This window comes from Oncorhynchus tshawytscha, linkage group LG24, assembly GCF_018296145.1.
Source record: "Oncorhynchus tshawytscha isolate Ot180627B linkage group LG24, Otsh_v2.0, whole genome shotgun sequence".
NCBI classification, from domain to species: Eukaryota; Metazoa; Chordata; class Actinopteri; order Salmoniformes; family Salmonidae; genus Oncorhynchus; species Oncorhynchus tshawytscha.
This window is the reverse complement of record NC_056452.1, coordinates 6647867-6707704: the sequence shown is the minus strand read 5'-3', so window position 1 is coordinate 6707704 and position 59838 is coordinate 6647867. Positions and strand designations below refer to the sequence as shown.

The 59838-nt window shown below is 42.6% G+C and overlaps 2 protein-coding genes across 4 annotated transcripts; one reads left to right on the top strand and one right to left on the bottom strand.

Annotated features, from left to right (window-relative positions):
- The first annotated feature begins 6408 nt into the window (after positions 1–6408).
- On the top strand, positions 6409–17648 carry zdhhc6 (zinc finger DHHC-type palmitoyltransferase 6). Of its 3 annotated transcripts, none has more exons than XM_024387044.2 (11): positions 6409–6481; positions 7422–7977; positions 8791–8882; positions 9720–9879; positions 10238–10396; positions 10999–11052; positions 11672–11839; positions 12612–12653; positions 15304–15449; positions 16098–16144; positions 16458–17648. In XM_024387044.2, the coding sequence occupies exons 2-11, from the start codon at positions 7711–7713 to the stop codon at positions 16574–16576; spliced, it is 1254 nt and encodes a 417-aa protein (XP_024242812.1). In that variant the 5' UTR covers positions 6409–6481; positions 7422–7710; the 3' UTR covers positions 16577–17648. The 3 variants fall into 3 exon arrangements, with proteins under 3 accessions (XP_024242812.1, XP_024242810.1, XP_024242811.1); XM_024387042.2 differs by having other exon boundaries at positions 15301–15449; XM_024387043.2 differs by lacking the exon at positions 6409–6481 and adding an exon at positions 6499–6522 and having other exon boundaries at positions 15301–15449.
- A 219-nt stretch (positions 17649–17867) lies between these two features.
- Positions 17868–57470, bottom strand: acsl5 (acyl-CoA synthetase long chain family member 5). The gene is made up of 21 exons (XM_042305244.1): positions 57309–57470; positions 48917–49080; positions 48592–48700; positions 48349–48413; positions 44135–44236; positions 43406–43505; positions 37477–37655; positions 36552–36584; positions 36323–36374; positions 36073–36146; positions 35381–35458; positions 34911–35045; positions 34360–34494; positions 34036–34131; positions 33084–33156; positions 32698–32786; positions 30169–30285; positions 23676–23819; positions 23385–23486; positions 19953–20024; positions 17868–18969 (listed from the first exon to the last, which is right to left on the bottom strand). Exons 2-21 carry the CDS (start codon positions 49070–49072, stop codon positions 18832–18834), a joined length of 2049 nt encoding a protein of 682 aa, XP_042161178.1. The 5' UTR covers positions 49073–49080; positions 57309–57470; the 3' UTR covers positions 17868–18831.
- Positions 57471–59838: the final 2368 nt, after the last annotated feature.

Below are 59838 nucleotides of genomic sequence, written 5' to 3'. Positions count from 1 at the left end.
TATGCAGCACTTCTCACAACAAAGAAAGCTCAAGTGATTGACGCAAACAATAGCCATGGATTCTTAACAAAGAGGTTTGATGGAAGCAAACAGCCATGGATTGGTAATCAAAGAGGTTTCATTCACAAATGGAAATATTGTGACCCCGAACTGGTGCTGGTTTGAGAAGAACATTGGTACTGCTGCCGCTTCATGTTTCCCTCCGCCTTCATAGCCGACTCAACAGGAAGGATTTACATCCATGCTCTTCTTATAAATACATTAGTTTGTGCTCATGAAATTCCATGGCCAGTTTCTCATGCATGCTCAGCCTCTGTCTTTATCCTCTGGCCTGGGTTAGTGCACAATGTTCCCTCCTGGCTGCTGCAGATGTAACAAGTGGACCTTCATCCTGTCTTGTCCCCTCCAAGCTATGGTGATCATTTGCCTTTCGAACATTATTACATTGCTTCGTTAGAGAACATTACATACATTTTTATAATGGGAGTGCATGAGATGACTGACAACATTGCATATTCCCTGCAATCTGGGGATGGCACGTGTTGACAGAATGTGTCCTACCAAATGAGGATTGGAACAGTCCCCAATCTGAACTGGGTGGTGGTTCATTTCTTTACTATCAAATGAGGAGAGACAAACTTATCACACAAGTCAGAGCTTTACTTAAACTAAATCTGTATTAGTGAGAGCTTAGCAATAGCGATGGCTGGTCAACGAATCACCCTCAGATGATTCGTTGAGAGTCCCGAGACAAAAGGTCTTTTATAGTTAAGATACACCCCTTTCAACCTACATGACGAACAACAGATATATAGAATGGGTCACAAGGTTAAGATATGTATGAAAGATACCTATAATTCACAGCAGACAGTATCTGCTGTAAAATCAGGCATCTTTGTGTACAGACCAGGGTCTGACCCTGGGGTCATCTCTCCCCGGTACCATATAGAACAGAAACATTAACTGGAATGTGGTCTCTTTAGGTTTTATCACCCACAAGACAATGTAAATCCTCAGTAGAACACACACACAATAGTTATACGAATACTCTATTATGTTGCATAAAACAACTATTTGATGCAATAAAAGTATTATAACATAATCTTGCAAATATCCACCATAACTGTCAAAATGGTCATCGGGGATACCATCCAGGGGTTGCTGGCTATCAATGATCCCGGTGAACAAGAACCCCAGCTCATCTGTCTCTGGTCTTACTGGGGTCTGCCACCAGTCTTGTTCAGCAGTCTTCTGGCTTGGGGGTAGAAGCTGTTAAGGATCCTTTTGGTCCTGAACTTGGCGCTCCGGTATCGCTTGCCCTGTGGTAGCAGAGAGAGCAGTATCACTTGGGTGACTGGAGTCTTTGACAATTTTTTGTGCTTTCCTCTGACACGCCTAGTATATAGGTCCTGGATGGCAGGAAGCTTGGCCCCAATTGATGTACTGGGCCATACGCACTACCCTGTAGCGCCTTACGGTTAGATGCCGAGCAGTTAACATACCAGGCGGTGATGCAACCGGTCAGGATGCTCTCTATGGTGCAGCTGTAAAACTTTTTGAGGATGTGGGGACCAATGGCAATTTTTTTTTGTCTCCTGAGGGGAAAAGGTGTTGTCGTGCCCTCTTCACAACTGTCTTGGTGTGTTTGGACCATGATAGTTTGTTGGTGATGTGGACACCAAGGTACTTGAAACTCTGGACCCACTCCACTACAGTCCCGTCAATGTGAATGGTGGGCTAGTCGGCCCGTCTTTTCCTGTAGTCAACGATCAGCTCCTTTGACTTGCTCACATTGAGGGAGTGGTTGTTGTCCTGGAACCACACTGCTAGGTCTCTGATCGTCTCCCTTTAGGCTGTCTCATTGTTGTCAGTGATCAGGCCTACCACTGTTGTGTTATCATCAAACTTAATGATGGGGTTGGAGTCATGTTTGGCCACGCAGTCATGGATGAAAAGGGAGTACAGGAGGGGACTGAGCACACACCCCTGATAGGCCCCAGTGTTGAGGATCAGCTTTGCAGATGCGTTGTTGCCTACCCTTACTACCTGGGGCGGCCCGTCAGGAATTCCAGGATCCAATTGCAGAGGGAGGTGTTTAGTTCCAGGGTCCTTAGCTTAGTGATGAGCTTTGTGGGTACTATGGTGTTGAACGCTGAGCTGTAGTCAATGAACAGCATTCTCACACAGGTGTTCTGTTTGTCCAGGTGGGAAAGGGCAGTGTGGAGTGCGTTTGAGATTGCGTCATCTGTGGATCTGTTGGGGCGGTATGCGAATTGGAGTGGGTCTAGGGTATCCGGGATGATGCTGTTGATGTGAGCCATGACCAGCCTTTCAAAGCACTTCATGGTTACCGACGTGAGTGCTACGGGGCTGTAATCAATTTACAGAAATACTCATTATAAATGTTAAATGAAAATACAAGTGTTATGCATGGAATTAAAGATATACTGCTCCTTAATGCAACCGCTGTGTCAGATTTCAAAAAAGCTTTACGGAAAAAGCAAACCATGCAATAATCTGAGTACGGCGCTCAGACAAAAAATACATATATCCGCCATGTTGGAGTCAACAGAAGTCAGAAATAACATTATAAATATTCACTTACCTTTGATGATCTTCATCAGAATGCACTCCCAGGAATCCCAGTTCCACAATAAATGTTTAATTTGTTCAATAATGTCCATCATTTATGTCCAAATAGCTACTTTTGTTAGTGCGTTTGGTAAACAAATCAAAACTCACGAAGCACGTTCACTAGTTGCAGACGAAATGTGAAATGCGCGTGACTGCTGGCAGACCTCTGACTCATTCCCCTCTCATTCAGCCCCCCTTCATAGTAGAATCCTCAAACAAGTTTCTAAAGACGGTTGACATCTAGTGGAAGCCTTAGGAAGTGCATAATGACCAATGACCAACTGTAACTGAGTTGGAAATCGACCAACCTCAGATTTCCCACTTCCTGGTTGGATTTTTTCTAAGGTTTTTGCCTGCCATATGAGTTCTGTTATACTCACAGACATCATTCAAACAGTTTTAGAAACTTCAGAGTGTTTTCTATCCAAATATACTAATGATATGCATATCTTACCTTCTGGGCCTGAGTAGCAGGCAGTTTACTCTGGGCACCTTATTCATCCAAGCTACTCAATACTGCCCCCAGCCATAAGAAGTTAAAGGTCTTGCTCACATCGGCTACTGAGTGCGTTTTCACACAGTCGTCCGGAACAGCTGGTGCTCTCGGGCAAGATTCTGTGTTGCTTGCCTCGAACCGAGCATAAAAGGCATTTATCTTGTCTGGTAGGCTCGTGTCACTGGGTAGCTCGTGGCTGGGTTTCCCTTTGTAGTCCATAATAGTTTTCAAGCCCTGCCACATCCGACGAGCGTCAGAGCTGGTGTAGTAGGATTCAATCTTAATACTGTATTCACGCTTTGCCTGTTTGATGGTTCGTCTGAGGGCGTAGCAGGATTTTTTATAAATGTCCGAATTAGTGTCCCGCTCCTTGAAAGCGGCAGCTTTAGCATTTAGCTCGATGTGGATGTTGCCGGAAATCCATGGCTTCTGGTTGGGTTATGTACATACGGTCACTGTGGGGACGACGTCGTTGATGCACTTATTGATGAAACCGATGACTGAGGTGATATATTCCTCAATGCCATTGGATGAATCCCGGAACATATTCCAGTCTGTGCTAGCAAAACAGTCCTGTAGCGTAGCATCTGCGTCATCTGACCACGTCCGTATTGAGAGAGTCACTGGTACTGCTTGTAAGCATGAATCAGGAGGATAGAATTATGGTCAGATTTACCAAATGGAGGGCGAGGGAGAGCTTTGGATGCATCTCTGTTCGTGGAGTAAAGGTCATCTAGTTTTTTCTCTCTGGTTGCACATGGAAAATCCCGACAGCTCTATATTATCTGTGTCGTCGTTCAGCCACGACACGGTAAAACATAAGACATTACAGTTTTTAATAACCCGTTGGTAGGATAATCTTGATCGTAAATCATCCATTTTGTTTTCCAATGATTTCACGTTGACCAATAGAACAGATGGCAGTGGGGGTTTACTCACTCACCTACAAATTCTCAGAAGGCAGCCCGACCTCCACCCCCTTTTTCTCTGTCATTTCTTCACACAAATGACGGGGATTTGGGCCTGTTCCTGAGAAAGCAGTACAGTATATCCTTCATGTTGGACTTGTTAAAGAAAAAAATCTTTGTCCAGTTTGAAGTGAGTAATATTTTTTCTGATGTCCAGAAGTTATTTTCGGTCATAAGAGACGGTAGCAGCACCATTATGTACAAAAGAAGTAAAAAGGAAGTTACAAACAATGCGGAAAAAATGAACGAACTAGAACAGTTGGTTAGAAGCACATAAAACGGCAACCATCCCCTCTGGCGCCATTCTGTCACTGGGCTCGTCTGCTACAAATGGTAGTCCAGGCATTATTTTTCTTGTTTTCTGTTGATGACTCATGCTGTTTTTCTCAATAATTGGGTGTTTTTACACAATTCGCTTTCATGTTTTTTTTCCTTTACCTCTGTCAATTTTTTGGTTTAGGTGACTTGCTCCAATTCCACAAAATGCTTATGTTTAAGTGTCCCATCCAAATCAAATCAAATCAAATTCATTTATATAGCCCTTCGTACATCAGCTGATATCTCAAAGTGCTGTACAGAAACCCAGCCTAAAACCCCAAACAGCAAGCAATGCAGGTGTAGAAGCACGGTGGCTAGGAAAAACTCCCTAGAAAGGCCAAAACCTAGGAAGAAACCTAGAGAGGAACCAGGCTATGTGGGGTGGCCAGTCCTCTTCTGGCTGTGCCGGGTGGAGATTATAACAGAAAACCATCCCTGGTTTTTGAAGCATCCTCAGGTCAGCACCTAGTGCACATCGTTATCTATTTAGGATTCACAAAGATTAACTTTACCTTAGTCTGGGGCTACCTAGTCTAGACCTAATTAATCTGAAGTTAAGCAACATTTTAGAAGGCCATTTTTTTTAAATCTGGATTTATTTAATTATAATTAGCCTAGTCCTGATTTTAAATTCAACTCAGTACACAAAACCACTCCTATATGTGTGGTACCAGTTGAGAACTTTGGTCTAATTCCCTGATATATGGATCTTCTCTGGAAAATCAGTATTTTGGTATTTTTGTTTACTACCAGGGCCCAGGTCAGGCAGTACTGCTCTAGAAGGTCCAGGCTCTGCTCTAGGCCATGTGCTGTGGGTGACAGCAGGGACAGGTCATCTGCGAAGAGAAGGCATTTAACCTCTGAATTGTTCAGATTAATACCAGTGGCTCAGGATTTTTCTAGAAAAGTGGCCAATTAGTTTATGTAAATGTTGTACAGCACAGGGCTGACTGAGATTGCAACCCTGGCGATGGACCCGCTCCTGGTTAAAGAATTCAGTTATTTTCTTGCCCATTTTGATGCTGCACCTATTGATTTATTTATGTAATATGTCTTACCCCCTTCACCACTTTCAATAACCTCTCTCTTTCTGGGGGATTTGGTTGGAGGTAGTTTTACAATCGTCTCTACATACCACAGTCATAAACTCAGAAAAAAAATAAACGTCCTCTCACTGTCAACTGTTTTTATTTTCAGAAAACTTAAATGTGTAAATATAAATATGTGTATGAACATGACAAGATTCAACAACTGAGACATAAACTGAACAAGTTCCTCAGATGTGTGACAAACAGAAATGTAATAATGTGTCCATTAACAAAGGGGGGTCAAAATCAAAAGTAACAGTCAGTATCTGGTGTCGCCACCAGCTGCATTAAGTACTGCAGTGCATCTCCTCCTCATGGACTGCACCAGATGTGCCAGTTCTTGCTGTAAGATGTTACTCCACTCTTCCACCAAGGCACCTGCAAGTTCCCGGACATATCTAGGGGGAATGGCCCTAGCCCTCACCCTCCGATCCAACAGGTCCCAGACGTGCTCAATGGGATTGAGATTGCCTGCAATGACAACAAGCTCAGTCCGATGATGCTGTGACACACCGCCCCAGACCATGACGGACCCTCCACCTCCAAATCGATCCCGCTCCAGAGTACAGGCCTTGGTGTAACGCTCATTCCTTCGGCGATAAATGCGAATCCGACCATCACCCCTGGTGAGACAAAACCGCGACTCGTCAGTGAAGAGCACTTTTTGCCAGTCCTGTCTGGTCCAACTGTCCAACTAATGAACGTTTTCGTCACAATTTGATGTACACTGTGACATGGTTTTATTGTATTATTTCAAATTATTTGTATTTCATTCGCTTATTATTTTTGTTGTGTAAAAATTAATAATTTGTATCAATTTCACAACTTTCTGTTCAAAAAGTAAGTGCTTCTGTTCAAAAAGTAATTGCCTCCGAAAAGACGTTTATTTTGAAATGCTTGGAAAAAACCGTTGACGCCAGGTCCCACGGTAATCTCGCGATAGACTGTAACACGGCTTAAATCAAGGAAGTAGCGAGGTGGGTAGTTTACTTCATTCATGAACATTGACATGTTGTCGGTAGTTATTAATATCACGATTATCTATTAAATAATATGTTTATGGTCTTTGAAAAATGCCTGCAATTTACATGTCATGTAAATCGCGCACAATTTGAAACATCAGGGATGGGCTAACGTTAATGCTTGGCTAGCTAGCTAGCTCGCACTGGGAAGAAACAAAACAGTCAGGACAGGCAACGACATCGTTACTAACGTTAGCTAGCGTAGATACTAGCTAGCTAGTAATGTTCGCTAGCTAGCTTTGCCTGAATTTGCTTCGAGAACCCAGTTATTTTCACCTGTCCGTGTGGTTCTTGTTTGTCGAACTGACAGTCTGTTGTTGTCTTTTCCTGGACACTGACTGCTGGCATATTCAAAATATTTATGTTGATTTATGAGCAGGGAGGCACTTTAACGATGTTAGCCGACTGTCTGCCCAAATTAGTCAGCTAGCTAGCTAATTACCATGAGCTAGCTAATCGGGGGCATCGCCTCGGTCTGCTCATTTTAAGTTTACTAGCTAGCTACCTATATGTCAGTAAAGTAATGACAAAAGCAAAAGGCTCAGGCCATTTTCAGTGTGAGCGTTTTGCAGGTCACAGGTGCTTTGGTTAAATTGAGCAAAACCATAGGGTGCCTTATTGTAAAATAAGTTGGCATAACTATAACGTTGTCACACTCAAAATAGTGTTACACATAACTTCCCCCTTGTTGACAATAAGTAGCTTTGCGGTTGGTTATTATATTTGGGAGACCTTAAACAACTTTGCTAGCTACTAATTTGAAGTAGCTAACTTGCTCCAGTGTTGTTATGCCAAACAACTGTTTTAAACTAAAGTATACAATGTCAATCTTTCAAACAGTCAATTCCCTATCAGTGTCACTCACAATGTGGTCATATTTATGTCCTTCTCTCAGATGGAGAACTTGCATCTCTCACAGGGATAGTGCAGTCTCCCGTGCTGTCAAAGGATGCCGCTCATCGCCAGGAACACAAAGAACTCTGGGACACGGACTGCCTCTGTAACTTGCAACCCAGCCGGTTGCTGGGTTTTCAGAAGACGAGAGAAAAGATGCCCGTTGTCTTCATTGTCTGTGCCAGATAGTAGAGAGAAGCAGTGCGTCTAACCTCTGTGTTCGACAAACTCCCCAACCACAACGCCTTTAAAACCTAAACACAACACACACAAAAACAACCAAAAAAACTATGAACTTTCTTACAGCCCTCGTGACGTTTGAGAACCTCCATGAGGTCCGGAGGTTGTGTCACTGGGGCCCAGTGATAGCCCTGACAGTCATCGCCGTGTGCTCCTCCATGGCCATATTAGACTCCATTATCTGGTACTGGCCATTGGACACCACGGGAGGGAGCTTCAACTTCATCATGCTCATCAACTGGTCCGTGCTCATTCTCTACAACTACTTCAACGCTATGTTCGTGGGCCCTGGTTACATCCCCCTTGGCTGGAAACCAGTAAGGAGCTAAGCTGAGAAATACATCTTTATTAATAACCCATTATACAGAGACAAGGGAAACTGATCATTTTGCTGCTACACAACAATGTGTTGATGAACAGAGTGGTCACTTAGCCTTATACCCTGGTCCTCCTGGAGAGCCAATTGGGTGCAGCCAGGCGTTTGTTCCAGCCCAGCACTAGGCCTTGATTGGTTCAATCCGGAGTGTTGGTGTTGGGTTAGAACAAAAGCCTGCTCATCCTGTGGGACCAAGGTAGGGATGGGCACGGTTAATCGAATATCCGAACGGACATTAGTGTTATATTATTTGAGTGAGTGTTCATTTTTGGAGAGAACATTTTAACAATGAAAAGCTTTGTCTAAATTAAATAATTCTTGTGGCATTTTAATTTTTTTAATTTAATAAAATGACAAACTTTTGAATGTAGTTTTTATAACGGTGCGTTGAGCTACTGCTGAGCATTTATCCCTCCAGGCTGCCTTGACATCGGTATGATATCCCCCACTTCAAATAGCATTACATGCACTCACCTAATGGACTTTCCATTATACCCGACAAAGACAACCTTTTTGTAACAGAAACACTTCTATCATGGTGAAAATCTAACTTATTTTTCTCTGTTGCTTTTAGCTAAACCACCGGAGGAAAGCAGCATATCCCGTTTACCTCTGTCATGTGTATTTGCGTCATTCTGATTGGTCTAGAGTCAATAGCATTTTAAAAAGAAATACAATTTGTCTATCCGGATATCCGATAGAGTAGAAATTGAATGCATCAGGCCCTTGACGTGTGTTTTCTCCTCTTAAACAGGAGAAGGAAGAAGACACCAAGTACCTTCAGTTCTGCAGAATGTGCCAAGGCTACAAGGCCCCGAGATCCCACCATTGCCGCAAGTGCAACAGGTAGACTTGGCAACCCTGACTCTGTCTTGTCACTGCTACAAATGTGCTCTAGTTGTACTTCTTTATAGCGTATGCTTACTTTTTTTTTTTCAGGCAAGTCTCCCACTGACGTAAATTAATGATTTACTTGAACATTTTATTTGCCCACACTTAGCTCACCTATAATTCAGTCCCAAAATGATTGAATAGCACATGTTGGGCTTTAAAGCAAAAGGGTTTATTCACTTGGAAGCAAACCGGACAAAACAGGGAGGGACTAACTGGATCTTGGCCAGTAAGTTGCATAACATTTTGCTACTGTTTGCTACGGTGTGCACTATTGAATAAACACCAGTATAGTTTAAGCCAATTTACTGAAATGTATGCACCCATCCATTAGTTCTTTATCTCTTAGTAGCGGTCTAAGCCTGAGCTCTACTAACTCACTTAAATATGGGGTGTGCTCAGCTGGGTGAAACAAAGGAGATTGCAGTTAGAGATTAACCACATAGAATGGGCGCTGATTTTTACTACTCATACTTTCTACTAATGCTACGATTCATAATAAGGAAATTGCTCTGTAACATCACATTTCTTCCTGCCAGTGCCATCAGCATGTCAATCATTCAAGCCTGTGTTTCACAATGCTGATATTCCTCCCCTTCCACTTTTTCCTCTGCCTTTCTCCTCTTCCTTCTCGCCTCCACCCCTTTTTTAAGATCCACAATGAAAATAAGTCTGACTTTATTGTTTTTAATCCTCAATTACTTTTAATGTGTGTGTTGTTGTATTCACATGGCTGAGACAAGTTCATATGCTTTTTAAAATTGATAATTTCATTCATTTATTCATCCTCAGGTGTGTGATGAAGATGGATCACCACTGCCCGTGGATCAACAACTGCTGCGGCCACCAGAACCACGCCTACTTCACCAGTTTCCTGCTGTTGGCGCCTCTCGGCTGCTCGCACGCCGCTTTCATCTTCATCATGACCATGTACACACAGCTCTACGAGAGGGTGAGGAGTCAGTGGCACACTTGCATTTGACCTCTTATCAATTCATCATTGTAGGCTGGTTTCCCAGACCCATAACCTTACCTTATTGCCGACTCGAACCATACTGTTTCGTTTGGAGATATTACAGTACTTTTTATGCTTCCAGCAACTATGGTGGATATGTAACCAGGCCAGCACAGGACACTTTGGCTCAGTTTGACTTGACTCAGTAGTGTGAAAAGGGTACCAGATTAAGCCTACTCCTGGACTGAAAAGCATGCTCAATGGAGATTCTAAATTGTTAGTGTATTTTCGTCTAGTAGTCTTTGGGTCCTAGAAAAGCTCAATATAAATGCATTCTTATTAATTGTTATTATAGATATCCTTTGGCTGGAGTACCGTGAAGATCGACATGAGCGCCGTCAGACGGTTTCAACCCATCATGCCGTTCAGCGTACCCGCCTTCGCTGCCACTCTCTTTGCCTTAGGGCTGGCACTGGGCACCACCATAGCCGTTGGCATGTTGTTCTTCATACAGGTAACATGCTCATTGGGGGTAATATTATACTGATGGTAATAGTATGCCCATTGTCCATATTCAGCTATTTTCCAGGTGCAGGGTAGACCCATATGAATGTCTAGTGGATTCACCTCTAGTAGATGACACTGTATACTTGAGTGTGTATTTAGTTAAAGACATTCTCCGGAACTTTAGCGACTACTATGTATTTTTTGAAACTTTACTGTCTTACCTCAATTAGCCACGAAATCCCTAGTTTGAACTGTTTTTCTGGAAGCTATGCTGTGCCATTTTCCCTACATATGCCGTGGGCCAGCCCCCTAGAAATGTAAGTTCTATCCAATGAGCTTCAGCCCCTCGCCATTAGAGTGACAGCTAGCAAGATGCACACACAACAGATATAGGGAGAGAGAGAGCGATGACCTGGTGCACATGTGAAGTAGTAGCAATTTACGGGGACCACTTTTGGCTCGTGAGCGCTACTTTCAGAGCTATTGGCTAAAAACGATACAAAATCTCTTTAAGAGATGATGGTAGTACTTTTTGATAGGTGTTACACATGTTGCCCATGTTTCCCTCAAATAATTCCCACCAAACCTTTATTCTTCTCTCCAACCAAGATGAAAGTCATCCTTCGAAACAAGACCTCCGTTGAGGCCTGGATCGAGGAAAAGGTGAGTGTTTGTCATGGAATAAGCAGTTTGATTAGGTTTTGTACAACCACTATACAACCTTGTTTGAAAATTACAACCTCATTACTCCTCGTCTCCTTTTTCTTCTGGACAAGTTTTTTTTTCACCTGCTAGGCCATAACCTTCATGATCCCTGGTGCGAGTGTATTTGTCAACAGCCGTGCCACTTGTCCAAAAGGCAGGATAATCCAGTAGATCTCAGCTAATCTAATAGACTAGACATCAGTGTTATTCTAGTGGCCTCTTCGCCTGTCAAGGGCTTAGTACAGAAGAACTTAGCTAATGTGACACTAGGATTTTAAGATGGTAGGTAAACCCTAAGACAAACATTGGAGCCAGAAAGAACCATGTGAACTCTTTCACTCTCTTTCTGTGTGTGTCTCATTATCAATTACTTTATTTATCTTACTCTTTTGCTCTCCCTCACTCTTTTTCACTCTCTCACTCCCTTTCTCTTATCTCTTTCTCTCTTACTTTTTAAATGTATTTTTCTCTCACTCTGTCATGCCTCACTCACTCACTAAATGTTTCTCTCTCTCTCATGCTTTCTCTCGTTCCTGCCTCGTTTCTCTTTTTCCCATTCCGTCCCCTCCATCCTCAGGCCAAAGACAGAATTCAGTACTACCAAACAGGGGAAGAGTTTATCTTCCCCTACGACCTGGGCCGGCGCTGGGAGAACTTCAAACAGGTGTTCACCTGGTCAGGGAGCCCAGAGGGCGACGGCATTCAATGGCCCATCCACGCCAAGTGTCACCAGCACACCTTAACCGTAAGCGATAATGATGTTGATGTAATGTTGTCAATTAGCATTAGCATTGACATTTTTATCCAATTTTGACTTACATTCAGTTATGCTATTATAAGCATTTTTAAAGAGAACACTAGGTTTGTATTGTCATGTTGTTATGGTGATGTAAAATGGAATCCAATGTGACTGACAGTCAGATGTGTGTGTAAATATACAGTGCAAGTCAAAAGTTTGGACACACCGACTCATTCAAGGGTTTTTCTTTATTTTTACTGTTTTCTACATTGTAGAATAATAGTGAAGACATCAAAACTATGAAATAACACATATGGAATCATGTAGTAACCAAAAAAGTGTTAAACAAATCAAAATATATTTTATATTTGAGACTCGTCATAGTAGCCACCCTTTGCCTTGATGACAGCTTTGCACACTGACTTGTTGGAAAGGTGGCATCCTATGACGTCGCCACGTTGAAAGTCACCGAGCTCTTCAGTAAGGTCATTCTACTGCCAATGTTTGTCTATGGAGATTGCATGGCTGTGTGCTCGATTTTATACACCTATCAGCAATGGGTGTGGCTGAAATTAATATAGATAGATAGATATAATACATTTTGTTGTTGTAAGTATGTGTGTGGTCCATCTGGTAATGAAATCCACCATTCTGGTATTGCTAGCGCCATGCTCCAACCCAACTGAACCATCAGAACATGGGTTGTCACACTTAACAGACTTGAGATGTTTGGCATTTTCAATGATAAACCTTTATCTTGTGTTTGTTTGCTTTCTAGATTGAGCAACTGAAACAAAAAGCTGACAAGCGGGTGAGAAGTGTAAGTAGCTGACCTGTTCCTGTTCAGACAGCAATGGGTAGCATTGGTTCAAAGACACCTCGTATGTATTGATGGATGGTGAAATATTTGCAACCTCATCTACTTAGGTGAATGTTTGTTTGCAGTGTCTTTAGTATTCCAGACAATATGTTATTCTATTTTCCCATTCATTCGGAAAACGTGTATATACAGTGCAATCGGAAGGTGTTCAGACCCCTTCCCCTTTTCCACATTTTGTTACGTTACAGCCTTATTCTAAAATGGATTCAATTAATGTTTTTCCTCATCAATCTAAACACGTTACCCCATAATGACAAAGTGAAAACAGGTTTTTAGAACATTTTTCAAATGTATAAAACAATATATTTAAAAAACGTATTTACATAACTATTCAGACCCTTTGATATGAGACTCAGAATTGGGCTAAGGTGCATCCTGTTTCCATTGATCATCCCTGAGATATTTCTACAACTTGATTGGAGTTTACCTGTGGGAAATTCAATTGATTGGACATAATTTGGAAAGGCACACACCCGTCTATATAAGGTCCCACAGTTGACAGTGCATGTCAGATCAAAAACCAAGCCATGAGGTCGACGGAATTGTCCGTAGAGCTCTGAGACAGGATTGTGTCGAGGCACAGATCTGGGGAAGGGTACCAAAACATTTCTATAGCATTGAAGGTCCCCAAGAAGTTTGGAACCATCAAGACTCTTCCTAGAGCTGGCCACTCGGCCAAACTGAGCAATCGGAGGAGAAGGCCCTTGGTCAGGGAGGTGACCAAGAACTCGATGGGCACTCTTACAGAGCTTCAGAGTTCCTCTGGAGATGAGAGAAATGTTCAGAAGGACAACCATCTCTGCAGCACTCCACCAATCAGGCCTTTATGGTGGAGTGGCCAGACGGAAGCCACTCCTCAGTTAAAGGCACTTGACAAACGTTTCGGGTAGCCTTCCACAAGCCCCCCACAATAAGTTGGGTGAATTTTGGCCCATTCCTCCTGACAGAGCTGGTGTAACTGAGTCAGGTTTGTTGGCCTCCTCGCACATGCTTTTTCAGTTCTGCCCACAAATATTCTATAGGATTGAGGTCAGGGCTTTGTGATGGTCACTCCAATACCTTGACTTTGTTGTCCTTAAGCCATTTTGCCACAGATTTGGAAGTATGCTTGGGCTCATTGTCCATTTGGAAGACCCATTTGCGACCAAGCTTTAACTTCCTGACTGATGTCTTGAGATGTTGCTTCAATATATCCACAAAATTTCCATCCTCATGATGCCATCTATTTTGTGAAGTGCACCAGTCCCTCCTGCAGCAAAGCACCCCCCACAACATGATACTGCCACCAACGTGCTTCATGGTTGGGATGGTGTTTTTCGGCTTGCAAGCCTCCCCATTTTCTTCCAAACATAATGATGGTCATTATGACCAAACAGTTCTATTTATGTTTCATCAGACCAGAGGACATTTCTCCAAAAGGTACGATCTTTGTCCCTATGTACAGTTGCAAACCGTAGTCTGGCTTTTTTATGGGGGTTTTGGAGCAGTGGCTTCTTCCTTGCTGAGTGGCCTTTCAGGTTATGTCGATATAGGACACGTTTTACTGTGGCTATAGATACTTTTGTGCCTGTTTCCTCCAGCATCTTCACAAGGTCCTTTTGCTGCTGTTTGGGATTGATTTGCACTTTTCACACCAAAGTACATTCATCTCTAGGAGACATAACGCGTCTCCTTCCTGAGCGGAATGACGGCTGTGTGGTCCCTTGTTTATGCTTGAATACTATTATTTGTACAGAGAAACGTGGTACCTTCAGGCATTTTGGAAATTGCTCCCAAGGATGAACCAGACTTGTGAAGGTCTAAAAAAAAAATCCTAGGTCTTGGCTGATTTCTTTTGATTTTCCTATGATGTTAAGCAAAGAGGCACTGAGTTTGAAGGTAGGCCTTGAAATACATCCACAGGTACACCTCCAATTGACTCAAATTATGTCTATTAGCCTATCAGAAGCTTCTAAAGCCATGACATCATTGTCTGGAATTTTCCAAGCTGTTTAAAGGCACAGTCAACTTAGTGTAGGTAAACTTCTGACCCACTGGAATTGTGATACAGTGAAATAATCTGTCTGTAAACAATTGCTGGAAAAATTACTTGTGTCATGCACAAAGTAGATGTCCTAACCGATTTTCCAAAACTATAGTTTGTTAACAAGACATTTGTGGAGTGGTTGAAACACTTAGGTTGAAGTCATTAAAAATAGTTTATGTAAACTTCCGACTTCAACTGTAAATGTAATATTTCTGTAGATTTAAAAAAATATATATATAAATTGTCTAAAATGTCTAAAAACCTGTTTTTGCTCTGTCATTATGTGATATTGTGTGTGGGTTGATGAGGGATTTTTTTCCCCCAATCCATTTTAGAATAAGGCAGTAACGTAACAAAATGTGGACAAAGGGAAGGAGTCTGAATAACTTCAGAATGCACTGTACCTTCCAAACGCCGACTACATTGGCATCCCTTTCTGAAGCCGCGTCTGCATCATATTTCTTTACAAATATGTCGCTATAATCCACTTTTAAATGTTGACGTTGGGATGTTATGGTCATGATGGTATAATAACCATATTATATCCTGTGGCTCGGCCAGCAGATTCAGTATCGGGTAGTGGAGGACTACAACGGAGCCTGCTGCCCACTGAGCAAGGGCCTCAACACCTTCTTCAGGACTCCCTGCACCGAGGAGCCCCGCATCGGCCTCCACAAGGGGGAGACCATCCTTGCCACCCGGGGGACCAAGTGAGTTTCTTTTGAGAACTAATCTGCTAGCTTTTGGGTGGGGGGGGGATCAGTCTGCAGACTGTTGGGAGGCAAACCGTCTGCAGACTTTTGGGGGGGGGGACCAATCTGCAAGTTTATGGCTGGAAACAATCTGCAGTTTGTTTGTGGGGAATGTATTTTCAGGTTTTGGGGGTTCCAATCTGCAGGGTTTTTGGGGAACCAATCGGCAGATTTTGAGGCGAACCACTAAAGTGAACTCCATGACCTCCATGGTGATACACACGTCTCTTCTGATTGGGGAAAACTAGTCTGATAGTTACCGTAGTCATGGTATTACTCATTGCCATAGCGATAGTACCATTTGGAAAAGTCCTGAGTGCCTCAATAGAGAAGAGAAATGGCAATATTTTACGCCTTTGGGGTTATTAGCCTGTCCCTATAATTTAGTTATTTTTGAAGTTGGTTCTTACAGGCTCCATTTGCAGCCAGGTATTATGTTCGGGCTATTCCGAGCTTTTTTCAGCTGAGTGCTTTCCCACATGCCTGCCAGGTTGTCAGTTGATAAATTACTGTACCTGAATGGCCGGAGAATGTCAGAGAACTAATTGATTTCTCAAAATTTTCAGAGAATTTCAGAACCATGAATTATTTTCTGTGCTTCTTCAGATGGTGGATGTATGGGGACAAAGTGCTGGATGACGAGCAGACTAAAGGTATGGCTCCGAACATGGAAGAATACCAGGTTTACTCAAAGCTTTCTCACCTGTGCACATTTTTTCAGCCATTTTGCAGAAGAGAATGGAAACTTCCAAACAGAGCTGTTACATAATCAAGATTTACTATCACACACTTTTTTAATGTGTGTGGTTCTGTATTTGCCCTTTTCTGGTTTCATCTTCCAGAGAGAAAAAAAATATAGCAAAGATGCAAGTGAATGATGTGAATCTGGCCCTCCCGACACTGCAGAATGACAATAATTACTGTTACTGTATATTTCTAATGTGATCTCTTTGGTTCTTCCTTCAGCTGGAGCTCGCCTGCGGGGTTGGTTTCCCCGCCGGTGCGTAGAGAAGTGCCATTACGACACAGCAGTGACTAGTGCAATGACCAGTGAGACCAGCAGTGAGGAGAAGAAAGTGAAATAAGTTTATGACATTAAGATTTGCCACAGGGCAGGGAGTGGTATGACGCCCAATTCCTGGAGGTCTGCATTGTCTCTTGTCTTTCTCCTTGGTAATACATAATACCATTTGCCACGAAACAGATTATTTTTAATTCAAGCAGTGAGTGATGTGTATGTGATCCCTGTGGAAAGTGAACCCGCTACCTCGGTGCCACCAGCGCCATGCCCTTACCAACTGAGCCACCGAGGTCTTTGTGTGTCTTTCAATGGGTGAATCGTAATTGTATTTTTGCGCTCTGGGCTTTGAATACTGTTGAGACTCGCCCCCAGTCGCTCACCAACTAAGGAGTTCACAATCCCGGGATGTGTTTTGATAGTCAATTACTTGGCAAAGTGACTTTCACCCTTCGTCTGTACTGATCTGGAAACGTAGGATCAATGAGAGCAATATGGTAAATGCTTACGGACTTTTTTCATTCACCTGTCAAAATCACATCAGTGCAGATAAGGAGAGGAAGCCACTTTAGCCTATTGAAATACATCCCTGCTTTCCTAGGTCAAAATCAGATACTAGTTACAAGGAAACATTTTCATTTTAGCAGACACTATAATCCAGAGCGATTTACAGGAGCAGTTAGGGTCAAGTGCATTGCTCAAGGGCACTGACAGTTTTCACCTAGTCAGCTCGGCGATTCAAACCAGCGACCTTTGGGTGACTGGCCCAACGCTCTGAACCGCCAGGCTACCTGCATACGCCCCTGGCCTCCAGGAGTTTAGTTTGATACCGCTGCCACAGAAAGAGACAACTATAGTCTTAAACAATAGGGATTTCATTTGTTTAGGAGTTGGGCCTTTTACTTGAATCCGCTGTTTTATCATTTTTCCTGATGTCCTTTGCCGATTATACAATTATGCAAATTCCTCTGCCCAGCTTTAACCCAGGGCTTCGTCATGCACTTTCTTCTCTGTATTCTTTGTACAGCCAAAAGAAAATGCTAACTTTTGTTTTAATTTTTTGAATTGTTCTTATTATTTTTGTAAAACACTGTCACCCTCAAAGTGAATAAAAAAATGAAACATGTCCTTCCCTATAACAGCAGAGTGTCAGTTATCTTTGTATTTCACACTCCATCATGAATGACCTTTGACTTTATTGTGTGAAACTGTTATTTTTAGGTATATTTACTGCTGTGTCGTGTGTGTGTGTGATGCAAACCTTCAGGGCCCCTAATAACAAAGCGTCTCAGCACAGGTCTAGTATCAGGACCCCTCTGTCCATATAATCTTATACATTATAGTTTGAAAGACAGATCCTAGATCAAGATGTACTTTATTGTCCATTAATTTACACATAATCGAAATGTGTCTTCAGGCTCACAACCTAACCTTTAGGACACGTATACCCGAAGGGGCTGGAAGCAATGAGCCAGCCTTATTGCAGGGCCCTTGAAGCAAATCTTTATTGCATCTGCATTGCTTGCTGTTTGAGGTTCAGGCTGGGTTTCTGTATAAGCATTTGGTGACATCTGATGTAAAAAAGGGCTTTATAAATAATACATTTAGGGGTTAAGTGTCTTGCTCAAGGGCACTTGTTGGTATCTAAGATGATGCCAGCAACCCTTTGGTTGCCAGCTTACTCTGCACCAGATTTCCCTGTCTGAGCTGGGATTCAAACCAGTAACCCTCCAGTGGTTGAGATATTGTTGAACTGGTGACTTGGGCCCGTATTCCCAAAGTGTTTCAGAGTAGGAGTGCTGGAGGGGACGGCAGACTTTAGGAATACGGGCCCAGGTCACCATAATGGCATATCCATTATCAATTACATTTGCAGGGATATTTATTATTGATAAATGGCTAATTTGAGGACCCATAAAAATAGAATTATGTTTCTAGGCATTATTTATATGGGAGTACCAGCTGCCCTTGAGGTGTATACAGTTCACAATGTTGCTTCATTCTGGAGTCAATATAAAAATCATCATTTCATTCCATGGATTCAATGTGAATGTCATTGAGAAATTCTCATTCCGAGCATATTCTTTGATGTAACTTTTTCCACTGTTACAGTAATTATCTGGTGTTTATTAAATTATGTGCTAACAATGGGTACTCTGATAGTGGTGGTGCTTGTTTTAATGAAACAAAAGTAATTACACATTTCCCATGTAAATTCTCTCTTCCATAAAATGTACAGTATTTATCGACTGAAAGGTCAACAGGAAGTGAAGCTGTTGCCCATCGGGCCCTACTTCATCCTCCTTCTACCCCTCAGACCAGTCACTCCATGCTAGCATAGAGACTGTCGATCTGCGGCTGGAAGAGCTTCTTGAGGTCGGCCCTCTTGGCCTTCAGCGTAGGAGTGAGAAGGCCGTTCTCTATGCTGAACAACTCTGGGTGCATGTACAGGTCTTTCACCTGCACAACAAATAGAAACAGAGCATTAGGACACAATGGGAAAACATTTCAAAACATTTTGCAACAGATTCTTTAAGGTAGTCCCTCCCTGTTTTAAATGATTGTTCCTCCAATTGGTGCCTAATGAACATGACCCATGTTGTTGGGTCATTTCCACCAGGCAAAAATGGCTTTGTCACTGTAAGAACTGAAATAATCCCTGTGTACAGTATTACTGCTCCAACAAGTGAATGTTTTGATTACATGAAGACCACCAGCCATGAGGGTTTTTGTCCTTTGTCCCTAGTCTCCTCTAGTCTCATCCTAAACTAGCCATAACTTTTTCTGCAACCGAGCTGGTCAACATACAATGTGGCTGTTTGCTTAAAAATGTCTAACCAAGACTTCAAACAAAAATGGGCAACAAAGTTTCATGGTTTGGCTCTTCTCAAACCCAATTCACATTGACATCAATCATATTTGTCTGTCTTTGCTCAGTAGTTCACCACCACCTTTAGCTAGTTCACACAGCAAATCCACAGCATTGACTGTTGCTGAGAAAATCAGCTCAACACATTTAGGATTAACTGCAGTAAAGAGTATACAGTATGTTTAAAGTGGCATGTCGAGTGAAATAAAATCAAGAAGGGCAGGGAGCTTCTGAGTTAATGACAAGATTCATAAAGTGTCTAAGATTAGGATTGCTGATCTAGGATCAGTGGTTCTCAAACCTCTCCTCTGGGACCTGGGATTTTGTTGTTGCTCTGAACTAGCTCACCTGATTCAGGTGTGCTAGCTCTGGAATAGCTCAAATGCATGGAACGGGTGGGTGGGGGGGGGGGGGAGAGGAGAGGTCTGAGAACCACTGTTTTTAGATCATCATGAAAAAGATTACATAGACAGGGGGGACTGATCTTAGATCAGCACACCTACTCTGCGCTTTATGAATACGGGCCCAGGTCTTAATGGGGATCGGTGAAAGCATGTTGAAGAGAAACGCTCACCTGTTCGAATGACTTCAGCCCTGCTTGCCGGCCCAGCTTGACCAGGTCAGCAATAATGGCCTTTTTGATTTTCTGCCGCAGGAAAAAAAAGGAGAGGTCAAACTCAGGCCATCATTCAATGGTACGAAATAGATTTGCTTCAGTGCATTGGAAACATGGTCTTGTGAAGCACTTGGACTGTAGTAGCAGTTTTGTGTTTAGTGGCACCCAATGTATGGACAAGCATTTATACAATATTTGTATGTCCTTTGTATCTGTGCAAATGTATGAAGAGCATGATGGACCATCACACTTTTGTTTGATGAATGAATCCCAAGGTCATGTTCATTAGGGAACGCAACGGACAGTGTTTTAAAACATTTTGGAACAGAAAATGAGGGGGCGTATGCTTTATGGTTAACGTGACGTGGTGTGGCCAAAACAACATACAGGAACTCAAGTCCTTCTGTTCACCTGATTTAGAATTCCTCACAATCAAATGTAGACCGCATTATCTACCAAGGGAATTCTCTTCGATTATAATCACAGCCGTATATATTCCCCCCCAAGCAGACACATCGATGGCTCTGAACGAACTTTATTTGACTCTTTGCAAACTGGAATCCATATATCTGGAGGCTGCATTCATTGTAGCTGGGGATTTTAACAATGCTAATCTGAAAACAAGACTCCCTAAATTTTATCAGCATATCGATTGCGCAACCAGGGCTGGAAAAACCTTGGATCATTGCTATTCCAACTTCCGCGACGCATATAAGGCCCTGCCCCGCCCTCCTTTCGGAAAAGCTGACCACGACTCCATTTTGTTGATCCCTGCCTACAGACAGAAACTAAAACAAGAAGCTCCCGCGCTGAGGTCTTTTCAACGCTGGTCCGACCAATCTGATACCACACTCCAAGACTGCTTCCATCACGTGGACTGGGATATGTTCCGTATTTCATCAGACGACAACATTGACGAATACGCTGATTCGGTGTGCGAGTTCATTAGAACGTGCATTGAAGATGTCATTCCCATAGCAACAATTAAAACATTCCCAAACCAGAAACCGTGGATTGATGGCAGCATTCGCGTGAAACTGAAAGCGCGAACCATTGCTTTTAATCAGGGCAAGGTGACTGGAAACATGACCGAATACAAACAGTGTAACTATTCCCTCCGCAAGGCAATCAAACAAGCTAAGCGTCAGTATAGAGACAAAGTAGAATCTCAATTCAACGGCTCAGACACAAGAGGTATGTGGCAGGGTCTACAGTCAATCACGGATTACAAAAAGAAAACCAGCACCGTCACGGACCAGGATGTCTTGCTCCCAGGCAGACTAAGTAACTTTTTTGCCCGCTTTGAGGACAATACAGTGCCACTGACACTGCCCGCAACTAAAACATGCGGACTCTCCTTCACTGCAGCCGACGTGAGGAAAACATTTAAACGTGTCAACCCTCGCAAGGCAGCAGGCCATGACGGCATCCCTAGCCGCGCCCTCAGAGCATGCGCAGACCAGCTGGCTGGTGTGTTTACGGACATATTCAATCAATCCCTATCCCAGTCTGTTGTTCCCACATGCTTCAAGAGGGCCACCATTGTTCCTGTTCCCAAGAAAGCTAAGGTAACTGAGCTAAACGACTACCGCCCCGTAGCACTCACTTCCGTCATCATGAAGTGCTTGGAGAGACTAGTCAAGGACCATATCACCTCCACCCTACCTGACACCCTAGACCCACTCCAATTTGCTTACCGCCCAAATAGGTCCACAGACGATGCAATCTCAACCACACTGCACACTGCCCTAACCCATCTGGACAAGAGGAATACCTATGTGAGAATGCTGTTCATCGACTACAGCTCGGCATTTAACACCATAGTGCCCTCCAAGCTCGTCATCAAGCTCGAGACCCTGGGTCTTGACCCCGCCCTGTGCAACTGGGTACTGGACTTCCTGACGGGCCGCCCCCAGGTGGTGAGGGTAGGCAACAACATCTCCACCCTGCTGATCCTCAACACTGGGGCCCCACAAGGGTGCGTTCTGAGCCCTCTCCTGTACTCCCTGTTCACCCACGACTGCGTGGCCACGCACGCCTCCAACTCAATCATCAAGTTTGCGGACGACACAACAGTGGTAGGCTTGATTACCAACAACGACGAGACGGCCTACAGGGAGGAGGTGAGGGCCCTCGGAGTGTGGTGTCAGGAAAATAACCTCACACTCAACGTCAACAAAACTAAGGAGATGATTGTGGACTTCAGGAAACAGCAGAGGGAACACCCCCCTATCCACATCGATGGAACAGTAGTGGAGAGGGTAGTAAGTTTTAAGTTCCTCGGCGTACCCATCACAGACAAACTGAATTGGTCGACCCACACAGACAGTATCGTGAAGAAGGCGCAGCAGCGCCTCTTCAACCTCAGGAGGCTGAAGAAATTTGGCTTGTCACCAAAAGCACTCACAAACTTCTACAGATGCACAATCGAGAGCATCCTGTCGGGCTGTATCACCGCCTGGTACGGCAACTGCTCCGCCCACAACCGTAAGGCTCTCCAGAGGCGAGGTCTGCACAACGCATCACCGGGGGCAAACTACCTGCCCTCCAGGACACCTACACCACCCGATGTCACAGGAAGGCCATAAAGATCATCAAGGACAACAACCACCCGAGCCACTGCCTGTTCACCCCTCTATCATCCAGAAGGCGAGGTCAGTACAGGTGCATCAAAGCTGGGACCGAGAGACTGAAAAACAGCTTCTATCTCAAGGCCATCAGACTGTTAAACAGCCACCACTAACATTGAGTGGCTGCTGCCAACACACTGACTCAACTCCAGCCACTTTAATAATGGGAATTGATGGGAAATTATGTAAAATATATCACTAGCCACTTTAAACAATGCTACCTAATATAATGTACCCTACTCTATAATATACCCTACATTATTCATCTCATATGTATATGTATATACTGTACTCTATATCATATACTGCATCCTTATGTAATACATGTATCACTAGCCACTTTAACTATGCCACTTTGTTTACATACTCATCTCATATGTATATACTGCACTCAATACCATCTACTGTATCTTGCCTATGCCGCTCTGTACCATCACTCATTCATATATCTTTATGTACATATTCTTTATCCCCTTACACTTGTGTCTATAAGGTAGTAGTTTTGGAATTGTTAGCTAGATTACTTGTTGGTTATTACTGCATTGTCGGAACTAGAAGCACAAGCATTTCGCTACACTCGCACTAACATCTGCTAACCATGTGTATGTGACAAATAAAATTGGATTTGATTTATTATAGGTAGTCCATCTCTGTTTCAGTCCATTTGCTTCCGTTTGGTGGCTAAGTAATGAACACGATGCTGGTGTGTTCAAATATTCTGACAATGTTATTAGTGGAAAGGTTCTGATAGAGCACTCACTTGGCTTTTGCACAGCTCCTCATGAGAACCCTGGACTCCTAGTTTCTGGGCGAAACCTGGCAGGACCTCTGGGTCAGGGACCACAATGGCTACCAAGCTGGCCTAGACACACACACACACACACACACACACACACACACACACACACACACACACACACACACACACACACACACACACACACACACACACACACACACACACACATATATTCTGTCTAAGTATTGTATGCTGCTGAAATGTTTGTGCTTAAATGTGTGTACGTTTTTATGCTGTGCGTGTGTGTTGTACCTGAAGACTGTCTCCATGGACAAACACCTGGGCCACGGGTGCACTGCGGATGTACACGTTCTCTATCCTCTCCGGGGCGATGTACTCTCCTTGAGCCAGCTTGAAGATATTCTTCTTGCGGTCAACGATCTTCAAGACTCCACTCTGCCATCATTTTGATCATTAGTATTTTCAACAAGATATACATTATCCTAACTTGTCAATCGGAAATCGCCAAGGAACTAGATTGTATCTTGAGTAATACAGTATGTCATCATGATTGCTCATATTATATTGTGAGCCTTATAAACAAAATATGCCTCTAGGATATAAGTATAGAGAGAGAACGAGAAAAGAGAATTACTGCGTTACGTAAAAGTGTGTGTGTGCACATATATGTGTGTTTACCAGAGGAGGCTGGTGGGAGGAGCTGTAGGAGAACGGGCTCATTGTAATGGCTGCAATGGAATATGTGCAATGGAGTCAAACAAATCAAACATGGAAACCACATGACTCCATTCCATTAATTCCATTCCAGTTGTTACAATGAGACCGTTCTCCTGTAGCTCCTACCACCAGCTTCCTCTGGTAAACAGACATACATATGCACACACACACATTCACACACACACATGCGTGTGTAATTACTGAAACCTAAGAGCAAGCTTAGACAGGTCCCTAATGGACATGCCATCTGTCTGTGTTGAGAAAGAAAGGGTCCCCTGGAGAAATTAAAAAGGGTCTACATTATGACAGAGCGAATCAATTAACTCAATTACCTTTATCTTACCCCCCGACCCCCCACCACCACCCTCTCTCTCCCCCTTCTTTTCTCAGATAATGAACGTCCCATGTTGAGGCTGGTGAGGCCACAGAGTGCAGAGGGAGAGATCGTTAATTAGGCTAATGGCCTTAGGGGGTTAGGACAGGTCCAACATCTGAGGTCTGTAACATCTGTGACACAGCCCTCACAGGTGATAAAACTGACCCTGGGCCTATGTCAAGTCATGCAGCATTCATGTGCTACTCAGAATTGGGAAACTCACTATCCAACTGGGAAACTGAGTCTCCTACTCGTATTTCCCACTTGGAAGCTCATTAAGACCAGTTTTTGGCGTCAACAGCTCTGAGTTATGATGCGTTTTGGTGCATAACTCTCCAAGTTTCAGAGTTACCAATAATTTCGGTAGCACATGAATGCATCATCATTCACTGTTCTATATAGACCGGATTCCGACTTAGGAAATGACGCCTTTCTTATGCACACCTTTCCTATGCCCTTCTGAGTAGTTTGTATTCAGACTTACCTTGTGAAGGTGCATAACGGGCTTTGTAGGAGTGGTTCCCTGGCGCGCACTGAACAAATTGAATTAACCCGCTGAAAACCCTTCTACATGCTGGCCAACAGATTTTTCAATTCAGTACATTTATCTTAAACCGTCTCTTTAAATACGCTGTACCTTTTAGTTCGAATTCTATTGACAGACTCAATAGAATATATAGAGAGTTCAGAAAATTAAGGATCAATGAAAGAAAGTCATCTAAATATATGCATATTCGTCTGTTTCAGCACCAATTGATAGATTTAAAAAATATTCTGAAAATAATAAAGGAAAATATATTAAAATATATTAATATGTTTTATATATATACACATATTTTATATATTTACAAAAATATATATGGAGGATTTGAAATGATGCAGACAATTACATTGATGGAAGCCACAATCTATCTGGAATATTTAAGCAGATCTACCCCCCCATTTAAAAAAAATGAATAATACTTATTTAAGCAAGAAGGCACCAGTTTATAATAGCAATAAGGCACCTCGGGGGTTTGTGGTATATGGCCAATATACCACGTGTAAGGGCTGTTCTTAGGCACGACGCATCACAGAGTGCCTGGATACAGCCCTTAGCCGTGGTATATTGGCCTTATACCACAAACCCCCAAGGTGCCTTATTGCTATTATAAACTGGTTACCAACGTAATTAGAGCACTAAAAATAAGTGTTTTGTCATACCCGCGGTATAAAGTCTGATATACCACGCCTGTCAGCCAATCAGCATTCAGGGCTCGAACCACTCAGTTTATAATTAGGGTTAGGAAAGTATTTATGAATCATATAAAACAGGTTTGGGGAGCCTTTACACACGAAAGAAAGAAAACGCTGAGTTGATTAATGAAAAAATGATCCCATGGTAATGTTGGAAGATTGGTGTACATAGAATTATAATAGGGAGAATAGTGTACAATAGCAGGCTATACCCTCGCCTATTGCCTGCACTAACCATGGAACTGCGTGATGACACAGTCATGGCACAGTGGCTGGTTCAACTGTTATGGCTTGGTCTGTGCTCCGCTCCATTACAATTGAATTAGCTTACATGTCTTTAAAAAAATATCATTATCCACTGTTACTAATGATCCTCATCAACATTCACATGGCCGTTTACAGAGGAAGCAAATGAAGGTAAACAAAACAATGTAATGATGTTAATGTACAGTAGGCAATACCACCTGAAGGGATCAAACAGTAAATTTGCAGTGAAATATGTGTTGTTATTAGGCCTACTGACAGTCAGTACTGATAGTGGCTAATATTTAACATGATAGAAATAGGAAACGTGGTAGCTTATAATTAAGACATTCAAGAGCGCCCCTCCTTGCAAGTTAAAAGGCCATACAATTTACATTTTTTGTAATGTAACAGCATTTAATAAACATTACTGTGGGAAAGTTGATATGTTTCAGTTTGCTGCCGTGTGACTGGAGTCACATTTGTCTCCAGCGTTTACTAGGTCAAATATATCTAAAACAAGTGTCATTTATATTTACAATTTCCTTTTCCAAATGGATTACTCATTTACCTGGCTCTTATCAATTGCCCTTATCAAGTTGTAAATGACAGTGCATGGAGAATGGTGTTATTTCTATCTGAAAAAATCCACTTGGAACCACTTGGAACTGGTTTGTTTGCTAGACGTTATTCATGGTTTCCTTGCGTGTACAGGTGGTGGAATTTTTAAGGAATTACAGTGAGTGTAAAGTACTTAGTATTTTTGGGGGTATCGGTAATTTACTTTACTATTTATATTATATATATATATGCTTAGCAAGACAGGAAAATTGTCTGATTCACACACTTATCAAGAGAACATCCCTGGTCAACCCTACAGCCTCTGATCTGGTAGACTCACTCAACACATGCTTTGTTTATAAATTATGTCTGAGTGTTAGAGCATGCCCCTGGCTATCTGTTTGGTTTGGTTTATAAAAGGAATTGTTATTTATTTATACTTGTACTTTTACTTTTGATACTTAAGTATAATTTAGCGATTACATTTACTTTTGATACATAAGTATATTTAAAACCAAATACTTTTAGAATTTAGCTTAAGAAGTATGTTACTGGGCGACTTTCATTTTCTACTTAATTTTCTAATAAGGTATCTTTACTTTTACTCAAGTATGAAAATTACTTTTTCCACCACTGGGGAATTAAGTCAAGATCAGAGACACTAGACACACCTCTGCCACACCTTCAATTATTCTCCACCCAAAAAGCCAGATTCTGACCAGAGTTATTTCCTTTTTATGCACTTTTCTCTCTATGCGTATTCTGACCTTGAACTTAAGTATGTTTGAGTGGCAATCGAATAAATGAAGTGTGTGGTGGATTATATATTTTGATTTGTTTAACATTTTTTTGTTACTATAGGATTCCATATTTGTTATTTCATAGCTGTGATGTCTTCACTATTATTCTACACTGTAGAAAATAGTAAAAATAATGAAAACCCTTGAATGAGTAGGTGTGTCCAATTTTTGACTGGTACTGTATAGGTTATAGCCTGTCATGTCTACCCCGCTCCCCCTCTCCAGTGCTCAACGTCTCCATTCTACTCACCACCGGGCCTGGCAACCCTCATTACGCACACCTGCGCTTCGTTATGAGCCACACCTGGACTCCATCACTACCCTGATTACTTCTCTTTATATAGCACTCCTTTTTTATCACCCACCAGGCAATATTGTTTATGTTTTCCATGTTAGACAGTGCCTTTGGTTTGCATCCATCAATGTTCTTTGTAATTAACTCACTAACTGCACTTGTTTCCTGACTCCCTGCGATTACATTACAGAATCTTGCCTCTCAAAATGGAAGCAGCAGCCAACCGAGACATCTCCCAGATGGTCGACGAACAGGGAGACCTACTTCGCCGGCAGCACAATCAGCTAGCGCAACTAGGGAGGGTGGTGGAAGAGGTCCTCTAAGAGGCGTCACCCCCAACGAGCGGAGGATCCTCTACCATGAGTCGAGCCAGCCCATTCAGCAGTCTGCTCTGGTCAGTGATGCCCGTTTTTCCCTTCATGACAAATATGACGAGACTCCATTCAAATATCGTGGCTTCCTTCTCCAGTGCTCCCTCTATTTTGCTCAGCAAACGGGTGCCCCCACTACCGAGTGGTCCAAGGTTGCCAGGGCATGCGTTTGGATCGAATACGGCCATCTGGGAGAGGGGAGAAGCTGGGTTCTTATGGGAGGTTCATGGTGCTGTTCAGAGGAGGCTTTGATTATCCACCGGAGGGCAGAGAGGGGGGGATGAGCACCTACTCCAACTACGGCAGGAGGACCAGACTGTTGCGGAGTTCGCACTCACCTTTCGTACATTGGCAGCATCCAGCAGATGGAATGAGCCGTCGCTCCACACCTTATTCCGAAGAGGATTTGCGTGAGGAGGTCCAGACAAAGCTGGCATGCCGAGATGACACCCTCTCATTGGATGCACTCATCACGATGACCATCCGTCTGGATAACCTCCTTCGGGAGCATTGGCACTCCATCGCCTCTCTCCCTCTTTCGTTGACGGATATGAGTTTAAGCCTGACCCCTTGGAGGTAGGGGCTACACACCTCCCCGCGGCTGAGTGACGCCGCCGGAAACAACTGGGGCCTATTATGGCCAGGAGGGACACCAGCTTCAACGATGTCCGCTACATACTAACCCGTTCCATCAGGTTTCTGTCTTGGGATATGGGATCAGCCCACAGGGAGTGGTTATGGAGGAGAGGAAGGAAGATGGGTGGTCAGGTCATGCATGGCCAGTCCCAACCACCATAAAGGGAGAACAAAGGTTTTTGGGGGTTGCCAACTTTTATTACCGCTTCATCTCTCCTCAAAGGTGTTCCCCCATAAGTTGGCGTGGAATCCTGCAGACGTTGCTGAAACACCCAGACCCCTCGCTGCCCTTTGTGGTGGAGGTGGGTGTGGGGGCCATCCTGTCACAACGTCAAGGTAATCCACAAACTGTATCCATGTGCATGCTACTCTAAACTGTGTCGTCACACAGTTCCATGGTTAGTGCACGCAAGACGCGGATACAGCCTACTATTGTACAAAATTTGTATTTAAAAATAATTAAATGTATCTACCAATTGCTGCTGAAAAGATGATGAATATGCATATATTTAGATGGCTTTCTTTCATTTATCCCTAATATTCTGAGTCTGTCAGCTAAAAGGTGCACTGTATTTAAAGATGGCTTAATATAAATGTACTGAAATTAAAAATCCATGAGAGAATCTGTTGGCCAGAACATAGGAGTGTTGCCAGTGGTTAATTACACTTATTCAGCGCATGCAAGGGATCCACACCTACAAAGCCCATTATGCACCTTCATAAGGTAAGTCTGAATACCAACTACAGAGAAGTGCATACTGTAGGAAAGGTTCTATTTCCTAAGTCTGAATCAGGACCAAAACAAATAGCAGGTGAATAGCACACTATTACAGTACTCATAGAGAAAAGTGCATAAAAGGGAAATTACAGTACGTTCCATTTACCCTTCACTCCCGTCGGAATCGGGCCCTATGTCAGCCTGCAAAGCCAGTTCTGCTTACAAATAATGACAGTCTTGGGGTCTCGTTTATAATGTCCTTAGACATACACAGATTGGATCATACAATTGTGTCCATGTTTTGGTTCATAACCATTGAACTTGACATGAAAATGTGATTTATTGTTTTTTTAAAATGCATTTTGACATTTTTGTAACTGAAATGTTGTATAAAAACGGTGTACATTTTATAAATCAAGACACTGTATGAACTTGTACAACTATGACAATAAAATGGCCCTGCTGATGATGATGCAGACCCCAGTATAGAAATAGTGAAATCTTGAATCAGGTAATTCAATTCAGATGAATTACCGCCCATAACGGTAATCTGCACTGCCCTTTGTCCTGCTTGTAATAATAGAATAGTTGGGTTTGGAAAGTATAACGATGCTGCAGATGACACACAACCCCAGTAATTCACCCCACTGATTGCTTGTCTGGCTTTGAGTTGAATGAACAGGAGAGAGCCGGAAAGCTATTCTACTCGGTCCTGATATTAAACTCCTCTACCACTGTCATGGAAATTGATGTCAGATTGATTGTATGCGGAGATAAATTCAGGTTATTTTATTGTTCCTACGGTTCAGTTTGTATCTATGAGAATCTCACCGGTAGCCATTTGCCAATGTCTCCGGTGTGTAGCCAGCCATCTTTGTCCAGGGCCTCTGCTGTCTTCTCAGGGTCTTTCAGATATCCAATGAACACGTTTTTACCTTTGATACAGACCTGAGGAAATAGAAAAGTATGCATCAGTAAGTGAAGTGTTCTCCTTGTGTTCTAAGTACGGCTGGGGACCATGTGACCTGACCAGGAAAAACTCCAGCTCCTAGTTCTAAGGCAGACAAGCCATAGCAACCAATTCATTCAAAAGGTTAAACTAAGAGAAAATATATATATAAAAAAATGAAAGTTGAAGCCGCAAAATGCAGAAATCACTCCACCATTTACTGGATGCAATTTATTTTTTATTTTTTTTGCATAATTTCATTTGTTTGTGACTGAACAAACAATGTGTAGAGAATCATTGTAGAGGATCATCATAACATCTAAACTTCTTTTAAATATATTTTCAATAACCAAAAATATATCAGTTATTTGAAGCTGGTGTGCAAAACTGACAGTAAAAAGAAGAAACAACTTAACTATTGTGTAGTCTTAACATTCTGTATACTCCCCTTGTCCTAAGGGTAAAAATTGACCCGCCTTCACTGAACCCCTAAAATAAAGCAGTGTCATTTTAATTTTAAACCCGAAATCTATTTTGCATGAAGAAACAACCTGTCATTCATCACAAACTTTGTGACTATCTGAGTTTTCCCTCTTCACAATGCAGAAAGACTGCATTTGATCAGTGGACACCACTCGTTTGTATTACAACACACCTGTCATAATTGTTTTCTTTACTAAAGTAGAGGTTTATTATTATTGCTAAAGGTACTGCATAGGTGTAAATATATTTTTTTTTAGCAAGAGATAGCATTTGTATAGCCTAAGAAAGTAGCAGAAATGTGCAGAAAGTAGTTTTGAATGCATTTTTATTGAAGGGAAACAATAAGTCTTGAACTTTTTTGGCAACATAGTGATATTCTTATATACTGTACAATGAGGAATACTAGTATTCTCCCATTTTTTTCACCATTGCCCCCACCCACAAGGTGTATAAACAACTAAAATAAATAAGAATAAAATAAGATAATAGATACAAATCAAAAATGTGAAGAACATAAATCAATCAACTCTAATTAGCACATGTAGGACAGTATGCAAGTGTGTGTGCATGGACTTTGCAGATGTATTTCTCACATGTGAAGCACATAGTATTTGTTTTACAGTCCTTCTTTGGGGGGCAGAATTGGCATCTCCTCTTGCCTGTCCCAGCTGCAGTCTCAGGTGGATCAGGACAGCTTTCACAAGTGCTGCAGAGGCTTCTGTGCGGTGGAGGTGCTCCCTTCTTTGAATGTGTGGGGTTACAAGTGCCTTTCCCAGCTGTTCCAGGAACACCCTCTTGTTCTGCTTATCAGTCATCCGGATAGGGTTGATCTTGTTCCATATCACGAAGGCATTGTATGAGGACACATCAATGATGTTATGAAAGATGACCAGGTGCCAGGCAGTCATCCTCCTGCAGCTGTAAGTTCCAATCACCTTGTCCAGATTGTCCATGCCTCCTTTTTTGTGGTTGTAGTCCAGGATGATGGCTGGCTTCCTGTCCTCACGATCACTGATCTCAGCCGTTTTGTGCAGTGTGCTCACGAGGACCACATTCTTGTTCCTCTTTGGGAGGTAAGAAACTAGAGTGGTGGGTGTGAAGGCAAACTTTGTTGAAGGCCTCTTTCCCCCTTGTTGCGAGGAGTGCAGGGGGGAGCTCAGGCTTGTTCTTTCTAACTGTGCCAACCATGGCGATCTTCCTCTTCAGGAGCTGCTGGTTGAGTTCAATCAGTAGCACACATATTCAAAATTTCTTGTGTGTGTGTGTGTGTGTATATGTATAGTTTTTGTGGTGTGTAAATTATTTTTTAACTGCCAGGTAATAAATGACACTAAGACAATCTTTGTACCCTGGTGGTGTACAGCTTTCTTGGAAATATGAACAAAGGCGATGTTTCACTTTTTCTAATGTTCGGGTCACTTTTGGAAAAGTCATTACATTTCAAGTTTAAATCATTTAGGGGGTTTTCGCCGCTGTTAAACATAGTGGCAGGTCATTTTTGACCCTTAACACAACACAAGGGTTAAGAACAGTAAGTAAAGACACAGCGCACAAAGAACAGACCTGCCACTTTTCAGACTTGCTTTCAAAGACAAATGACAGATCCATAACTCACATGTGTATGCGGATTTGGTCGCGTCGCCCAAAAAGCTACATATTGTGCCTTTGAGCTAATTATCTACAAATTAAAAAGTCTGGGGAAATCGGGGAAAGACCATGCCCCCCCCTCCCCCCATGCTTTTGAATGACCCCTGACATTGCTACATTCTCCAAAAATGATAGCCAGATTATTCTGGACATTTACTAAATAACCAGCTTGTTTTATGGTTTGAAGAAAACAACACCCAAGGGAAGTTGAACATTTTTCTTTTACATTTTTTTGGTTTTTCCATACATTGCAGCATGGCTAGGTAGTGACAACCACTTACCTCCCCTTCACCATTGGAAGCAAAGTAGTTCATCTCTTCAACATCAACCAGTTTCACAATGTTACAAGGTATAGGAGCTCCAACATGCCCTGAGGAAAGAAACACCTGTTTTATCATTTGGGTGAATATATAAGGTCCCTATTTTGAGAAGGAAGTAAGAAGAAAGGATGCAAGTGTTCTCAACTTAAAGGGATAGTTCAACCAAATTACGAAGTTACATTGCGGTTGGTACAAGTGGCTAGGTAAACAAACACAAAGCAAGGATTGCAGTCTCTCCTTGTCCAAGACTGCTTTTAGTGTAAGGAAACAAAAGACTATACATTTAGGTGAACTATCCTTTTAATACAGCATCCTCTGTGAGGTTGTAAATATTTGTAGTGACATACCAGAAGTGGCGTCTCCCGGCATAGTGAAGGAGCAGGCGGCAGTACACTCTGTTTGGCCGTACGCCTCAAAAATCTGGAGAACCAATCAGAACCGAGAGATCAGTAGGGTCAATGAGATCTGGTTGTCACAGCGACACGGACAGATCAATACATTTGAGGTCATCTCTGCTCTCCAAACAAAAGCACATGGCCTCAGTTGCTCAGTGCTATTACAAGATCCACAATGGCACAGGATTGGTTTCATTATATAATAATGATAAACTTATGGTCTTTACAGAAAATATAATGGAAGTCGCACACTATTCTCTCCTTGCAGGGATTCTGATGAAGACTTCAACAATTCAAGGTGTGCAACGGTGATTTTTATTTTACAAATGTATCCTTGTTTGGTCAGGGTATGTTCTTTTTTCATTTATACTTTATAATACGGTCTTGTTATTATCCAAAGTGACCTACCTCAGCATGTTAATTCAATAGAAATTACCCATATATGTATGAATCAAACTGGCAACTCGGGTATTGTTAACACCTTCCAGTGGCATGTGTGTGTGATGTTGAAGCATCTATTTGACTGCTTTCTAGGTGTATTTGATGTGAGTCATGACCTGTTTTGACAAGTTCTCCTTAACACAGTAATATGTATATGATCATTGACGGAGGTGTCTCACTAAAGAGTTTTGGAAACCCATAAGTCCTGTTCACACTGCACTTCAATCACAATCACAGCTCCAATGTCATCTAATTTGAATATTCTACTACAAAAAGTGACCGCTGGGTTTCCGTTAGCCCAGGGTTAACACATGCTTGTGTAAAAACAACGTAAGCTAGGGTAAAGGATAGCCATGGGCCAAGAACATGCAGTGTGAAAAGCCCTTTTGAGTGGTAGAAAAAAATGGATGGGTAGATGGTAGATCTATGGTAGATAATAGATGGGTAGATGGTGCTAAAGTACCTGACACCCCAGAGATGCCCGTAGGAAGTTGAGAACGGAGGGAGAGATGGGCGCTGCTCCCGTCACCATCACTCGCACACGTCCCCCCAACGACTCCTGCAGAGAACCGACACGACACGTTCTAGATTGTAGAGCATTCTGTACCATAACAACCTCCCAATTCACAGCCCCTGCAGTGGAACAGTCTTTTTCTCCCCTGTTGCCTTTTTAGGCACAGGAAACGGTTTACATGTAGCCTCCAAGGATTGTTGGCACAACATTGGCAATAGCATTATTGACCTCCTTGAACACGATGTCTCACTCCTACTTTGGAGAGTACAATACCTGAACTTTGTGGAAGATGAGCTTGTCCCATATACTGTCTTTTCTGATGACACCCTCCTTAACTTCGGCAAGCTTTCTGTCAATGGCAAAATTCAGGAGCCATTTTTTGAAGGGGGTCTGGGCTCCACTTTGGACCTACAGTAGAAAGAGAAAGGATACTCATTTTGGTCTCATATTATATAGATAGTCCTCTTTGGTATTTTATTTGGATCCCCGTTAGCTTATTCAAAAGCAGCCGCTAATCTCCTGGGGTCCACATGAAACATGACATAATACAGAACATTAATAGTCAAGAACAGCTCAAGGACAGAACTACATCAATTTTGAATGGTCTGTAGACGTTCAAACTATCCATTACAGCTCTCAACTGTAACTCTGTAACTGTAACTCTATAACTGTAACTTTGTAACTGTAACACTGTAACTGTAACTCTATTAACATGCAACAATTTGCTGTGGGTAAGGTTTAGGTAAAGCGTTGAGATTAGTGGTGGGGTTAGTGTACAGTATAAGTGCACACTTCAGGAGAAGGACCGCAAACTAATAACTCACTTTGTCATATACGCGGTTCAGAAGTCGCGGCACCACGGGGAAGACGGTGGGCTGCAGGTTCTTCATGTCGTCTGGCAGTAGTTTAATGTCTCCCTGAAAGAATCCAACCCTGGCCCCAGCACCGTACAGCACTGTCTGGGAGAGAACACAAGCACTTCTAGACTAGCACCCATCAGCCCAATACTGAACTCAGTGAACTCAATGTCCTCTGCTCCCATAGGTGAAAAATGTAAGAGATAAATGTCACTTGTCAATAGAAAACGAGAAAGAATAATTTTGTAACAAGAAAGAATAATTTGTTCCTCATTGACTTGCCTGGATAAAATACTAAATAAATACATTGTAAAAAGTAACTATTTGTCATAAAGTATTTGTCATGGATTTCATGCTAAAGCTGGAGGTACTCAAAGATAATGTTGAGTTAACGCAAAAAAATTCAATACCAGTTTGCAGTTAGACTGTGAACTCACCTGTACAACCCTCTCAAACATGTGTGCCAGAGGCAGGAAGGAGATGGACACATCCTGAGTAGTAGGAACCACGGAAATCTGTGAGGGACACAAGTTGATTCAGAAGGTTATGATTACAAGACTACAAATCTCGGCAATCCAGAACCAAATCCCATGTGAATGCTTGCCTCTCTTTTTGCCATTCACAAGAAGCTACATTATTATAAGATCTCTCTCTTCTCTTTTTCTCCCACACACATATGCAACCCCCCCCCACACACACATACACACGAGGATAAGATCACAGTGATCATATTAAATTACTACAGTTAGCTTCAAAAGTATTGGGTCTGTGAAATATTATTTTTTTGTGCACAAATTTGTTTAAATCCCTTTGAGGGAGCGTTTTGAGGGAGCATGCAATTGGCATGCTGACTGCAGGAATGTATACCCTAAATACCCTAAAATTAAAGCTGACAGTCTGCACTTTAAACTCATAGTCATTGTATCATTTCAAATCCAGTGCTGATGTACCGGGCCAAAATAACAACAACATGTGTCACAGTCCCAATACTTTTGGAGCTCACTGTATATGTTATTGAATTACTTTATGGGATTCTAGATGTTATTCTATGGGTAAGATAACGTTCCTACAGGGTAAAACCTGGACCTAGGCAGTGTTTATATGTCAGTTCCTGATGGAGCATGCATACCTCAAAGGTTTTAATCACACCTGCTGCATCTGAGACCACATTTTCATGAGTCAGCATGGCTCCCTTAGGGTCACCTGAAACCAATATTTGGAGGGTGTTCACATGATATACAAGAGACACACACACACACACACACACACACACACACACACACACACACACACACACACACACACACACACACACACACACACACACACACACACACACACACACACACACACACACACTAAAGTACAGTATGGTCAACCTGTAGTTCCACTGGTAAAACATATGATGCTGAGGTCCTCTGGCTTTGGTGGCTGTAAGGGGAAGCAAAAACACACATTTATTGTAGTATTTCTACATACAATGTTGGCAGAAAATAACTATTTTGAAATTAAGAGCAGGTGGCTTAAATACAGCTAAATATTTCAAAGATTTTTTTTTTAGACTGGATAAAAAATATACAAGTAACATATTGTATGAATTTGACTTACAACTGGCTTGTGTAGATGGTCCTTCCCCAGAGCCTAGAAAATATTTAGGATTCAATTGATTTATCTAAAACTGTTTTTCGGTAATGTTTGAAAAGAGGACAGCATTTGCTCTACATTGGATATGGCCACTGAAATACTAGGGACTAATACTTGCTTAACTACCCTTTAGCATTGTTTACCAAACCTCTTCTTGAGTACTTCCAGACAGTTCCACAAATTGTATGCATTTTAGCATTGTCTTGCATTGCGCTGGTATAAGACTATGGAATTTCAGTACCAGCACACTTGATTCAACTCGTCAACTAATAACCCTGCACTTCATTAGTTGAGGTGTGCTTTAACTGGAATAGGTCAGATAAGAGGAACTGAGTAGAAGGACGTGAGGAGGGATTTGCGAAACACTGCCCTAGAGAGTAGTGATTACCACTATAACTTTCTTGACCCATTACAGTTGGGACCTCATTAAGAAAATACAGGATTAGAGATAAGACAGCTTAAGTTGGCAATATAAGTCCTGCAGTATTAACCCCCAAATGGTTGTTAGGATCAGCTTTACATTCCCAACTCCTATCTAATGATTAAGGTCAATTTGTTCTCTGAGCATGGGTAAAATACAGCTGGACTTATCATAGACCCTTGAGGAACCCCTCGGGAGAAACAAAAAATAATAAATAATCAAAATTCTGTAGGAAAAAAGTCAGTTCTGAGTTTGAAGCCTCAGTCACTGTCAGAGCCAGAGCCGTGGTTGGAGGCACCTGATGAAGACCCCAAGGGTCGAAAAGCTTCGAAGCGAAGATTAAAGTGTGCAATCTTTCTTTCTTTACTTGACAAATATTTTGTTCCCCAGCACCTGCTCAATGCCAATGAAAGTGTGTAAATGCTTATTTTCTTATACATCCCTATATACTGTCATACAGTACAGTACCTCCACTTCCTTCAGGGACAGAATGTCCACCCCACACTTTGCGCCCCGTGCGGTCAGCTCGGTGTCAAAGGCATCCATGAGGATAATGGTTTTGAGCTGAGGCGTCTCTCCCTTCTCACAGTTTTCCAGCAGTGTCTCAGCTTTGTTCTGTTTGTCACACAGCACTGTGGAGATGTCCGCTGAAATCACAAATAATCAGTTGAAAATGTGGCAGCTGGAACATGTATGTACAGTGGGTATCATAAGTATTTACCCCCCTTGGATGTTTATACATTTTGTTGCGTTACAAAGTGGGATTGAAATGAATTAAAAAAAAATTTTTTTGTCATTGACCATACAAAACACTGTGTAATGTCAAAAATTATAATAAAAATAAAACACTAATATAGCTTGATTAGTATATTCATCCCCTGAGTTAATATACTGTTATTAGAAACACCGTTGGTAGCGATTACAGCTGTGAGTCTTTTGGGATAAGTCTCTAAGAGCTCTGCACACCTGGACTGTGCAATATTTGCCCATTATTCTTTTCAAAATTCTTCAAGCTCTGTTAGTCTTGCAAGCAGATTTAAGTCAAAACTTTAATTTGGCCACTCAAGAACAGTCATTGTCTTATTGGTAAGCAACTCCAGTGTAGAACTCCAGCCTTGCATTATAGGTTATTGTCCTACTCAAAGGTGAATTCCTCTCCCAGTATCTGGTGTAAAGCAGTCTGAAGCAAGTTTTCCTCTAGGATTTTGCCTGTGCTTAGCTAAATCCCATTTAGTTTCATCCTGAAAAACTCCTCAGGTTTTGCCAATGTCAAGCATACCCATACCATGATGCAGCCACCACTATTCTTGAAAATATTGAGAGTGTTGTATTGGATTTGACAAAAACATTTTGTATTCAGGACAAAGTTTAGGTCCAAAAGACTTCTTAACAGCTTCTACCCTCAAGCCATAAGATTCCTGAACAGCTAATCAAATGGCTACCTGGACTTTTTGCATTGTTCACCCCGCTGCTGCTACTCTCTGTTTATTATCCATGCATAGTCAATTTACCTTTTTTAATATTTTTTATTTCACCTTTATTTAACCAGGTAGGCTAGTTGAGAACAAGTTTTCATTTGCAACTGCGACCTGGCCAAGATAAAGCATAGCAGTGTGAACAGACAACACAGAGTTACACATGGAGTAAACAATTAACAAGTCAATAACACAGTAGGAAAAAAAAGAGTCTATATACATTGTGTGCAAAAGGCATGAGGAGGTAGGCGAATGATTACAATTTTGCAGATTAACACTGGAGTGATAAATGATCAGATGGTCATGTACAGGTAGAGATATTGGTGTGCAAAAGAGCAGAAAAGTAAATAAATAAAAACAGTATGGGGATGAGGTAGGTAAAAATGGGTGGGCTATTTACCGATAGACTATGTACAGCTGCAGCGATCGGTTAGCTGCTCAGATAGCAGGTGTTTGAAGTTGGTGAGGGAGATAAGTCTCCAACTTCAGCGATTTTTGCAATTCGTTCCAGTCACAGGCAGCAGAGAACTGGAAAGAAAGGCGGCCAAATGAGGTGTTGGCTTTAGGGATGATCAGTGAGATACACCTGCTGGAGCGCGTGCTACGGATGAGTGTTGCCATCGTGACCAGTGAACTGAGATAAGGCGGAGCTTTACCTAGCATGGACTTGTAGATGACCTGGAGCGAGTGGGTCTGGCGACGAATATGTAGTGAGGGCCAGCCGACTAGAGCATACAAGTCGCAGTGGTGGGTGGTATAAGGTGCTTTAGTGACAAAACGGATGGCACTGTGATAAACTGCATCCAGTTTGCTGAGTAGAGTGTTGGAAGCAATTTTGTAGATGACATCGCCGAAGTCGAGGATCGGTAGGATAGTCAGTTTTACTAGGGTAAGTTTGGCGGCGTGAGTGAAGGAGGCTTTGTTGCGGAATAGAAAGCCGACTCTTGATTTGATTTTCGATTGGAGATGTTTGATCGGAGTCTGGAAGGAGAGTTTACAGTCTAGCCAGACACCTAGGTACTTATAGATGTCCACATATTCAAGGTCGGAACCATCCAGGGTGGTGATGCTGGTCAGACGTGCAGGTGCAGGCAGCGAACGGTTGAAAAGCATGCATTTGGTTTTACTAGCGTTTAAGAGCAGTTGGAGGCCACGGAAGGAGTGCTGTATAGCATTGAAGCTCGTTTGGAGGTTAGATAGCACAGTGTCCAAGGACGGGCCGGAAGTATATAAAATGGTGTCGTCTGCGTAGAGGTGGATCAGGGAATCGCCCGCAGCAAGAGCAACATCATTGATATATACAGAGAAAAGGGTCGGCCCGAGGATTGAACCCTGTGGCACCCCCATAGAGACTGCCAGAGGACCGGACAGCATGCCCTCCGATTTGACACACTGAACTCTGTCTGCAAAGTAATTGGTGAACCAGGCAAGGCAGTCATCCGAAAAACTGAGGCTACTGAGTCTGCCGATAAGAATATGGTGATTGACAGAGTCAAAAGCCTTGGCAAAGGTCGATGAAGACGGCTGCACAGTACTGTCTTTTATCGATGGCGGTTATGATATCGTTTAGTACGTTGAGTGTGGCTGAGGTGCACCCGTGACCGGCTCGGAAACCAGATTGCACAGCGGAGAAGGTACGGTGGGATTCGAGATGGTCAGTGACCTGTTTGTTGACTTGGCTTTCGAAGACCTTAGATAGGCAGGGCAGGATGGATATAGGTCTGTAACAGTTTGGGTCCAGGGTGTCTCCCCCTTTGAAGGGGGGATGACTGCGGCAGCTTTCCAATCCTTGGGGATCTCAGACGACATGAAAGAGAGGTTGAACAGGCTGGTAATAGGGGTTGCGACAATGGCGGCGGATAGTTTTAGAAATAGAGGGTCCAGATTGTCAAGCCCAGCTGATTTGTACGGGTCCAGGTTTTGCAGCACTTTCAGAACATCTGCTATCTGGATTTGGGTAAAGGAGCACCTGGAGAGGTTTGGGCGAGTAGCTGCGGGAGGGGGGGGGGTGGAGCTGTTGGCCGAGGTTGGAGTAGCCAGGCGTAAGGCATGGCCAGCTGTTGAGAAATGCTTGTTGAAGTTTTCAATAATCATGGATTTATCGGTGGTGACCGTGTTACCTAGCCTCAGTGCAGTGGGCAGCTGGGGGAAGGTGCTCTTGTTCTCCATGGACTTCAGGGGTATATCAGGGGTATGAAGAGTGGAACTAGGGGCTCCATTGTAAACTAAAACAATTATAACTAACCTGAACAACAGTATACAAGGCATATTGACATTTGAGAGAGACATACAGCGAGGCATACAGTAATCACAGGTGTTGAATTGGGAGAGCTAGCTAAAACAGTAGCTAAAACAGTAGGTGAGACAACAACAGCTAATCAGCTAGCACAACAACAGCAGGTAAAATGGCGTTGACTAGGCAGGGAGGGTCGGATTAACTACACACAGAGCCTGAGTGCGGCTGGGGCCGACAGATAAAACATAAACAAGTAGAATGGAGTACCGTGATTAATGGACAGTCCAGCATGCATCAGCTATGTAGCCAAGTGATCAGTGTCCAGGGGGCAGCGGTGGATGGGGCAGGGAAGCTGGACTGGCGAGTACAATGACTAAATAGCTTGCAGCTAGTTAGCTGGTTAGCTTCTGGAGGTTCTTGAGTGTGTTCTAAAAATAAAAAATAATAGCGATTCCGTATCACATTGGGTGAGGCAGGTTACCGGAAGGTATAAACAAATAAAAAATCGAAAAGAGATTGCAAGTAAATATGGGTCCAGTGAGTGTTTGGGACGCGGCGATTCAGACGGTTAGCAGGCCTGTGCTAACAAGCTAACAGTTAGTAGGCCGGGGCTAAACAAGGTAGCAGTTAGCTTACCGGGGCTAAACAAGCTAGCAGTTAGCGGACTGGGGCTAAACAAGCTAGCAGGCCGAATTAGCAAGTAAGCAGATAGCAAGGGCTAGAAAGTTAGCCTTTGGGGGGGCGTCGCGATGGGGTGAGTCTGTTTATGCCTCTTCATGCGGTGACATCGATAGATCGGTCGTGGGTCCGGATATTGTAGCCCAGGAGTATGCTTCGGTGGTAGCACAGGAGCTCTGGCCGGGCTAGCTTCAAGCTAAGTGGGTGGAAACGCTAGCCAGGAGTAATCATCCGGGGTTGCGGGTAGCTAGTTGTGAAGATCCAGTTGAAAATGTTCCGTTTGCGGTGGGAATCCGGTGGGAATCCGGGGATAAAAAATAATAATAGGTCCGTTATGCTCTGGATAGAGTCGCGTTGTTCGAACTGGCGAGAGCTTTCCGAGCTAAAGGTTAGCTGATGACCGGTTAGCTGAAGACCGCTAGCAATGGTTTGCTGACTGATAGCTGGTAGTTAGCTGGCTAGCTTCAGTTGAGGGGATCCGGATCCGAAGTAAATATAAATACTTCAGAAAAAAATAGCAACATTGGGTGAGGCGGGTTGCAGGAGAGTAGTATTTGGAAGTTGAGGTTTAGCAAAATGTTTTAAAATATATGCGAAGAAAAATATGTTTAAAAAAAAAAACGATATATACGATATATACAAGGGACACGACACGACAAGACGTCCGACTGCTACGCCATCTTGGATTGGATATCCAAGATAAAATAACCTCTACCTACAGGTGCATATTACCTCAATTACAGTGACTAACCTGTGCCCCCGCCGATTGACTCTCTACCGGTACCCCCTGTATATAGCTTCGCTACTGTTATTTTATTGTTGCTCCTTAATTATTTGTTATTTTCTATTTTTACATTTTAAATGTAATTTTTTAAAACTTCAGTTTATTTTAGTAAATACTTCAACACTTATTTTTCTTAAAACTGCATTGTTGGTTAAGGGTAAGTAAGTGTAACATGTGTGCTGAGAGTCAGGAAGCAAGTTCAGGGAGTGAGTGTTTTAATAAATAAACGTAACATAATACCAAACACGAACAATGCACAGACATGACACTGGAACAGAAACAATAATGCCTGGGGGAGGAACCAAAGGGAGTGACTTATATAGGGAAGGTAATCAGGGAGGTGGAGTTCAGGTGAGTCTGATGACGCGCAGGTGCGTGTAACGATGGTGACAGGTGTGCTCCATAATGAGCAGCCTGGTGACCTATAGGCCGGAGAGGGAGCATACGCGACAGTAAGCATTTCACTGTAAGGTCTACACCTGTCGTATTCGGCGCATGTGACAAATACAATTTGATTTGATATTTAATGTCTGCTTTTTATTTCATTTTTACCCATCTACCAATAGGTGTCGTTCTTTGTGAGGATTTGGGAAAACCTCCCTGGTCTTTGTGGTTGAATCTGTGTTAGAAATTCAGTGCTCGACTGAGGGACCTTGCAGATAATTGTATGTGTGGGGCATAAAGAGGAGGTAGTCATTCACAAATCATGTTAAACACTATTATTGCCCACAGAGGGAGTCCATGAAACTTATGTGACTTGTGTAGCACATTTTTACTTATTTAGACTTGCCACAATGAAGGGGTTGAATACTTATTGAATCAAGACATTTCAGCTTTTTTCTTTTTTCTTAATTTGTACGCATGCATGCATGTATGTATTCATACTTGGTTGCAACAGGTCCATGAATCTTGATTTTGCCAAATGTGGCACAACCCTTTTGCCACATTCTTTATAGCATTACATTTGTTTATAAATGATTTCTAAAGCATCTATGTGAGAGTTATAAAGGGATTCTGAAAGCTTGCACTATACTAGCAGTGGCATAGAGAGGAGGAGGTGGAGTTAACAAGTGAGAGAGGAAAAATAAGAAGAAGATTAGTCAAGGTAAAATATAGTGGACTTGGGAACAAGCCTTGTGGAACCCCTAGGGAATGACAGGCCTAAACCTGTCCTCATTAACACTGTTAATGAAGTGCAGTACATGGTGGAGAAGGCCCAATTACCTTTCTTAATAATGAACTCCAGTGCCTCATGTCCCAGGGTGTCGTACAGGGGCACCGCCACCATGGAATAGGTGTAGCAGGCCAGCTCACTGATAATCCACTGGACCAAAGAACAAGCAGGGAGCAATAATAAGCCGCAAAGGGTCAATGTTCAATGGATCAACACTCATGTGCACAGCTCATGTCTTGCCCATTTCTTTTTTTGGTGTTTTTAAAAACGATTTTTACCACATTTTAGTAGCTACTATCTTGTCTCATCGCTACAACTCCCGTACGGGCTCGGGAGAGACGAAGGATGAAAGTCATGCGTCCTCTGATACACAACCCAACCAAGCCGCACTGCTTCTTAACACAGCGCAAATCCAACCCGGAAGCCAGCCGCACCAATGTGTTGGAGGAAACACCGTGCACCTGGCAACCTTGGTTAGCGCGCACTGTGCCCGGCCCACCACGGAAGTCGCTGGTGCGCGATGAGACAAGGATATCCCTACCAGCCAACCCCTCCCTAACCCGGACGACGCTAGGCCAATTGTGCGTCGCCCCACGGACCTCCCGGTCACAGCCGGTTACGACAGAGCCTGGGCGCGAACCCAGAGTCTCTGGTGGCACAGCTGGCACTGCAGTACATTACCAATTCGGATTTTTCAAACAGTTCAATAACTGCAACTTCTGTATGCATCAATAGACAGTGATAGATGAAATATACCCAACCTAGAAAAAATGTCTCACCTCTGGTCTGTTCTGAGCAAAGATACCAATGAAGGTATCAGGGGTCGGCTTCAGGCCCCTATGGATCAGCCCTGACCCAAGGTGCTCAGCCCGATTGGACACCTGTGGTGGAAGGCATTACCTTAAAGGTCAAAGTCAAGGATGTTATGGTGTCTATACATACAGAGCTTGATCAAATGCACAAAGAATGCACTACGCATCCATCTGTCCATCAAAAGTTCTAATTACGGACAAGTCACTGTCATGACTACCTCTGATAAAGCAATAACAAGTCTCCCAGGAAAGCAATAACAACAATCAAACAACCCAGATAAGCGCTACAAATGAACGTATGTATTATTAACATTAACATATGTAGCCTAAAAAACAAGGTTAATGAAAACGATAATTTGCTAGAAACAGAACGCATTCATATACTGGCTCTCTCTGAAATTCAGTTAGATAATTATTTTGATGATACAGTGGTAGCAATATATGGTTATAACATCAAATGTTCAGACAGGCGAAGCCAATGGGGGAGGTGTTGCTGTTTATATTCAGTCATATTCCTGTAAAGCTGAGAGGATTTCATGTCAAATGCTGTTGAAGTAATATGGCTACAGATTGGTTCACCTAAAGCCTATACTTGTGGGAAGTTGCTATAGACCACCAAGTGCTAACAGTCAGTATTTGGATAATATGTGTGAAATGCTTGATAATGTATGTGATATCAACAGAGACGTCTACTTTCTGGGTGACAAGTATTGACTGGCTTTCATCAAGCTGTCTACTCAAGACAAAGCTTCAAACTGTAACCAGTGCCTCCAACCTGGTTCAGGTTATTCATCAATCTACCAGGGTATTTACAAACAGCACAGTAATGAAATCATCCACATATATTAATCACATCTTTACTAATGCTGCAAAAATGTGCTCTAAAGCAGTATCCACATCCTTTGGATGTAGTGATCATAATTTTGTAGCCATATCTAGGCTACAATAAAAAAAAATAGAAAACATGTCCAAAGGCTGGGCCTAATATAGTGTACAGTGGGGCAAAAAAGTATTTAGTCAGCCACCAATTGTGCAAGTTCTCCCACTTAAAAAGATGAGAAAGGCCTGTAATTTTCATCATAGGTACACTTCAACTGTGACAGACAAAATGAGAAAAAAAATCCTGAAAATCACATTGTAGGATTTTTAATGAATTTATTTGCAAATTATGGTGGAAAATAAGTATTAGGTGCATGATAGGTACAAATCAACTATGACAGCACCCTTTACAGCCGGCCGACCAATCAGCCAGCTACCAACCTTTACTAAAACTTTGGAAAAAATTGTGTTTGACCAGATATAATGCTATTTTACAGTAAACTAATTCACAATGGACTTTCGCAATGCTTATAAGGAAGGGCACTCAACATGTACGGCACTTACACAAATAACTGATGATTGGCTGAAAGAAATTGATAAGAAGAAGCTTGTGGGAGCTGTGTTAGCATTTGACATTATCAATCATAAACTGCTGCTGTAAAAACGTATTATTATGGCTTTATATCCCCTGCTGTATCGTGGATCAAGAATGACCCATCGAACAGAAAAGTTAGTGTTCTTTAATGGAAGCTTTTCCAACATAATCAAGGTAGAGTATGGCATTCCCCAAGGAAGTTTTCTAGGCCCCTCACTTTTTTCAATCTTTACTAATGACCGGCCACTGGCACTGAGTAAAGTTGACAATCTTTGCCATCTTTTCTAAAAACTGACTGCATGTCTTTGTTAAGGATTGCAGTGATTTCACTTGCTGTGGTAGCTGATGTGTATAATGTTGTGCTATCAGCATACATATATACACACATCAGCTACCACAGCAAGTGAAATCACTGCAATCCTTAACAAAGACATGTAGTCAGTTTTTAGAAAAGATGGCAAGTAAGTAACAAGCTACTACTAAATATTTAAAAAACTAAAAGTTTTGTATTTTGGACAGACAATTCACTAAACTCTAACCCTCATCTAAATCTTGTAATGAATCATGTGGAAATTGAGCAAGTTAAGGAGACTAAATGGCTTGGTGTCACCCTGAATTGTAAACTGTCATTTTCAAAACATATTGATGCAACGTTAGCTAAGATGGGGAGAGGTCTGTCCACTATAAAGTGCTGCTCTGCTTTCTTGACATTGCTATCATCAAAACAAGTCCTACAGGCCCTAGTTTTGTCACACTTGGACTACTGCTCAGTCATATTGTCAAGTGCCACAAAGAGATACATAGGCAAACTACAGTTGGCCCAGAACAGAGCAGCAAGACTGCCCCTTAAATGTATGCAGAGAGCTAATATCAATGCCATGGATGTCAAAATGCTCAAAGTAGAGGAAAGATTGACTGCATCACTAGTCTTTTTTGTCTCTTTTACGCTGCTGCTACTGTCTGTTATTATCTATGCATTGTCACTTTAATAACTCTACCTACAAGTACATATTACTTCAATTACCTCGACTAACTGGTGCCCCCACACATTGACTCTGTACCAGTAACCTCTGTACATTGCCTCGCTATTGCTATTTTACTGCTGCTGTTTAATTATTTGTTACTTTTATTTCTTACTTTAAAAAAATATTTTTCTTAAAATTGTGTTGTTGGTTAAGGGCTTATAAGTAAGCATTTCAATGTAAGGTCTACACCTCGGTGCATGTGACAAATAAAATTGGATTTGATTTGATTTGTGAGAGGTACTGACATGTTGAAAGCACCAAGCTGTCTGTTCAAATGACTAGCACACAGCTCAGACACCCATGCATACCCCACAAGACATGACACAAAGGGGTTTCTTGCCTGTCCCCAAGTCCAGAACAGACTCTGGGAAATGCACCGTACAACACAGAACCATGACTACATATAACTCTATTCCACATCAAGTAACTCATGCATGCAGTAAAATCAGGTTTAAAAAAACATAAATCTACACTTCATGGAACAAAGCAGACTGAAGAGACACGCAAACACGCTAGCACACGCTCTCTACAAAGTTTGGGGTCACTTAGAAATTTCTAGTCTCAACGTCAACAATGAAGAGGCGACTCCGGGATGCTGGCCTTCTCGGCTGAATTCCTCTGTCCAGTGTCTGTTATTTTGCCCATCTTAATATTTTATTTTTATTGGCCAGTCTGAGATATGGCTTTTTCTTTGCAACTCTGCCTAGAAGGCCAGCATCCCAGAGTCACTGCATCCCAGAGTCACCTCTTCACTGTTGTGGGTACTATTTAATGAAGCTGCCAGTTGAGGACTTGTGAGGCCTCTGTTTCTCAAACTGGACACTCTAATGTACTTGTCCTCTTGCTCAGTTGTGCGCCGGGGCCTCCCACTCCTCTTTCTATTCTGGTTAGAGCCAGTATGCACTGTTCTGTGAAGGGAGTAGTACACAGCGTTGTACCAGATCTTCAGTTTCTTGGCAATTTCTCACATGGAATAGCCTTAATTTCTCAGAACAAGAATAGACTGACGAGTTTTAGAAGAAAGTGCTTTATTTCTAGCCATTTTGAGCCTGTAATAGAACCTACAAATGCTGATGCTCCAGATACTCAACTAGTCTAAAGGCCAGTTTAATTGCTGCTTTAATCAGCAAAATAGTGCTGTGCTAACATAATTGCTTCTAATGATCAACTAGCCTTTTAAAATCATTAACTTTGATTAGCTTACACAACGTGCTATTGGAACACAGGAGTGATGGTTGCTGATAATGGGCCTCTGTACACCTATGTAGATATTCCATAACAAATCTGCCGTTTCCAGCTACAATAGTCATTTACAACATTAACAATGTCTACACTGTATTTCTGATCAATTTGTTGTTATTTTAATGGACCAAAAAAATTGCTTTTCTTTCAAAAACAAGGAAGTTTCTAAGTGACCCCAAACTTTTGAACGGTAGTGTACATTGTAATATTGTTGTATGGTGGTATTATAAATGTTGTATTGTAGATATTTAGTGGTGTAATAATGTTATATGATGTAAGTTTTTTTGTGTGATGTAAGTGCCTTAATGTGTTAGGACAGGACCTAACACATTGGGATACCAAATAAATACACATACAAACACAAATGAATGTAAAAGCATGAACCACTTAGAAAAGCCATTGGCTCATTCAGTATTTTTTCCAAAATGTTGTATACAAAATCTTTTCTGAATTCAGACCCAGAGAAACGCTGATAAGTAATATCAGTGATAGTGTCATACCTGTTTGTATTTCAGCCACTGGTACGGTTGCCCTGGTTTCCTGTAGCCTAGACAGGGTCCATTACCTGTAAAGGAGACATGGATTTGATCTCCTCATTATGATAACCACACAATCTCACTGACCTTGCTACGCTCAGTCAGACATGAATACTACGATGTATTCTAATGTTGATTCCAAAAACCTCTCTCTTATTCTTAGTGCAGACACAAGATATATGTGACAGAAGGAGATATGGTGGTGACCTGAGACTTGTAGTCCCCTCTGGAAAACTTCGTACAGTGTTCTGGCATCGTCATGAAAATACGTCATCAGGTTGTCATCTTCTTGCAGGGCACTTTTCCTCGCTCCATCCTGGACATGAGGGAGAGCAATGACATATAAGGGAAGACACATTGAAAAGCAATGAGGAAAATTGCAATTGGAATCTGTTTATGACTTCCTGATTTGACTGAAATTAAATGGAATTGACCCTCAACAATGTGATCCAATCCTCTCAGATACAGGAGTGCCTAGGGTGTAGGTAGAGGCTAGGGGTCAATTTGGAATTCAGCCGGAGAGTGTCCTTACCTTGACTCCTACGGTCTGGCAGTTGAGGTCTGCAGGCATAGTGAGGGGTTTAGGCCTGGTGTTGAGGTAGACCAGGGCAGCCCCCATCAAGGCAAACAGGGAGACGATGGCCGAGGTGGGCAGAGGGCTAAACAGGAAGTTGAGGAGGAAGTCCATGTTCAAATCTGACGAGAGAAAGGAAGTGCTGTTACCAATACACAATATTAACACTATAACTTGTATATACTTATATTGGCGGTAGGTAGCCTAGTGGTTAAGAGCGTCGGGCCAGTAACTGAAATATTGTGGGTTCGAATCCTGAGCCGACTAGGTGAAATGTGTCCAAATAAATGGGGATACTGTCACGTTCACTGTCTTCAATGATCATAGATCATAGATGAGCCAAGGCGCAGCGTGCATGTAATTCCACATATTTTAATAAAGTGAAACTTTCACAAAAAAACAGGGAAAACAGAAACCGAACTTGACGCAACCGTGGCGCACCCAAACACACACAGAAAATAAATAATTACCCACAACATAGGTGGGAAAAAGTCTGCCTAAGTATGATTCCCAATCAGAGACAACGATAGACAGCTGCCTCTGATTGGGAACCACACTCGGCCAAACACAAAGAAATAGAAAACATAGAATGCCCACCCAAATCACACCCTGACCTAACCAAATAGAGAAATAAAACGGCTCTCTAAGGTCAGGGCGTGACAGTACCCCCCCCACAAAGGTGCGGACTCAGGCCTGACTCTATAGGGGAGGGTCCGGGTGGGCATCTATCCTCGGTGGCGGCTCCGGTTCAGGACGTAGCCCCCGCTCCGCACGCTGATCCCTCCGCTTCCGTGGAACCGGACTGTGGATCGTCGATGGAGACTCCGGACCGCAGATCGGAGGAGGAGGAACCGGACCGTGGATCATCGCCGGAGGCTCCGGACCACCAACGAGGGCACCGGACCGCCGCAGAAGGCTCCGGACTGGGGACCGTCCCCGGAGGCACCGGACTGGGGACCGTCACCGGAGGCTCCGGACTGGGGACCGTTGCCGGAGGCTCCTTGCCCTGGATTATCACTGGAGGCACCGTGCCCTGGATTATCACTGGAGCCTTCGTGCCATGGATCACTACTACAGGTTCTGGGCCATGGATCATCACTGGAGGCTCCGGGCCATGGATCATCACTGGAGGCTCCGGGCCATGGATCATCACTGGAGGCTCCAAGCCATGGATCATCACTGGAGGCTTCATACGTGGAGCCAGAACAGGTCTCACCGGACTGAGGAGACGTACTGGAAGCCTGGTGCGTGGAGCTGCCACAGGGCTTACCAGTCTGGGGAGACAAACTGGAGACCTGGTACGTGGATCCGGAACAGATCTCACCGGACTGGGGAGATGCACTGGAAGCCTGGTGCGTGGAGCAGGCACCGGATACACTGGGCCGTGGAGGCGCACTGGAGGTCTCAAGCGTAGAGCTGACACAACCCATCCTGGCTGGATCACTTCCGCCCAGAAAATGCGGGGCGCTGGCACAGAGCGCACCGGCCTGTGAATGCTCACTGGAGACACCGTGCGCATCACCGCATAACACGGTGCCTGACCAGTCACACGCTCCCCACTGTAAGCATGGGAAGTTGGCTCAGGTCTAAACCCCTGACTCTGCCAATCTCCCTGTGTCCCCCCCCCCCAAATGTTTTCAAATCAAATCAAATTTTATTTGTCAAATCAAATCAAATCAAATTTTATTTGTCACATACACATGGTTAGCAGATGTTAATGCGAGTGTAGCGAAATGCTTGTGCTTCTAGTTCCGACAATGCAGTAATAACGAGCAAGTAATCTAACTAACAATTCCAAAAAAAAACTACTGTCATACACAGTGTAAGGGGATAAAGAATATGTACATAAGGATATATGAATGAGTGATGGTACAGAGCAGCATAGGCAAGATACAGTAGATGATATCGGGTACAGTATATACATATGAGATAAGTATGTAAACCAAGTGGCATAGTTAAAGTGGCTAGTGATACATGTATTACATAAGGATGCAGTCGATGATATAGAGTACAGTATCAACGTATGCATATGAGATGAACAATGTAGGGTAAGTAACATTATATAAGGTAGCATTGTTTAAAGTGGCTAGTGATATATTTACATCATTTCCCATCGATTCCCATGATTAAAGTGGCTGGAGTAGAGTCAGTGACATTGACAGTGTGTTGGCAGTAGCCACTCAATGTTAGTGGTGGCTGTTTAACAGTCTGATGGCCTTGAGATAGAAGCTGTTTTTCAGTCTCTCGGTCCCAGCTTTGATGCACCTGTACTGACCTCGCCTTCTGGATGGCAGCGGGGTGAACAGGCAGTGGCTCGGGTGGTTGATGTCCTTGATGATCTTTATGGCCTTCCTGTAGCATCGGGTGGTGTAGGTGTCCTGGAGGGCAGGTAGTTTACCCCCGGTGATGCGTTGTGCAGACCTCACTACCCTCTGGAGAGCCTTACGGTTGAGGGCGGTGCAGTTGCCATACCAGGCGGTTATACAGCCCGCCAGGATGCTCTCGATTGTGCATCTGTAGAAGTTTGTGAGTGCTTTTGGTGACAAGCCAAATTTCTTCAGCCTCCTGAGGTTGAAGAGGCGCTGCTGCGCCTTCCTCACGATGCTGTCTGTGTGAGTGGACCAATTCAGTTTGTCTGTGATGTGTATGCCGAGGAACTTAAAACTTGCTACCCTCTCCACTACTGTTCCATCGATGTGGATGGGGGTGTTCCCTCTGCTGTTTCCTGAAGTCCACAATCATCTCCTTAGTTTTGTTGACGTTGAGTGTGAGGTTATTTTCCTGACACCACACTCCGAGGGCCCTCACCTCCTCCCTGTAGGCCGTCTCGTCGTTGTTGGTAATCAAGCCTACCACTGTTGTGTCGTCCGCAAACTTGATGATTGAGTTGGAGGCGTGCGTGGCCACGCAGTCGTGGGTGAACAGGGAGTACAGGAGAGGGCTCAGAACGCACCCTTGTTGGGCCCCAGTGTTGAGGATCAGCGGGGAGGAGATGTTGTTGCCTACCCTCACCACCTGGGGGCGGCCCGTCAGGAAGTCCAGTACCCAGTTGCACAGGGCGGGGTCGAGACCCAGGGTCTCGAGCTTGATGACGAGCTTGGAGGGTACTATGGTGTTGAATGCCGAGCTGTAGTCGATGAACAGCATTCTCACATAGGTATTCCTCTTGTCCAGATGGGTTAGGGCAGTGTGCAGTGTGGTTGAGATTGCATCGTCTGTGGACCTATTTGGGCGGTAAGCAAATTGGAGTGGGTCTAGGGTGTCAGGTAGGGTGGAGGTGATATGGTCCTTGACTAGTCTCTCAAAGCACTTCATGATGACGGAAGTGAGTGCTACGGGCGGTAGTCGTTTAGCTCAGTTACCTTAGCTTTCTTGGGAACAGGAACAATGGTGGCCCTCTTGAAGCATGTGGGAACAGCAGACTGGTATAGGGATTGATTGAATATGTCCGTAAACACACCGGCCAGCTGGTCTGCGCATGCTCTGAGGGCGCGGCTGGGGATCCCGTCTGGGCCTGCAGCCTTGCGAGGGTTAACACGTTTAAATGTCTTACTCATTTCGGCTGCAGTGAAGGAGAGACCGCATGTTTTCGTTGCAGGCCGTGTCAGTGGCACTGTATTGTCCTCAAAGCGGGCAAAAAGTTATTTAGTCTGCCTGGGAGCAAGACATCCTGGTCCGTGACTGGGCTGGGTTTCTTCCTGTAGTCCGTGATTGACTGTAGACCCTGCCACATGCCTCTTGTGTCTGAGCCGTTGAATTGAGATTCTACTTTGTCTCTGTACTGGCGCTTAGCTTGTTTGATAGATTTGCGGAGGGAATAGCTGCACTGTTTGTATTCAGTCATGTTACCAGACACCTTGCCCTGATTAAAAGCAGTGGTTCGCGCCTTCAGTTTCACACGAATGCTGCCATTTTGGGGCTGCCTCTCGTGCTTGCTTCGTTGAGCTTACTCCTCCTATCGTCGCCGTTACGCTTTCGCTGTCTCTATCTCCTCCTTCGGACGGCGATACTCCCCGGCCCTTGTCCAGGGTCCTGCTCCCTTCAGGATTTCCTCCCAGGTCCAGTCCTCCTGACCACGCTGCTTGGTCCGTTGGTGGTGGGATCTTCTGTAACGTTCGTCGTTAAGGGTAGACCAAGGCGCAGCGTGATTTGAGTTCATCATATTTTATTGAAATGTGAACCAGCAAAAAAACAAAACAAAACAATACAACAAACGAAAAGCTTCGTCTTGCAAAAATACATGCAACCAAACATAGACAAGATCCCACAACTGAAGGTGGGAAAAGGGCTGCCTAAGTATGATTCCCAATCAGAGACAACGATAGACAGCTGCCTCTGATTGGGAATCATACTAGGCCAACAAGGAAAAAGAAAACATAGATATACAAAAACTAGAGTACCCACCCTAGTCACACCCTGACCTAACGAAAATATAGAGAATAAACAAGGATTTCTAAAATCAGATCGTGACAGATACTTAATAAATACATATACAAACACATACAAAAAGTGAAGGCACTTAACCCTAATTGCTCCTGTCTGCTAAATGACTCAAATGTACACATTGTATTGTCTAGCTGAGATATGTAGTGATTTCATTGGAATATGACAAATTTATTTTGTGCATGGTACATGTACATGTATTACATCATGTATGATGTTCAGTATCAGTAAAAGTTTGGACACACCTACTCATTCAAGAGTTTCTTTATTTTTACTATTTTCTACATTGTGGAATAATAGTGAAGACATCAAAACTATGAAATAACACATATGGACTCACGTAGTAACCAAAAAAGTGTTAAACAAATCAAAATATATTTTATATTTCAGATTATTCAAAGTAGCCACCCTTTGCCTTAATGATAGTTTTGCACACTCATGCCATTCTGTCAACCAGCTTCACCTGGAATGATTAGTTCCCACATATGCTGAGCACTTGTTGGCTGCTTTTCCTTCACTCTGCGGTCCAACTCATCCCAAACCATCTCAATTGGGTTGAGGTCGGGTGATTGTGGAGTCCAGGTCATGTGATGCAGCACTCCATCACTCTCCTTCTTGGTCAAATAGCCCTTACACAGCCTGGAGATGTGTTAGGTCATTGTCCTGTTGAAAAACAAATTATATTCCCACTAAACTCAAACCAGATTGGATGGCATATCGCTGCAGAATGCTGTGGGAGCCATGCTGGTTAAGTATGCCTTGAATTCTAAATGAATCACAGACAGTGTCACCAGCAAAGCACCATCACAGCTCCTCCTCCATGCTTCACGGTGGGAAACACACATGCAGAGATCATCCGTTCACCTACTCTGTGTCTCACAAAGACACCAAAAATATTAAATTTGGACTCATCAGTCCAAAGGACAGATTTCCACCAGTCTAATGTCCATTGCCCATGCTTCTTGGCCCAAGCAAGTCTATTCTTATTATTGGTGTCCTTTAGTAGTGGTTTCTTTGCAGCAATTCAACCATGAAGGCCTGATTCACACAGTCTCCTCTGAACAGTTGATGTTGAGTTGTGTCTGTTACTTGAACTCTGTGAAGCACTTATTTTGGATGCCATTTCTGAGGCTGGTAACTCTAATAAACGTATCTTCTGCAGCAGAGGTAACTGGGTCTTCCTTTCCTGTGGTGGTCCTCATGAGATCCAGTTTCATCATAGTGCTTGATGGTTTTTCCGATTGCACTTGAAGAAACATAAAAAGTTCTTGAAATTTCAGCATTGACTGACCTTCATGTCTTAAAGTAATAATGGACTGTTGTTTCTTTTTGATTACTTGAGCTGTTCTTGACATAATATGGACTTTAACCAAATAGGGCTATCTTCTGTATACCACACCTACCTTGTCACAACACAACTGATTGGCTCAAACGCCTTAAAAACCTCTTATGGATAGGGGAAATGTAGAGCGCCAGATTCAAATAAAATGCTATAAAATTCAAACTTTCATTAAATCACACATGTAAGATACTCAATTAAAGCTACACTCGTTGTGAATCCAGCCAACATGTCAGATTTTAAACATGCTTTTCAGCGAAAGCATAAGAAGCTATTATCTGATATCTGCACCAGCAGCAAACAAAGGAGCTAGCGTAGCAGGCGCTACACAAAACGCTGATAAAATATAAAATATGCATTACCTTTGACAAGCTTCTTTTGTTGGCACTCCAATATGTCCCATAAACATCACAATTGGTCCTTTTGTAGGATTAATTCCGTCCATATATTTTGAAAATGTCCATTTATAAAGCGTGTTTGATCCAGAAGAAAACAGCTTACAAAAACACAACGTCACTACAAAATATTTCAAAAGTTGCCTATAAACTTTGCCAAAATATTTCAAACTACTTTTGTAATACAACGTTCGGTATTTTTAAACGTTAATAATCGATCAAATTGTAGACGGGGCAATCTGTATTCAATACATGAACGAAAAGAAACCAGCTCTGCTTTTCACGTCTTGCGTAACTCACAAAAGTGTCCCCAGTTCCGAGTTGGCCTACTTCTTCATAGAACAAAGGAATAACCTCAACCATATTCCAAAGACTGGCGACATAGTGTGGAAGCGATAGGAACTGAAAATTGGTTCCTATTAAATATCCAATGGCAAAGACAATATAGTGAACAGAGGGGGGGGATCTGAACAGTTAGTCCTCGGGGTTTTGCCTGCAACGTATGTTCTGTTATACTCACAGACATGATTCAAACAGTTTTAGAAACTTCAGAGTGTTTTCTATCCAAATCTATGAATAATATGCATATCTTATATTCTTGGCATGAGTAGCAGAAAGTTGACATTGGGCACACTATTTATCCAAAAGTGAAAATTCTGCCCCCTAGCTTTAAGAGGTTATTAAGAAGGAAATACATTAAACAAGGCACACCTGTTAATTGAAATGCATTCCAGGTGACTACCAGGTGACTACCTCATGAAGCTGGTTGAGAAAATGACAAGAGTGGACAAAGCTGTCATCAAGGCAAAGGGTGGCTACTATGAAGAATCTCAAATATAAAATGTATTTTGATTTGTTTAACACTTTTTTGGTTACTACAGGATTCCATATGTGTTATTTCATAGTTTTGATGTCTTCACTATTATTCTACAATGTAGAAAATAGTACAAATAAAGAAAAACCCATGAATGAGTAGATGTGTCCACACTTTTGACTGGATCTGCATGTGTGTGTTACCATTAAATGGGGTCAAAGTCAGTGTATATTACTGTAGTGTTATCTGCAATGACATTTGCCCCATATACATTTACTGTTAGAGTAATTCTCAACGTAGTGGTCTACTCGGTACATTGTAGAATGTTGTTTACCTAGGTTTACCCATTTCCGCAATCTCCTTCAATTCAATGCTTGCCTCTAACAATTCTCAATGTCAATATTTGTCTTTGACCTAGTTTGTGGGTGTGTTTGTGTGCACGCTTGTGTGTGTATTCAACACTGACTGTATTTCAGTAAGAGGAGAAACGAAGGAACAATTAATCGATTTATGCTAACAGATTGGCCCTCTGAAACGCCTGCATAGGGAACAGTGAAGGACATTGATAAGACTTTATGGTCATCTTTACAGTCCAAAGTCAGAACTTCAAAGGCACTTGGGAGGTCGGACCCACTGGACGCATAAAGATTTTGATTTTGATAAGATTTTGATACTGTTGATAATACCATTGACCATATCTCCAGGAGTATACTCCCCCTCTTGAGATCAAATGTAGAGGGTGTTCCACTGGGATCGATTTTTGGACCTTCAAATTTATATTCATGACCTGCCAAACGCATCTAAAATGCTTTCTCAGATTCGGTTACCTGATGATACGTGGATTTTCTACGTTTTCACATAGCATGCCATTTTTGTTTGACTCTATTTCCACCTATTCTCTCTCTCTATTTGGTCCTTTTACGCATACTTTTCCTTTTATGCAAAATGGTGCATTGTGGTTAATACTATCCATCTGACATGCCATTTATGCAAATAAAGGGGCAAATACAAAGACTCGATTAGCCCATCAACATCACTAGCCAGTAAAGTACACCCAGTTTTTAACAGTTTTAACTGTGCAAAACCATAGTCAGGACTACATATATGTATACTCAAACAGTCTAAAACCATTTAGCTAGGCTAACTCTGCTAACATGTTTTCTTTAAACTTAGTTGAAGCATGTTGCAGTTGAATTCATCATACTGACAGTGTGTCAATACTTAGTCGAACATCTTTCGATCACCTGAGAGGGGTTATGCAAATAAAATGTTAACGACATGCTTGTTTGACCAATGTCAACAGTCTAACCCCTACACCTAACAAGCACACAAAACATGACATGAAGCACTGCCACCCACCTGTCTTTCTCCCAGGTATCTTTCTCTGCCGTCCTTTACAATTTCACCGTCTGCTCTTTGGGGGCTCCACTCACTGATGACAGGTGTGTGTTTATGTGTGTGTCTGGGACCAAGCCTCGTCCACTGGTCTGCTTGCTGACACTCGGGCGAGTGAGGAAGTCATAACCAAAGCTCCAATAAAACTGAGCTGAAAGCAAGGGACCTTTGAACCTTGGCCACTATCTTTCAAACTGATAACTGAAAATGAGCAAAGACATCAACGTAAGGTGCTACAGAGGGTAGTGCGTACGGCCCAATACATCACTGGGGCCAAGCTTCCTACTATCCAGGACCTATATACTAGGCGATGTCAGAGGAAGGCTCAAAAAATTGTCAAAGACTCCAGTCACCCAAGTCATAGACTGTTCTCTCTACCACCGCACGGAAAGCGGTACCGGAGTGCCAAGTCTAGGTCCAAAAGGCTCCTTAACAGCTTCAAACCCCAAACCATAAGACTGTTGAACAATTAATCAAATGACCACCCGGACTATTTGCATTGACACCACCCCCTTTGTTTTTACACTGCTGCTACTCGCTATTTATTATCTATGCATAGTCACTTTACTCTTACCTACATGTACAAATTACCTTGACTAACCTGTACCCCCGCACATTGACTCGGGACTGGTACCCCCTGTACATAGCCTCATTATTGTTATAGATTTTTTTTAAACGTTAGTTAATATTTTCTCAACTCGATTTTCTTAAAACTGCATTGTTGGTTAAGGGCTTGTGAGTAAGCATTTCACTGTAAGGTCTAATACCTGTTGTATTCGGCGCATGTGACAAATAAAAATGGATTTGATTTGAATTGATTTGAATTGGTCATTGGGTGAAAGGTTGTCATCTAGGTGCAGCTTCTAGCCAAGATCTTATCATCTGGCTCCTCTCCTTCTCATTCAATTTTTGGTACCATTGCTAATACATGTTATACAATATATTGACATAATGTATAAAATATGCTTTCCAATAACAGATAACTTACTAGATTGGTCACTAGGTTAAAGGTTGCACAGGCTTCTAGCCAAGTTCTTATAATCTCCTCCTCTGTATCCTGCTCCTCACCTAACCTTTCCATACCAATATCTCAAATAACCCAAAAATCCATACCTTACTTAATACTCTGTATAGGCAACACGTGTCCTTATCGACTGGGGAAGCAAGGTCATGTACATGTGTTATTGACTTGAAAAATACTTGATAATTTGTTGCGATTGAGCTAATCTTGACACGGTACTGCACTGCCTATGTGTGTTGCGTTTCTGACCTCAAAGGTCAAACTACTGTAAAATTAAATTCCATGATAAACTAACAACAATCATGTGATTTAGTATGAAAATCTTTTGTATTTGGCCAAATTCTGGGGGTTTACCACATGGTGTAAGCATTCAATACACACACCCAGGCTACCTCTTTTGATTTAATTATTTATGCTAGCCAGACAGCAATGATGCTATCAATGCATAGCTAGCTATGCTAGGTGGATCAGGGTTTCTCCAGAAGGACACTAGAATGACTGAGGTTATGGTAGCATTGTTTTGAAATGCTACCTTATCAGAAGATCCAAGGCAATATGTTCACATATACAATGCCATCAAAAAGTATTCAAACCCCTTGACTTTTTCCACATTTTGTTGTGTTACAAAGTGGGATTAAAATGTATTTAATTGTAATTTTTGGTCAACGATCTACACAGCTGCCAAAGGGGTAAATCTGTAATAGCTTTGCGCACCTGGATTGTACAATTTTGGCCATTATTCTTTAAAAAGTGGCTTCAAGCTCTGGCAAGTTGGTTGTTGATCATAGCTAGAAAGCCATTTTCAAGTCTTGGCATCCATTTTCAAGCCGATTTAAGTCAGAACTTTATACAGGCCACTCAGGAACATTCAATGTCGCCTTGGTAAGCAACTCTAGTGTAGATTTACCCTTGTGTTTTAGGTTATTGTCCTGCTGAAAGATGAATTCGTATCCCAGTGTATGTTGGAAAGAAGACTGAACCAGGTTTTCCTCTAGGATTTTGCCTGTTCTTAGCTGTTTTCTGTTTATTTTTACCCCCAAAAACTCCCTAGTCCTTGAAGATGACAAGCATACTCATAACATGATACAGCCACCACCATGATTGAAAATATGAAGAGTGGTACTCAGTGATGTGTTGCGTTGGATTTGCCCAGAACATAATGTTTTGTATTCAGGACAAAAAGTTAATTTCTTTGCCACATTTTTTACAGTATTACTTAATAAGTGCCTAGTTGCAAACAGGATGCATGTTTCTGAATATTTTTATTCTGGACATAACTACAATGTTGTTGATCCATCCTCAGTTTTCTCATATCACAACCACTAAACCCTGTAACTGTTTTAAAATCACAATTGTGCTCATGGTGAAATCCCTAAGCAGTTTCCTTCTTCTTCGGTTACTGAGTTAGGAAGGACGCCTGTATCGTTGTAGTGATTGGGTGTACTGATACACCATCCAAAGCCCAATTAAGAA

Bases quoted from the DNA above. Each gene is read 5' to 3' on its own strand.
- zdhhc6 (XM_024387042.2), top strand. From the start codon at position 7,711: ATGAACTTTCTTACAGCCCTCGTGACGTTTGAGAACCTCCATGAGGTC. The intron at 7,978-8,790 runs GTAAGGAGCTAA...CCTCTTAAACAG, and splicing joins TCCCCCTTGGCTGGAAACCA to GAGAAGGAAGAAGACACCAA. The intron at 15,450-16,097 runs GTGAGTTTCTTT...GTGCTTCTTCAG, and splicing joins CTTGCCACCCGGGGGACCAA to ATGGTGGATGTATGGGGACA.
- acsl5 (XM_042305244.1), bottom strand. From the start codon at position 49,072: ATGGACTTCCTCCTCAACTTCCTGTTTAGCCCTCTGCCCACCTCGGCC. The intron at 36,375-36,551 runs GTAAGTCAAATT...TTCCCCTTACAG, and splicing joins ACCATCTACACAAGCCAGTT to CCACCAAAGCCAGAGGACCT. The intron at 36,147-36,322 runs GTTGACCATACT...TATTGGTTTCAG, and splicing joins TTTTACCAGTGGAACTACAG to GTGACCCTAAGGGAGCCATG.